We start from the raw sequence: 72,089 nt of genomic DNA, 5'->3' as shown, positions 1-72,089 counted from the left end.
GCTGATTATCTTGGTCCTCTCTGCGAGGCTGGTCACTCCCCTCCCCGAATATCGCTCAGGTATTGCTAGTCGGCCCTCCCGCTCTTTTCTCTTGGCATCTGATATCTGTGTTTGGTTTTGGTTTAAGCAAAAGCGCAGGGACTTGGCAAACCCAAAGAACACGTTCATTCTAGGCAGAGGAGGCTCAATTGGGAGGCATCGCCGCATCCAAGCTATCGCCCCACAGAAAAATCTCTAGATTTGGGCCACTATCATCCGCAGGATGCCTCGATTGAGACCTAGAGCAGGCAGTCGCAGAGGGCAGGCGAGAAGAGCCCCAACGGATTCATCCTCCAGCGACTTGAACCATCCTCCAAGAAGAGGGCTTTCTTCTCGCAGCAGAAGAGGAAGGTCTCGAGCCTCTGACTCTCGACCTGGTCCGATTCCTGCCACAGGCTCCACCATTTTCACCTTTGACAGTGCTCTCAATAGGCCCAGGATCACAACCTATTTTACTGTGGTGTTTCAGGAGGAAGGTTTAGCGGTTGATTTAAGGACACAAGCGGAAAATTCGAGGGCTATACAGGACCCCTCTTCATCTTTTCAGCTGGCTACGGAGACCACGCCTCAGCAGGAAACTAATGAGCAAAGAAGCAGTGCATGGGAGCCGATGATGGTAGATCTGGGTACTGATGCCTAGAATGTGACACAGTTAGAGGAACCACCTAATATGGGCTGGTGTCGAATTACTGAAGAGCCCATTGATGAATAGGAAGGCCATCTATGATTCTCTTTTTGTAGAATGCCCCTGTCCACAGGGCAAGGATGTAAGGCAGAATGGTCATGAGTTTTTGTTACTACCTCGTGTTTTAGTGTTCATTCTCCTTTGGTCTTTTCTTTTTGAGTTTTTGACATGTCTCAGCCTTCAGAGATTATTCTCCTGCGTGGGAAACAATATCAGACATTTTTCAAATATGTATGTGTTGGATAGAACTGCCTCCCGCAGGAGCAGGGTGCTTGACTACGGTCATGTTGTAAATTTACCACCTCTTTGTTAATATAATAGATTTAGCATTACGCAGAAAAAAAAATGGCTAGGAATGAAGAAAGAAGTTGTTGAACACTTGGAAATGTGCCAGGAATGTCATATAGTTAATGCAGAGCACCAACACCCAGCAATAGTGCTAAACCGCCTACCTGTACTAAAGCATAAGTGGGAGGTAATATCATTATATTTTATTATTGGACTACCTAGGATAAGGAGGCAACACGACTCTGTTATGGCCGTTATAGATAAGTTGTCTAAAGCTACACATTTTATACATATTCAATCTACCTATAGAGTTGCACAAGTGGAAAAAGTCTTCATGAATGAAATTTTCCAACTTCATGGTGTATCAAAGATGTTATATTAGATAGGGACACAAATTTTACCTCAAATTTTTGGAGAGAATTATTTACTAGAATGGGTATGCAATTGAACTTTAGTACTGTGTACCATCCAAACACTCACGGGAAAACAAAAAGGGTTAACCAGGTCCTTAAATACATGATACACATGTATGTAATGCACTGGTGCGCAAAATGGGAGGACTATCTGTATTTGGTAGAGTTCGTCTATAACAATAGTTACCACGCATCACTCAAGTCGAGTCCCTTTAAGGTTTTGTATGGAAGGAAATATCATGTTCCTTTAAGTTGGAGTCAACCTGAGGGTAGGCTTATGATAGGGCCAAATCTGTTGCAAGAAATGTAACACGTGGTGAAAAGGATAAGACAAAATTTGAAAGCAATGCATGATAGAAATAAAAATTGTGTTGATTTAAAAATGGCACATAAAGAGTTTCAAATGTTTATGTTAAAGTACAACACAAAAAGAGCTCCTTTAAATTACGAAGTTGTTTTAAACTAGCCCCTCGGTTTTGTGGGTCATTTGAGATATTAGCCAGTGTAGGGCTAATGGCCTACTAACCCATATTAAGATTCATAATGTGTTTTATGTGTCTCTTTTAAAGAAAATTATACATGATCCAACCCATATAATCGATTGGAATGTTGTACAGGTCAAATCAAAAGGAGGGTTTCAGGTCGAACCACTATAAAGTTTTCACTGGAGGGAGATTATACTCCAAAATCGATCCATATCCTAGGTTAAAGTGCAATGGAAGCACTTTGGTCTTGAGGAAGTGACCTGGGAAATGGAGGATAAGATTAAGAAAATATTTCCTATGATGTTTCAAAGATGATGGAAGTCTGGAAACACAAAGGATGGTGTCCCTTTAAAGGGGAGGCGAGATGTAATACCCCTAGAAATTTACTTTATGACTCTTACATTAAAAATATGAGTGAAAATTTAAAAAGGATAAATGACAAAAGATATTGGTGTAAATAGTGATTTTTAAATTAAAAGAAGAAATTGTTTTTGGTATACTAATACGCTTAGAAATATGTTAAAGGTTGAGCAAATGAGATTAACTCCTAACTGACATGAAACAATTGAAATTAGCTATGCCTAGAAGGGGCAGGAACAAAAAGAAGAAAATCCTCCTTTTTTCATTATTCAGAGAGAAATTTTGACAAGGAAAAACCACCAAAATTTTTTATGACTAAAGATAAGTGTTATGAAGTGGAACCTGTACAAAGAACTGTGGGAGATAAAGACAATTACTTGTGAACATCAGACTAGTGGAAGAGAAATACAGTTTGAGACCCAGAGATTTAACAGGACATCAGTAAAGGGTTTAGAAGGTGAATTTAATAAAATATTTATGCATTGTTTCTTAACAGAGATGAGTGGAACTTGGGGGGAACTAATAGAAAAAGTTGGTTCAAGGTTGGGAGGAATGTTGAAGCCTTTAACCTATTTCCTAGATAAATTTAGATAAGTACTTGAAGGATGTGATTTATGAATAATGAAAATTATATTATAATCAAATTGTTTTAGGTAAATCTAGAATAGATGGTTACTGTGAAATTAAAATAGTTCTGAAAGTACAAATTGTTAAATGAAAACTATATTATTTGTAGATCATTGGGAATAAGTGTACTTTTATATGTGCATGATGTGCATGCATATGTTGTATGGTTATTTTTGTTTGCTACAGGTAAAGGAAAGTATCAGGTAATGAAGAAACGGTTATACACAGATGAAGGTTGAATACAAAATGCTCTTAAAACTAGAATGTGTGTTATAGAAGCAGTAGATTAGGGTGCTAATAGTGTGTGTGTGTGTGTGTGTGTGTAATACTAAGGCATGAAAGCATGTGGATAAGTCTAGGTTAGTTGTTCAGGCCTATTAAGAAAAATAATTTGTTCTTAGGCCCAAGCCTAGACACTCCTGGACAAAATAAGAGATAATGTGCAAAAGGCTAGGAGCAGTCCCTCATTACAGGGTTCCATTAGGTTTCTAGCGTAGTTGCTACTGTAAACTACATTTATAATAGCCGCATGCTAGAAAGAAAACTAATATAGTACATTTAGAATCTTTTGCAAGGTTACGATAAATAAATATATACAAAAAAAGTTGAGTAAAGTCTGTAAAGTAAACTTTATTATTGACTTTCTAGATAGATACACGATGAAATGGTAAAATACAAAAATAAACATACTATTGTACAATGATTCAACACAGAAAATATTTTCAGAATTTATTCCTATAGGCTTGTGCCTCATTTCTTTAAACTAGAATAAGTAACTTTCCAAAGAAACCAAATTTATATAGCATTCATGATATAGTTACAAAGAAAGATTTAATTACTGTTTTGAAAAATATGGCTACAACCATACAGGTCCCATTTGAGCACTGAAATAATTATATGACAGTATGTAAATAATAACCCTCTAAGGGAGGGGAAAAACCCTCATACATCAATAACAAAGTATAGGAGATGTGAAGAAAATAGTTTATAAAAAATGGGCATTTCCCTTAATAATGTTTACAACTTCTCTGAACAGAGAGGAAGTAGTCCATAGGAAAAATAAGGCCCTATCTTCAAAGCAAAAACCCTAGCATACATTACAACTAACCAAGAATAAGTTATAAGGTCGTTGATACCCAACATACCTAACAAAGAATTGAAATGTTTAATACGAACTTGTAGTTGTTGAAGAAATTACAAGATGAAGGAAAAGAAACCCTCAACACCCTTCCAGTGAGATTTCATTCGGAAAAACCTTGTTGCCATTGAATCATACCTATGAGAAAACTGAGTAGGGTCAACGACTGTTCCAAATTTCTAAAAGAGTTCATTGAAAGGAAATAAACTAAGAACCTAGAGTTCGAATAATTATACATTTGGATATAGAACATAGTCATCGTATTCTTGCTAGCAGAAAAATAATATTTTAATCGTCATTAAAAAGCCAAACCAAGAGATAAATGAAATCCTTGAAGATTATAACACAATGGTTAGGGTTTTTGGTAAACTTACCATGAAGAAACTCACCATAATAAACCTCCTGAAATGGTTGGAGTTGAACCAAAAAACCTATAAATGTTTACTGCCGTGACCAAAAAAACCCTCATGCACGCTATAACACGTGAGAACACAATGAGTGGTGGTTAAAGAGTTATTTGAGGATAGTGTCAAGATAAATTAAAAACCCAAAACGAAAATCAAAAGAGAACAAAATTTCCAAGGAAAATTACCAGGTATGTGAACTAGAGCTACTGCCAAATCATATATGTGATCACATTTGGACTTGGATGGTTTATCCAAGCAAAGCCAACCAAAATTTGGTAGTAATTCCTTCAAGAAAAGGGTAAAAACCCAGTTGGTTATAGTGGGGTTTGAAAGGAAATCATAGAGCTCATTTCACAACTAGTCAACAACACAATGAGACAATGGTGACGGGGATTGGTAGGCTAGTTACCCTAACCATAACCTAATCAACATTCACCATCGATTGATAAAGATATGTTCTTCATCGTTGAAAATACCAGCTAGCTAGGGTCCATGTAGGCAATGGGGATCCCAAGCCACAAAACCACACCACGCGATGCTCTCTTATGTGGTTACCATCATGGATAGGGAGCGTAGGTTCAAACAGATATGCATAATATGTTTACAATTCAAGCCTTATCAATACTTTGGTGAGTACGTAAACTTCCAAAGGAAACCTTAGAATAATGTTTATGAATATAAGTGTTCCACTGGTAATGTGCATCACCTTAAGAGTCAAATAATTATGTGCTATGTTAAAATAAATTGAAGTGGTGAATATTTTTATTGAGGACAAGAGGTAAGGTATAAAGTTATATAAATTAATAGGACCCCTCTATCTCTCTCTTTATATATATATAGGAACGGGTAGAATGAACATGGGTATATATTTACGAAGGTAGGACAAGACAAGATAGAAGGTAGCTCATAAGTGAAGACAGGGTGAGACCACCAAGGCACTGTCAGAAACTGGGAAAGTGTCACCAGATTTACGAAACATAAAATGGATAGAGTACGTCATTGTCGAAATATCAATGGTGTATGTATGACCATCCATAACAATACCACATCATTCTCCAAAAAGTATCGCAAGTAGACTACGCCTTAAATAGTCAATGTTGTGCCCATATTGAATGGGTTTATGTGACTATATGCTCAACGCTGAAACCAATGTCAATTTAGAAATGGTTTGATAGATGATGTTGATCCATTAATTATTTTTATGTTTAATAATAAAACATAACTTTATAAAATGTGTTAATATTTAAAATATAGTATTATAAATATAATTCTAATTATTTATTTAATTAATTTCACTAATTAATTTCACTAGTTCAACTTTGTCATTAAGATAAAATTTAAATTAAAGATAAAAAATTCGTTCATTTCCATGTTTGACTTGTTTATGTGGTAATGATTTTTTTTTTTTTAAATAAAGTACTATATGTGCTTTTGAGGATGTAAAAATTATCAACACCATCTACACTAACTATCATATACTTACTCATAATATTTTTTTAATACTATTAAAATTAATAAATAAAATAATATTAAATTTCTTTCCTAGATTGAGATTTTATTTTAAATCAAATTATTAAAATCTATAAATAAAATAATATTAAATTTCTTTCCTATATTGACATTTTATTTTAAATCAAATTATTAAATAATGTGATTATATTATTATTATATTATATTTTAAATAATATAATATTTTATTTTAATAAATAAAATCATAATTATTAATAAAATAAGTTTTTGTAGAGTTAACTTGAGAAGCTAGTGTTATTTAATATTATGTGAGTGATGATTTTTAGTTAAATTCTTGCATGCATGTTCATGTGTTGTCCTAAGAGCTGAGGTGATTCCACCTAAAGGTTATAGTGGTAGTGGTTGGCATTGACTCAGTATCAAGTGAGTACAAGTAGTAGTTGGAATTGCCTTTGTGTCATGCAAGTACAATGGATTATAGCGGTAATGCTTGGAATCGACTACATGTCACATGAGTAAGAGGGATTCTAGTGGTAATGTCATGTGAGTACAAGGAGCTATAGTGGTAGCAGTTGGATTGGACTCCTCATACTATGAGTTCTTATGGTAATGGTATGAATCAAATATGTCAAGCGAGTATCGAGGTTATAGTGGTAATTATTGGAATCAAATCTGTGTCACGTGAGTACAATAGGTTATAATTGTATTGGTTGGAATCGACTTTCTATCATGCAACTATGATTCTCATCTAGTTACCAAGTTTTATATTATAAACCCTTGGCATAGTAAAACAAGCAATAGATTTATTCTATGACCATAATTAGTTTCCCTTTGACTTATAATGTCTAATGACTATATATATATATATATATAAATATATATATATATATATATATAATATAAATATATAATTCAAAAATTTATTTAGAAGTGTTTATTAATTTTCCATTTTAATATTTTTGCCATGAATTTTTGGTTATTTTGTTGTTAATTAATAAATAATATTATTAGTTATAATACTTATTATGTTTTTGTTGTAAATTATTATTATTAGTGTTATCAGTTAATATATACAAACTCATTATCATTATTATTGCGTCGAGAAGCATTCTCTAGCCCAATATGGTAGAGATGTCGTAAGGTAATGCGAACATTTTGACAAAGTCAAATTACATAACCAACCTAGATCCATCTTAACTCCGGATCTATCAATTGTCGAGAGGGATCAAATCTCTCAAGGTGCAAACCTCTTTTTTTAGTGCAAAACTTGAGGAAATGTTTGCACCTCGAGATATTTGATCCCTCTTAGTGCTTGATAGATCCGGAGTTAATATGGATCTAAGTTTGTTTCAGTTGTGTGGGGCCAAGAAAAATCTATCAACGATATGATTAATTTTATCAATAATATGTAAATACATCTAATATTAATATAATCATTTTAAATATGCTAAATATGCATGAGATTAGTGTGGTCATTTTAATTTTAAATTTTCTTAGTTATCTTAGTTTGTTGAGATGATAAATATTCATAATAAATTAATGATGAAAAAATGATGAGATACGAATTTTGAATGCAAAGTGACAATGTATTAGTGTTGAATGATAGAAAATGTAAATAATAAGAATGTAGTCAATTACAAATAGTCTTCATTGTGATTAATTTCAAACTATTTTCTTCTACTATTCTTATTGTCACCCTTGTTATTTTTGTCATCTTTTCATATCGATTATATGAAAAGGACAATTGAAATCGTAAACTATTTAAATATTTAGCTTGGGTTGTTGTTGTAAACATCATACCTTGTCTCTCGTGCTCTCCAATATTAGTAGGTTGAATTACTATAACACAAAAATTAATGTACATTTTCAATATTTTTCTGTGCTTACACTGAAATCAATGCATAATGTTAATCCAATCACTTTAAAATTATTGTACCATCATACATCTAATTACATCAATTCAGAAATCAACATCTACACTGAAATCAATGCATCTAATGAAAACAATCAAATAGGATTAGAAAACAACATTTACATTTAAATCAATGCATCTAATGCAAGCAATCAAATAGGAATAGAAATCAACATATAAACTCAAATCAATGCATCTAGTGCAAGTAAACAAATATGATTACAAACCAACATCTACACTGAAATAAATGCATCTATTGAAAGCAATCAAATAGGATTAGAAATCACCATCTACACTGAATCCAATGCATTTAGTGCAAGCAATCAAATAGGATTAGAAATCATCTACATTAAAATAAATGCATCTAGTTAAAGCAATAAAATATCATTAGAAATCAATATCTACACTAAAATCAAAGCATTTAGTGCAAATAATTAAATAGGATTAGAAATCACCATCTACACTGAAATCAATGCATTTAGTGCAAGAAATCTTCTTCCCTCTCTCCCTCTCCATCTGTATCTATATCTCCCTCCATCTCTCCTTATTTGTCTCTCCAACTTATCCCCGTAAACACACAAGATCTGTCACACCATATCTATCAATTTCTCAATCCCTCCCTCCCTCTCTCCATCTCTCTCTTCTTCCCTCTCTTCACCTTCCATTTATATCTCTATCTCCCTTTGTCTCTCTATATCACCCCCAAAACATACACTTTCTGTCTCTCTCTCTCTCTCTCTCTCTCTCTCCACCTTTCTCTCTCTATTTATTTCTTCTTACCTCCCTCTCTCCCCCTCCAACTCCATCTCTCTTTCCCTCCCTCTCTACACTCTCTCACGTCCTCTCTCCCACCTATCTCTCTCTCTCTCTTCACCCTCTAACTTTGTTACTATATCCCTCCATCTCTCCTTCCCACCCCCATTCTCTCCATTTCTCCATCTTTGTCTCTTTATCTCACACCCAAACATACACACTCTCTCCACCTCTCCCTTGTCACTCCCTCTCTCTCTCTCTCCACTTGTCACTCTTTATGTCTCTCATCTTACCTCCCTTTCTCCCCCTCCAACTCAATCTCGTTATCCCTCCCTCTCTCCTCCTCTCTCCTTCCCTCTCTCCTCCTATCTTTCAAGTCCTCTCTCTCATTCTTCCTCTCTCTCCCTTTCTCTCCTACCTCCCTCTCTCTTCCCCCATCACTCTCCTCCTCTCTCTCAATTGTTGTCTCTCGTCCTTCCTCTCTCTTCCTTTCTCTCATACCTCCCTCCTTCTTCCCCCATCTCTCTCTCTCTCTCTCTCTCTCTCTCCAATCCTCTCTCTTCACCCATCTTTCTCTCTCTCCAACTATGTTACTATATCCCTCCCTCTCTCCTTCTCCCCCCCCTCCCCCCTTCTCTCCATCTCTCCTTCTTTGTCTTTTTATCTCACCCATAAACATACACTCTCTATCTCCATCTCTCCCTTGTCACTCCCTCTCTCTCTCCACTTCTCACTCTCTATGTCTTTCTTCTTCCCTCCCTCTCTCCCCCTCCAACTCCATCTCTCTATCCCTCCCTCCCTCTCTCTTCCCCCATCTCTCTCTCTCTCTGCCCTCCAATCCTCTCACCATCTCCCTCCCTCGCACCTTCTCTCTCTTCCCCGTCCATCTTTGTGTCTCCTTATCCCTCTCTTACCCTTATCTACCTCTCTCACTCCTCTCCCTCCCTCTCTCTTCATTCCTTCTCTCCACTCTCCTTCAATTATCTCCATCTCTCCACCTCTATCACTTTATGTATTTGTTCTTCCCTCCCAATATATCTAGAGTTAATATATATCATGATATATTATAATATAACAAATTTAATATTATATTAATACAAAGTTTTAAAATTTAATAATATTAATATTATAATATATTAATATGAATATTAGATTTAATAATATTATTATTAATAATAGTTTAATATTAATATTAGGGTTAATAATGTATTTTTTCATGGTATGAATAATAATTTGGCCCATGGTATTTAGCCCACATGCTTCACTTAAATAAACCTTTTTTTTAAGTGTTCATAAGTATAAAGAGGTTTATGGAGTAGATATAAAAAAAGTTTTATTTATTTACCATACCTCTCGTTTATTTATATTTTTATTTATTTATCATATCTCTTTTATTTACCATGGTATTTGGCCCATAGGCTTGGTATATAATTAGATGTTGATTTCTAATCCTATTTGATATATTTTTATTTATTTACCACAGCTCTGTTTAACTTATTTACCATACCTCTGGTTTATTTATACTTTTATTTATTTACCATACTTGTTATAAAAAAATAGGTTTAACTTATTTACCATGCCTCTTGTAGTGTCCTATCTAGGGTGCTAGATTAGACTATATTTATTATCGACCAGGATCAGTAAACTTCGAGGCATGCGTCTACAATCTATAGACATAAAGGATTCCTAACTAAGTGTTCATGATGGTAGGTTACAGAACTTCTTTACGGAAGGTTGAGGTATGCTCCCTATCACCTGGACACTCAGGTCACTCAATTCATCTACCTATTCTAAAAATACTGTGTATTACTTAAACCAAGATTTCAATCCCCTTACAAGGATGCTGTGCATAAAACCCCTGTTCAGTGAACACTCAGCACTCAATGTTTATCATTCATGAAAGATTGAAACATACTAAAATCATAAGCACACTTAAAATTCAAATATATGAGAAACAGGGTTCATGAAGATGCTCTTAAAAATAACGAAAGATCAGATCCCTTACAGGATACAATTCAACGATCTCAGCGATGAATCCTTCAAGCCACCATCATAAACATTACTCATATGAATCTCTAATTAAATCAACGAAATCATAAACTAAACTCTAATCACTGTGCATACTATTGAATATTCAGAAGTTGCAAATGAAATGAAATGACAGTATACCCGTTCCACGCAGGGCCCGTCCGCGTTTCAAAGGTATACTGGACTGCGCTCAAGCAACTATAGTATCAACGCAATAACAAAATCGTGACTGCAACTGAGTTCTGGTATTAAATTCAAAAGCTCTATTTTTTAAAACGATACACTGAATAACAACTAACTAACAACACATAACTGTGTTTACATATGTCTAACAACGTTTACATTTCGGAACGAATGTACATTCGTTATGCGGCTGTTGCCGCTTTTGCTATGGCATAGTTTTTAAGTTGTTTCCATTTTGAACCGATTTCAAAAAGGAACAAAACTAAATCAGTTTAGAACCCTATGTTGTTGCTGCTTTTGTCGCCAACATGCTGTGCTTTGACCGTCATTGACCGCGCATTCAGGAGTGTTGGTTCTGTTGTAGGATAGGTGTTCGTCCATGCTTGTACATTCTATTTTTCATCCCTACCCTTTGCTTTAGCTTAGCTGTCATGCCATATGTAAAACAATAAACCAATTACAGGATGTTGCAACTTCCTGTAGTCTTTTTATCAAAAATCCCTAATTCTTTAACATAAAACTCATAAATCAATTCTAATGCATTTAACAACTATAATATTGTTAACTAATCAATTTCAAGGGGTCTAAGAGATGTATGAAGGAAAAAGGTAGGCAAACAATGTGTTTCAAGAGGAAAAAGGAGGTCAAGGAATGGTACCAACATCTCTCCCCGACTTAATGAATTAGCATGTCCTCATGCTAACCCCGATGTGCTTCCTCTGAACTTTGTCCCTGCCTATACCTCTGCTGCCTTCAATAATGTATCCACATTCTTCTTCACCTGGGCATCTTTCTGACCATGGAGCTCATGCTTTAAACTCTTGTACTTCTCCTTGAGGACCTTCTTTTGGTTGTACCATTTAGTGGCCCACTTACAAATATCTGTTTGTTCAGCTTCAAGTTCCTTAATTTGTTCCCTTAACTTTTCATTTTTCTGTTGAGTCTCTTTACTCTATGCTCTGAGCATTTCATTTTCTTTCTTGATAACTTTTTCCAGCATATTGGCCTCCATTAGTTCTTCCTTTAACTTCTCAATTTGCTCCTCCAGTTTCTTTTGTTTCTTTATGGCAGGTGGTGAATATTTTTCTTGCCTGTTATTGCTTTCAACCTCCATCTCAGCTCCTGGTCTGGGTTGTAAGTGGGCACTACTCTCAATATCCACTGGTATAGGTGCATTTGATTCAGGCTGGTCTTCTTGCAGCTGGGCCTTTGATGCTCTCCTGGTTCTTCTTGTATAGGTGGTAAAAATTTTATCTTGCTCTTCTTCCTGAGCATCTTGTTTTCTCATTTTCCTTGTCCTCACATTGCTAATAGGTGGAGGTACCTTGCTTGCTTTGTGTATAGGAATCTCTTCATCGATATCATTCATAAATCCTGAGTTCTCCTGTGGTTCTTCCTTGTCCTCTTCATCTTTAATTTGGTTAGCAGTCAAGAATTCCTTCCACGTTTTCCCTCTTCTCTGTAACTCATACTCAATAAGAATTTTAACTAGCCCAAAGTGATATAAGCTCTTGTCTTCGTTACCTTTCTGCTTTTGGATGTTCTTCGACATTTTGGTTAGGCTTTGCAAGAGGAAGTATGGCAAACTGATAACACACTGCCCTTTCAAATGTAACAATAACTTGATATGGTACAAGTAAACAATACTGTAGCGGCCTTCACAAGTCACAAACTTTTGGATGATATAGACCATCTCGTCCCAGGGATGCACCAGCCAACTCCTTGGGACGCCTTTCTTCCAATTAACGGATGAAACCCTGGATCTGGACATAAATTGAGTCCATGACTTCTCTTTAAATTGCTTTGTCTGGGTTAGAGTGTGCCAGAGTGTGCCAGAGTCTGGTTTTCACATCTAACCCATTTTTATTATTAATATTATTATTTTGTTGTGTTTTTTTTTTTTTAGATTTTGTTTTGCTTTTTTTTTTTTTAAATTTCTTTTGAATTTCTAAATTGAAATGAAATGAACTAAGGCAGAGATACTGCAGCTGGAGGCTGCAGTATCTCAACCTCTCTTTGTTGAGATACTGTTTGGAGAAAATTTTGTTTGCTGATGGGCTTAGTGTAGAGTTTCAGGCGATGACCATTGACAGTAAAGGAATGACCTTCTCCATCAATAGTTTTGAGCTTGACTGAACCATTGTCGTAAGCCTATATAATTTGGTATGGTCCCATCCAATGTGTGGTAAACTTGGCTTTATGATCTCTAAATTTAGAGTCAAAAAGTAAAGCCCAGTCTCCTTCCTTGAACTGCTTCTTCTTGATATGTGCATCATGCCACTGCTTCCTTTGTTTTTGCATGAGGATTGTGGTTTCCTCTGCTTGCTGCCTCATTTCATCCAGCTGGTTCAACTGCTAAATTCTTTCTTGTTGTGCTTGGTCCAGGTCAATTTGCAAATCTGCAGCCAGTTTAAAAGTATGTATTTGAAACTCAATAGGAAGCATTACCTCTTTGCCATACACCAACTGATATGGTGTAAATCCTGTAGTATTCTTCCACGTAATTCTATAAGCCCAGAGTGCATCTTTGAGCTTCTCTTCCCAATTCTTTCTGTTCATTGCCACAGTTTTAGTGATGATCCCTTCCAAAGTTTTGTTTGTGGATTCCACCTGCCCATTGTCCTATGGATGGTGAGGTGTACTTCTTCTGTGCTTGATTTGGTATTTGTCTATGATGTCCTTCACTAACTTTGAAGTAAATTGAGTACCTTGATCAGTCACTATTTCCCTTGGTACTCCATACCTTACAAAAATCTCTTCAAAAAGGAAATTTACCACTGTTTGTTCGGTGGCTCTAACTAGTGCTTTTGATTCAGCCCACTTTGTGACGTAATCAGTACATACTAAGATGTACTTCTTACCATTGGAGGTTGGGTTAATGGGTCCTATAAAGTATAGAACCCATTTTTCAAATGGCTCTAGGTGAACTTGGGGCTGAAGTGGCATCTCATCTGTAGCTGTTGGCCTGCCCATTCTTTGGCAGCTGTCACAACTCTTCACATACTTCTTGGAATCCTTAAAAATGGATGGCCAGTAGTATCCAAGACTAAGAATTTTGAATGTTGTTCGCTTAGCTGCAAAATGCCCACCACACGGTTCATCATGGCAAGATTTTAAAATATCAATTATCTCATCATTTCTTACACATCGTCTAATAATCATATCATAACCAGTGTAAAATAAATCGCCATTAATCCATGAGTATCGAGCACTTTGTTTGACTAGTCTCTTCTTTTCCTTTGGAGTAAAGTATGGAGGTGTCCTTCCTGTAGACAAATAATTGGCCAAGTCAGCATACCAAGGATTCACTATGGAAATTGCAAATAAATTTTCATCTGGGAAAGAATCTTCAACTGGAATAACCTCACTTGGATTTTGCAGTCTAGAGAGAAAATTTGCCACCTGATTCTCTTTACCTGGTCTATCTAACACTGTGATGTTAAATTCCTGTAACAATAATAACCATCTAGTAACTCTGTCACTAGTTATTGGTTTCTTCATTAAATGTCTAATGGCAGAATGGTCAGTATGTACAAAGACTTCATAACCAGTTATATAATGTCGGAATTTATTCACAGCATATATGATGGCAAGTGTTTCCTTTTCTGTGACTGTGTAGTTTGATTCTGCAGGTGTTAGATTTTTTCTAATGAAATAAATGGCATAATTACAAGATTCCTCTTTTTGGCCTAATGAGGCACCTACTGCAGTGTCAGATGCATCTGTAAAGATATGAAATGGTAGGCTCCAGTTAGGCCCTCTTAAGACTGGTGCGGTTGATAACTTCTTTTTGAGTGCTTCAAATGCTTGCTGGCAGTTCTCATTCCAGTTGAAAAGTACATCTTTTGTTAGAAGCTTAAACAAAGGTAAAGCTATTTTACTAAAATGTTCAATAAACCTTCTGTAATAGCTTGCATACCCAAGGAAACTTCTTACCTCTCTTTGATTCTTTGGAATTGGCAAATCAACAATGATATGGATTTTTGCTGGATCAACTTTAATGCCTTGAAAAGAAATATAGTGGCCTAATACTATCCCTTCGTTTAACATCATAAATCACTTTTCATTGCTCAGGGACAGATTAGCTTCAATACATCTTTTCAAAACTCTTTCAAGGTTCTCTAATGCATGTTCAAATGAATTGTCGTACACTGAAAAATCGTCCATGTAAACTTCAACACAATCATGAACTAAATCAACAAAAATAGCTAATACAGCTCTCTGAAATGTAGCTGGAGCATTGCAAAGTCCAAATGGCAAAACATTATAAGCATAAGTGCCCTAAGGACAAGTGAATGTGGTTTTGTCCTGGTCTTCTGAGGCTATCCTGATCTGGTTGTAGCCACTGAAAACATCAAGAAAAGAGAATGATGATTTCCCAGCTAATGTGTCTAACACTTGGTCAATAAATGGTAGTGGGAAATAATCTTTGAGCGTTTCTTTGTTCAATTGTCTGTAATCAACACAAATGCGCCACTTACCATTTTCTTGGGCACTATAACCAATGGGGATACCCACTGACTATCAGAAATAGGATATATGAAATTATCTCTCAACAGTTTTTGCAATTCTTCTCTGACAATATCCTGGAGCATGGGGTTCATTCTTCTCTGCGGTTGCCTCACTGGTTTGATAGTACTATCTGTATAAATATGGTGAGTGCATGTGTCGGGGTGGATCCCATGCATTTCGGTGTAGTCCCAAGCAAATGCTTTCTGGTATTTTCTCAATAGTCAAATCAATTTCTCTTGCTGAGATGAGTCTAGGTGATTGCCTATGTTCAGAGTTTTCCCTGGAGTAATCTCTATGATCTGACTCTGTGTGTTTGTGATGGATTGAACTGGAAAAATATCGTGAAATGTGGTTTGCAAAGATTGAATGGTGCATGTTTCTTGAAAATTTTGGGCTAAAAGTACATCTGCAGCATGATATTGGTCGTTTCTCAAATTTTCGGAAATATCAGGTTGAGAAAGGAACAATTCTACCAAATCATTATTATCTTGTTCTTGGAAATCATAGATTTGGTCGATGCTAAAAACAGATTGTACTTCTTCTTTATCATTGTATTTATCATCAAGCCATAAATTGTGTGTTACTGCTGGTGATTATGCCGATGGATAAAGAGTGAGTTGTTTTCTTTCGGTCCCTCTTGAAATGATCATGTTGCCCGATCAACATCCTATGAATGCATCAGCAGTCGCTAACCATGGTCTACCAAGGATGATAGGGTGCCCTCCTAAATTGGATTTGGGTTGAAGAACTAAGAAGTCCACTGGATACTCCCAAGAGTCTAATGAAACAATTATGTCCTCCAAAATCCCTTCAGGAATCACTTTAGACCTATCAGCTAGTTCTAGAACAATCGTTGTGTGTTGCAAATTTATGAGCTGGAGTGTTCTCATGGTTTCAAGAGTCATGACATTTATTGCGGCCCCAAGATCGATTAAAGTGTTTGGAATCTGTATGTTGTTAATGATTGTAGTAACTCTGGGGATACCAGGATCAACATACTTTTCCATTGAGATGGTATTTGTCATAAGGCCAACTAAATGTCCTATGACATGAATGGTTTGTGGATCAATCCTTTTCCTAGTGAGCTTCTTAAGACACATTTCTTTGATTGCTTTAGTGTATATGGGAATGTCTTTTATGGCTTGCAGTAGCGGAATTTTTATATAGACATTCTTGAAATCATCTAAAACATCAAACTGTGGTATAGACATTGGAAGTTTCATTTGGACCAATCGGTCTGGAAAAGGTGGATGCAATGGTTTCATTTGCTTATCTTTGGTATCATCGTTTGGTTTTCTTTGATTTGTCGTTTTGTTTTCATTTTCTGTGTTTTCTTCTTGTTTATCAGTTGTTGGAGAATCTTTGTGGAGTACCTTACCAAACCTCAAGTTGATATTTTGCAAGGGTAGTGTGGGATATGAAGTTCCCTCTTCTACATTGTAGGTTGGCCTCTCTGCTCTGTTATTTGGATTTGGGACAGTTTGAGCAGGAATTTGAGTAGGTCTGGGAGGTTGTGAGTTAGACGGAAATTGCAGTTGTGGTGGATTTATTGGTGGAGGAGCAGGCAGTGCTTGTTGAGTAGGTTGAGGTTGGTAAACAACTTGCTGCTGAGGATACTGCTGATATGGTTGAGGATGTGATGAGTATGGCTGATGATATTGTTGATATGGCTGCGAATATGGTTGGTATGATTGAGGATATGTTTGAGAGTATTGTTGAGATGGTCTCCATTGTTGCTGTGGGTGATTTTGGTGCTGCCATGACATGGGTACATTCCATGAATTATGAGCATACATTTGATCATTTACAAGAAATTGCAAATTTTGATTTGGAAACATACCTTGAGGTGCTGGCCTTGGCTGCCATGGTCTCTTTGTGCCCATGTAATACACATTTTCCATCTCTGCATTAGCTGCCATATTACAGTTCTACAAAACCTTAACTTTAGGACAATTAAATATATCATGATTTTCAGTACAGAAGGCACAAACTTGGATGTTTTCTAATGGGCAGTCTTTTAAGGCATGTTTCTTCCGGCATTTTGGGCAGAAGATAGCCATTATCTGATCTTCATCTTCTTATTTCTTCTTAGCTTTTAGAGTTTGAATTTGGTTCCCTAAGGTGCTTAACAGATCTGTTTTAAATTCTTCTAACAGATTCCCTATTTCAGCCCTTGTGACACTTGCTGAAGCAGATTTTGTGACTTTGGATGACAGGGTTCTTTTTCCAATTTTAGCTTTGCTCCTTGAATACTTTTCGCATAATTCAGCGATTTCTTCAAAAGGTAAGATAGAAATGTCACCTTTGCCCATCAAATTAAGATCATCCATGTATTCCTCTCGGATGCCTTTCAAGAATATTGTGCGAATCAAATCAAGAGGCATAGTTCGGTGTTTGGATTTTTGTAAGTTGTAGACAAACCGTTCTAAATATTCCTCTAAGGTTTCATCCTCTTGTTGGCTCATTCTAAAGATATCATCTTTGGAATCTTTGGATCTACAATAAGGTTGATATTTCCTTAGAAATATTCTTCTCATGCCATCCCAATCAATTATCGCATGCTCACCAAGCCTCATGAACCATCTTAAGGCTGATGCCTTTAATGTCGCTGGGAAGAGTCTAAGCCTATGGGCATCATCTGTGTAACCATATGTTCGACATACAATGTCAAACTCGAACAAGAATGAGTCTGGGTCTTCTGAAGCCATACCATAAAAGTTTGGTAGCACGGATGGAGGTATGTTTTTCATTTTGATCTCATCATCTTCCTGTGGTTCATGAATAGGAAACTTAAAGGTTGACTCTTCTTCATCTCTTCGTCCTTGATTTGGTACTGATCCATCTCCTTCCTCAGCCATTTTAATAGGTTCCTCTGTGTCAGTGTCACTTGTTTTAAAGAGAAGATTAAAGAAGGATTGTTCGGTCATTGTGCTGCTTTCTCCTTGTGTAGAGGATCTAGGAAAGTGTTTCTTCTGCGATTTATGTGCTAATAAAGTTTGCCTTTCGATGAGAGTAAGTCTTTTCCCTGACTTTTGTTTATCCTCTAATGCTTGTATGGTGACTTCCTCAGCTGGTGTTGTATTTCCTAAAGAGTCTGCTCCTGATGATAGGTTAGTTTTTGGATGGGGGGTTTTTATGAATCTACCTTGATTATCTCTAGATCTAGGCATAAGTGAACATGATTTCTAAATCTATGTTTTTGCTCGTTTTTGTTTATTGAAATTTATTTTCTTTTTAAATCCTTTAACTACGCCTCCCCGGCAACGACGCCAAAATGTAGTGTCCTATCTAGGGTGCTAGATTAGACTATATTTATTATCGACCAGGATCAGTAAACTTCGAGGCATGCGTCTACAATCTATAGACATAAAGGATTCCTAACTAAGTGTTCATGATGGTAGGTTACAGAACTTCTTTACGGAAGGTTGAGGTATGATCCCTATCACCTGGACACTCAAGTCACTCAATTCATCTACCTATTCTAAAAATACTGTGTATTACTTAAACCAAGATTTCAATCCCCTTACGAGGATGTTGTGCATAAAACCCCTATTCAGTGAACACTCAGCATTCAATGTTTATCATTCATGAAAGACTGAAACATATTAAAATCATAAGCACACTTAAAATTCAAATATATGAGAAACAGGGTTCATAAAGATGCTCTTAAAAATAACGAAAGATCAGATCCCTTACAGGATACAATTCAACGATCTCAGCGATGAATCCTTCAAGCCACCATCATAAACATTACTCATATGAATCTCTAATTAAATCAACGAAAGCATAAACTAAACTCTAATCACTGTGCATACTATTGAATATTCAGAAGTTGCAAATGAAATGAAATGACAGTATACCCGTTCCACGCAGGGCCCGTCCACGTTTCAAAGGTATACTGGACTGCGCTCAAGCAACTATAGAATCAACGCAATAACAAAATCGTGACTGCAATTGAGTTCTAGTATTAAATTCAAAAGCTTTGTTTTTCAAAACGATACACTGATAACAACTAACTAACAACACATAACTGTGTTTACATATGTCTAACAACGTTTACATTTCGGAACGAATGTACATTCGTTATGCGGCTGTTGCCGCTTTTGCTATGGCATAGTTTTTAAGTTGTTTCCATTCTAAACCGATTTCAAAAAGGAACAAAACTAAATCGGTTTAGAACCCTATGCTGTTGCTGCTTTTGTCGCCAACATGTTGTGCTTTGACCGTCATTGACCGCGCATTCAAGAGTGTTGGTTCTGCTGTAGGATAGGTGTTCGTCCATGCTTGTACATTCTATTTTTCATCCCTACCCTTTGCTTTAGCTTAGCTGTCATGCCATATGTCAAACAATAAACCAATTACAGGATGTTGCAACTTCCTGTAGTCTTTTTATCAAAAATCCCTAATTCTTTAACATAAAACTCATAAATCAATTCTAATGCATTTAACAACTATAATACTATTAACTAATCAATTTCAAGGGGTCTAAGAGATGTATGAAGGACAAAGGTAGGCAAACAATGTGTTTCAAGAGGAAAAATGAGGTCAAGGAATGGTACCAACACCTCTAGTTTATTTATACTTTTATTTATTTACCATACTTGTTTTTTTGAGTGTTCGTAAACCTCTTTATATTTTAAATTTATATTTTGTTTATACATAATAATAATTAGATTGATTTTTTTATTTTTTTTTTGTATTTAGGCTTCTGTGATCCATAATGAATTAAGAAAAGCCTTTCCGTAGAAATTTTTGGCCATGCATTTTGAACCAACAAGTGTGGTTCATCATCACAACCAGACTAGATGAAGAGGCAAACCATGGCAAAGGCTTAAATAGAGAGCAATGTAGAGACATAATTTCAAGTAAAGGTTATATTTGAACAATAATATTTAAATTATGATATCAATTTATTAATATATTAAAAACAAATATTATGATATCAATTTATTAATATGTTAAAAACAAATATTATTAAGTAACGACTATATTAAATGACTAGTTTTTGAAAAATAATATTTAAATAATGATATTAGTTTATTAATTTATTAAAAAAATTAGTAAGTAGTTTTTGAAAACTAATATTTAAATTAATTTATTAAAACCAAATATTACTAGTTTTTGAAAAATAATATTTAAATTATGACATTAGTTTATTAATTTATTAAAAACAAATATTAATAAGTAACCGCTATATTAAAAGCTAGTTTTTGAAAAATAGTATTTAAATTAATATAATAATAAAAAAGTCAAACTCTAAACAAGGAGGAAAGTCAAAAATGATAAAAATGAGTCAAGACCCTAATCGAGACAAGATCATTTAATAAATAAAATAATTAATGGAAAAATAAATAAAATAAAACAAAAATATACACAATTCGAAAGAGATATATATATATATATATATATATATATATATTCAAAGAAAAGTAATCAATAAATAAAATAGGGTCAATAATAAAATGTGGGTTGAGGTTCACTAAACAAATAACAAAAATACTAAAAGGAGTTAAGAACAAATAGGATGATAAAATACATAAAAAATACAAAGGATCAAGAAAATAAACTCTAATGAAGAATAAATCCACAACAAATATTATAAAAGGGATGTCAATACCTACATAGATAAACAAATAAACAAAATAAATCCCAAAAAGAAGCCTAAATAACCAGGAGGACAAGGCACGTACCCAACTTCTACTAATATTCCAACCATCATCTCTATTCAAATTATTGGGTCCTTTTTTCAATTTTTAGGGCCTCCCTTAATTTACAGTGATGGAAATGACTAACCCTAGCAACGACTTGGGCCTCCTCAATGCAGATGTCATGCTTAGATTTATCTGCATTATTTGCCAAAGCAGAGGAGAGCGTCCTGCCATGATTGATGTCAGTGACATGCTCACGAACCCTTTGATTAATCGAGCGACCAATCTCACCAATGTAGGGAGTCCCACAAGAGCATGGGATAACGTAAACACCCTTCATATTCTTGGGGTCCACTAGGCCTTTTATAGATCTAAGGGAGCTCAGGATGGTATTTAAAGGCCTAAAGGTTGAAGCCACCTTATGCTTCCTTAGGATCATCGCAATCTTGTCAGTGGTCCCTGAGGAAAGCCTTAGTACATTGGTGTCTACTATACCCATTATTAAAGAAAACACTTAGGAGATGTGCTTTCTCTTCATTGATATGGTTGCCATCAGAAACTCTTAAAGCTCTAGTCACTAAGGTGTTGAGAACACCAACCTTTTGAGCTAGGAAATGATGAGAATTAGTATGAAGATATTGTTCTGAATAAGTTTTCTTACGAAATACCTGAATATTAGTAGAAGTTAGGTACCTCTCATATCCTCCTAGTATTTTAAGCTTGTTTTTGGGATTTATTTTGTTTGTTTGTTTATCTATGTAGGTATTGGCATCCTTTTTAGAGTATTAGTTGATTTATTCGTCATTAGAGTTTATTTTCTTGATCCTTCTTGTTTTTATGTATTTTATCATCTTATTCGTTCTTAACTTCTTTTAGTATTTTTTTTATTTGTTTACTGAGCCGCATCCCCATATTTTATTGTTGACACTATTTTATTTATTGATTACTTTTCTTTGAAATATATATATATATATATATATATATATATATATATATATATATTATTTTTATTTGTTATTTATTTATTTGTATTTATTTACTTTATCTATATATATATATATATTTATTTGTTTTTACTTGTGTATATTTTTGTTTTATTTTATTTATTTTTCCCTTAATTATTTTTAATTTAGTTTAGTTTATTTTATTTCCATTAATTATTTTATTTATTAAATGATCTTGTTTCGATTAGGGTCTTCACTCCTTTTTATAATTTTTGACTTCCCTCTTTGTTTAGAGTTTGAAATTTTTTTGCATATTAATTTAAATATTATTTTTCAAAAACTAGTTGTTTAATATAACGGTTACTTATCAATATTTATTTTTAATAAATCAATAAACTAATATCATAATTTAAATATTATTTTTCAAAAACTAGCCATTTAGTAGAGCGGTTACTTATTAATATTTTTTAATAAATTAATAAACTAATTTCATTACTAGTAATATTTGATTTTAATAAATTAATTTAAATATTATTTTTCAAAAACTAACTGTTTAATATAGCCGTTACCTATTAATATTTTTAATAAATTAATAAACTAATATCATAAGTTAAATATTATTGTTCAAATATAGTTATTACTTGAAATTATGTCTCTACATTGCTCTATTTAAGCCTTTGCCATGGTGTGCCTCTTCATCTGGTCCTGATGATGAACCACACTTGGTTCAAAACACGTCAATGATGAACCACACTTATTGGTTCGAAACACCTCAGTCAAAAATTTCTCTTATGTGATTTCTACCGAAAAACTTTGATTACATTAGATTAAAAATGTTAACCATATTGGGTTGTAAAGCCCTCTCCCGGGAAAAAATAAAAACAAGATATATAAAAAGATTAATGTAATGTAAACATTTTAACTCAGTCAAAATAAAATAAAATAAAATAAGACAATAAAAATGACCCATGTTATTCATGTGGAATATAACCTATTTAAAAGGGAATGTTAAACCATCCTAGATCCATCTTAAATTTGGATCAATCAAGTGAACATGGAGGAATCAATGAGATACAAACATCTACATCTCTTAGAGTGAACAAAAATTTGATCCCTCTGGAAGCTTGGTAGATCCAGAGTTAAGATGGATTAGTATGGTTTTACCAAACTAATAGAAAATTTGTAAAAATCATTATTGAGATCCATATGATCAATTGGGGAGATTTAATTGACTATAGAAGTTGAAATTATTTTATCTTTATTTTCCACTTACAACACCTTATCTTTATCTTTATCTTTATTTTTATTATTCTAATTTTGATAACTCTTACACTTTTATATTCAAATTTATTAGTCTCTACTATGGTAGGACTCTAGCAATGGATTTCCTATTCACCACTATTAGTTTAACATTGACCAATGCAACTTATAATGTTTAAGTTTGAAAAATAATATTTATTTTTCAATATTATTAAAAAATTATTTCTCAAACATTTGATTGGACCACTTTGCACAATATAATGTTATGTGGATAGCATATTTTATGCCTTAATTTATTGATATTGCAATATTCATACATAACTTTTAGATACTTGTGTAACTATTCTTATTTTTAAATTTTGTAGAAAAGCCATCCAAAAATAAAATCCTTGAAAATAACTCCAAAATAAATAACATATTTACCATCGCTTACTTCCCACCATAATTTAAGCAAGTCTTTCCATAAGATTGTAAATGTGTAGACTTACTTGTAGTTTATACTCACCAAAATTTATGCAGGTGTCCTTATACCTCAACAAACAATTAATTTTAAATCTGAATCTGAATGGCGATTACTAAACTATGGTTATAAAAAACCCAACAGCCAAAAAAAACCCACAACCTATCTCTAGTCACGACATGATTTTGGAAAAGCATCATGCTTTAATCAAATGAAATTCTGTTCATCGCCGATACAATGAACTTCACACTTTGTGGCGAGACGAAACTAGGATTACGTAGATTAGAATATTTTCCAAACCATTAAGTAAAATATGGTCTAAAGTGGAGCTGTCTCCATCGTGATGGATATCGATCTGAATTTGAAATCTCCATCATGCGAGACAGCATGCAGTAATCATTATTTTTACCATGTAAAACAAACCTGTCTAATCGCTTGATTGGGATTTTCAATGCAAAAACATTATGATTGAAATTTCAAACTATGCCGGGAAAGTTCCGTGAGAAAATATAGTTTCAAATCTTTTCCTCGATGGTTATAGATTTGAAGTTGACGAGACACTTTCAAGGGCACTGTATCGCATGTGGCGTTTCTTGACTGAATCATTTACCGCCAGTCAATTGATTTAAGTTTACAATATGTTTTACTTTTAACATTCCCTAACCTTGGTCAGTCATCGGATTCTTCCTTCTCGTCTGATAAGATCAATGTCGATTTTTCCTACCGGATTTTGCTCTCATCGGCCAGAATCCAGAATCCATCGAGGGCTTAAACATTTTCTGTGCTAAATATATAGTTTCTCCATAAGTATTAAATGAGCCGTGCTATATATGTCTCTGTATATTCGTATGTCTCTGTATATTTCTACAGTTGTATCAAATGAGGATGCTATATATACCCACAGTTAAATTTTGGCAAACCAATAATCAAACCCTAAACATCTACAACCTCCACTCATTTAATCCCTAAACATCTACAACCTCCACTCATTTAATCCCATTACCTACCGACATTTTCTGGGGGCTCGAGATAACCACGAGGCACTTTATTCTGCTATTATCGATTTGTTTAAGTTTAGTTGGATTATCAACGAGCCAATTTACTATTGTTTCATTTTTTTAACAGAGGATATTCTCAGATCTAGGGATGAAGCTGTCACGCACTTCTGCTATTTTGATGCAGATGTTTATAGTACAGTCTTCATCAACTGGAAGTTGTAGAGAAATTGAAGAAAAACATTGTACCCTGTTTCTTGTATAAAAATTTATCATCGGTCGACACGCTGCCATAGCTTTTCCCAATCATGGGTCACCTGGATGCATGTATGAAGCAGGTTGGAAATAACAGGATTGTTTCTCTTGTTATAGCTGCAAGTGCAGTCTCGTTTGTTATTTACTTCTCCTCTGAACTCTCAGAAGGTCAAGAAACAGTGGGCAATCGCAGGCTTAGGAGAACTTTCAGCTACCATCCAAACTCCCAAGCTATTGGCAGTTTGGCTCCATCTGCTTCTCCTTTGCAAAATACTTCTGAAGTAGTAAATCATGGAGACAAAAATAGTACTTCAGAAGTCTGGCATGGCAGTAATCCTAATTTAGACAGTGATGGTTGCAAAAATGGTAAAAGTTTAAGGCAGAATCACAGTGGTGATAATTTGGTCTCTAACAGAGGAAAACAGGATACATATCCAGAGCATGTTGAGGGAAAAATATCTCTACCAGTACATCAATCTGAAAACATCTCGGAATTTGGCGAAGTAATCAACAGAAAGACTAATGGCAAAGTATATAAAGTGACAAAGAACGAAAACCCCCTAGTCCAGTGTGATATATATTCCGGCAAATGGGTTAGTGATGCTTCGTATCCTCTTTATCCTGCTGGAGAATGCCCTTATATGAGCGGCGCGTTTGACTGCAAAGGGAACGGGCGGCGCGATTCAGGCTATACACAATGGAGATGGCAACCCAAAGAGTGTAATCTTCCCAGGTATGCAACACTACTTACAGAAATGAATTCTCTGAACACTACATTGAAATCCCAAATTTCAGAGGGACAACGTTTAACTTAACACATGTCTTGCTTTGAAGGTTGAATGTAACAGACATGTTGGAAAGGCTGAGGGGAAAGAGACTTATGTTTGTAGGGGACTCCCTCAATCGTAATCAGTGGGAATCCTTAGTCTGCATTCTGAGAACTGCAGTGCCTCAAAACAGAACGGATTTCGAATTCAAAGGCGACATAACTACATTTCTAGCTAAGGTGAGTTTTTTCACATAAACAAATTTTCATTATGTTTCTATAGGCTGAATAGAAATCAAGTTACAGCGAACCAAATTGGTGGCAATGTGATGCAGGATTATAACTGTACAGTGGAGTTATTTTGGGCACCTTTCTTGGTTGAGCAAGACAGCATTAAAATTGGGAATAAAAGCAGAGAAATACTTAGGCTCCAAGCAATTGAGAAACACGGGGCTTACTGGAAAGATGTTGATATCCTCCTCTTCAATTCAGCGCATTGGTGGGTACATGGGAATAAAGCTGCAACGTAAGCGTTCTATTGGATCCTTCTCTTAGTTTAAGCTTTCTATTGCATCTTTCTTTTAGTTTAGTCATTACTTTTAATTGTAGTTAACGAACATGATTTATAGTTATAGTTTATTAAGTTGTTTTAATGGCAAAATTATATTAATAAATGTCTTTGATGTATTCGATCTAATATATTTTCCACGAAAATAACACCAATCTACCCATCATATTTCTTAATATAATTAAACCGTTCTTAATATAATTAAACTAGTATAAGTTTTCTATTGAAAGGTTATTGAAAGGTTTTCTGAGTTTAGTCATTTCAAACCCATATTACTTTGATTTTTATGTTTTTTTACTTTATTTTTTCCTTTAGTTTAGTTATTATTTATAATTATAATTAGCCAACATAAATTATAGTTAATTTATAATTTGTTAAGTTGTTTTATTCGCAAAACTATATTAATAAACGTGTTTATGCCTGTAGAGCTAATATATTTTCCACAAAAATAACACCAATCTACTTACAACATTTCTTAATACAATTAAACTAGTATAAATTTCACATTAAATAGTACAAATTTTCTATTGAAATATTCTCCTAATTTAGTCATCTCAAACGCACATTACCTTGATTGTTTTGTTTTTCTACTTTACTCTTTCTTTTAATTTAATCATTATTTTTAATTATAATTTATTAAATTATTTTAATAACAAAATTATATTAATAAATATGTTTAATATAAATCCAACTAATATATTTTCCACAAAAATAACACCAAAATACCGCATTTCTGGATTAAACTAACATAACTTTCACATTAAACTAGTATAAATTTTCTAAATTTTCTATTGAAAGTTCTGAGTTTAGTCATCTCAAACCCACATTACCTTGATTGTTTTGTTTCTCTACTTTACGAGGTCACTATCCTTATTTTGAAGGGAAGGATTAAAACACATGTTACTCAGAATTTTTTATTTTCCTGGTTTATGATAGCATTATCATTATTTGGAGTGAAGAATTACATATATAGAGAATCTTTTGGAAAGTAGCTCGAGAATATTTTGTAAAGTAGCCAGTTCAAACGCATTGACTTGGCATCAGCATTATTTGGAGTAAAAGATTATAGATATAGAGAATATTTTGGAAAGTAGTCAGTTCAAACACATTGACTTAGCTATTATCACATATATCTATGTTTTGAAATTGTAAAAGCACTCCATAACTAGTGCATTGATATGATAATGTTTGATTGCAATTTCTAAAGAAGAGACTTCTATCTGGAGGGCGACTACCTTCATCCTGAGTTGGATCCATTGGTTGCCTTCGAAAAAGGGATGACTACGTGGGCAAAATGGATAGATCACAATATCAATCGTAACAAAAGCAGGGTGTTCTTTCGTGGACTTTCTCCGATGCATTTCAGGTAAGATTAACAGCCAAGTGCTCTTTCGTAGGCATTTTCCAATGCATTTCAGGTATGATTAACAGCGAAGTGTTTTCTTCCTGTGATTTAATCAAAATATTTGTGAATGGACACCTGAAATATCTGTTTTCCGCACATGTTTTATTACAGTTCAGATCAGTGGCACAAGTCGGGCACGCACAAATGTAATTTTGAGACAGAGCCAATCTTTGAGGAGTCGGCCGTAGAACCTTTTCCTGTAATGCTGCAAGTGGTGGACAAGGTGCTGCGCCACATGAAATTCCCGGTCTCTCTCCTGAACATAACGAGGTTGTCAGATTTTAGGAAGGACGCGCATCCATCTGTGTATACTCTGAGAAGGAACAAGAAGCTAACGCAGGAGCAGCGGAATAATCCTGACGAGTTTGGAGATTGCAGTCATTGGTGTCTACCCGGGTTACCTGATATTTGGAACGAGCTACTGTATGGGAGCCTAGTCATTGAGGCCGGCGTAATACCGTCGCCTCGTTATTATTTTCATTGATCGGTTCGCAACAATATCTGGGCTTGTTTTATGTTACTCTTTCATCGATGCTGTACAATTGTGTGAAAATAATTATTTAGTTCTGTGACCGGATTCCTCAACGAAATTGATCCATTGTCAGACAAGTTGCTGATGTGATTTTTTGCAACCAGCGCTAATGAATTCCAAATGTGAATCTTTTATTTTAGTAATTTCTAATATATATATTAAATAGTTAAAAATTTAAATTTTATATTAATTTTTCAAACTGTTTGATGATATAAAATAAATGTATGAAAATTGTTTTAAGAAAATCTATGAAAATAGAAGTGGGATTTATTTAAAAGGAAGAAAAATCTTCCCTATTCCCTGGTTGGAGGTTGAAGATTTCTTCTACACCATAGTTGACATATTTTCCTTGTTGGAGGTTGAAAATTTCTTCTACACCATATTTGACACGAATGACACATAGCTAGAAGTCACTCCTAGTTGGATTTCGAATCTTGTTGAGTATTTTGGAAATAGATGGAACGACATAGTTCTCCCCACTCCAAACTCAACTCACCTCATCCTTTAGATTGTCATTAAAATTAAGAAATAAATTCAACTATTCTTTTCATAAATAGAATTCTGTGTTAACTAGTTTCTAATATCGTTGTTACTATGATGTGTACTTTTTCATTAAAAAAATAAAATAAAATTTTATAATGTTTTTCCAAAAATAAAATAAAATTTTATAATGTTTTTCCAAAAATGATAGGTTAGAGTCACAAACTAAATCTTTTACTTGTCTAAAGATCAAACACATATTAATTAGAAAACACTATAAAGTTTTTAAATAATATAATTCAATGTTGACTCCTCAATGCATATGGGAGTTCTTTTACTCCTCAATGCATACGGACTATGTGCCTATAGGACTAGATATAAATAAAAATATGAATACATTAAATATAGTTATAAATAAAAATAGAAGTTAATCTCACCTATATCAATTATAACAACTACTTTGAATAATAATAATTACAAGAATCACATTGTCAACTTTAGCTTCACAAGTTATCATTTTCTAAATCTTTGATATTTGAGTGAAGACAATAATCACAAGAGATCTTTGAGTAAAATGAAGAATGTGATATGTATATATAACACAATGGGCGAAAATTACACTCAAATTTTGTTTTAATTTTATTAATTTCTTAGTTTTAGAATTATTTCTTAATAATTTTATTATATTCATTGAAATAGAAGTTTTATTGTATAGTTGTTGCTTCCATGAAAGAAAATTATAGAAAAGTGAAGGAAAAAATAAAGTCAAATTTAAAATTAACAAGAAAAAAAAACTAAGATTAATGGAATTGGAATTGAAAATAGAGAAAAAAAACCAAAAAAATGACAAAAAATCTTATAAATCATTAAAAAAAATAAAACTAAAAATTTTAAAAGTAAAATTATTGGAAAAGGTTTTTTTTATTTATTTTTTCCTCTTTAAAATTTGTCATAGAAAAAATGAAGAAAAATAAAATCGAAAAAGTTTAATAAAAAGGAATTAAAATCATACGAGGGGAAGCTCAATTGGTGATCGAAGAAATGTGAAATCTTTGAAAAACGAACAAAGTAACACTCATATTAAGATAATAAATAAATTTAAATAATACTAAAGGAAAAAATGTAAATTAAATTAAATTATATATATATATATATATATATATATATATATATATATTATGAGTTGTTTTTAGCGTGACTTTTTGGAAGTTTTTCCTGTAAGGTTTTTGGGTCTAATTTCTCTAAAATCTGACAGGAATTTATTGAAATTACAAGTTTGATGGGTAACCATGCACAATCAAAGTGCCCTAGGGGTTTTTCACGGTGGTAAATCCATATATACACTCAAAAAACTGGTTTAAATAACACAAATCAAAATTTCGCCTCAAAAATTTCAGCCGGATTCCAACACTAGAAAGCCCAAAAAATGGCACCAAAAACAACTCATATATATATATATATATATGTTAAATAAACAAATTATTATTATTATTATTATTATTTGTTGACTAGAGGAATTGACAACTCCCATGACACAGGTTGACTCCTACCACTACTACAAATTTTATACTCATACAAATTCCTATTTTGCATGCACCACTGAATCAACGAGATTTGAACTCTATACCTCCTTGCACATAAAACTTTGTTTACACCTTCAATTACAATTAAACTACCACTTAAAGCTTATTATTGTTATTAAATAAAATTAATATTAAAATTAAAATATTTTAATTAAGATAAATATTAAAATATTTTATTTATAATTAACATTTAAATATAATTTTTATTTATTTTATATTTAGAAATATTGTAACTTCATTTGTGCATGGGCTAAATAAATTTTTTTGGGGTTTATGAATATAATTTTGAAATATTTTATTTTTAACAAATATTAAAATATTTATTTATTAATCAATTTTTTTTAAAGTAATGTGTCAAATCCAAAGTAGATAATGAAACATTTTAATCAAAATTTATTTTTATTATTTTTTAAAATGTCATGTCAACTATATATCAAATATAGAAGAAATCACGAATTATTCTTCTACTTCACTGTAAAAGTACATTCCAACATAATATGAATTTCTTTAATTAGATTGTGTTTAGGATTAATCACATGACGATTTGGTCTAGCCATTATGAAATTATTTTTTCTTAATTCAAATCGTCATAATGTAATTAATCCAAAAAACAATCTCATTTTTTTGTTAATTCAAATCGTTAATGAAACATTTTAATCAAAATTTATTTTTATTATTTTTTTAAATGTCATGTCAACTATATATCAAATATAGAAGAAATCACGAATTATTCTTCTACTTCACTGTAAAAGTACATTCCAACATAATATGAATTTCTTTAATTAGATTGTGTTTAGGATTAATCACATGACGATTTGGTCTAGCCATTATGAAATTATTTTTTCTTAATTCAAATCGTCATAATGTAATTAATCCAAAAAACAATCTCATTTTTTTGTTAATTCAAATCGTCATAATGTGATTAATCCAAAAAAATTCTCATTATCAATAAAGATCACAAAAGTCTAAGATGTAGCAAGAATTTCTTTCTATAGCTAATTTTTCTATTTATTTAACGATTTTTTTTCCTTATTAGTTTTCTTTTTTTGACCATTTATTTATATTTCACATTTTTTTAATTCATTCATTTAATAATTTAATAATGTTTTCGACCACTTATTAACTCATTTAATAATTTCATGATATTTTCACCATTCATATTAATAGTTTATTTAAATAATTAATTAAAATCTAATAATATTGTTGACCACTTATTAACTCATTTAATAATTTTATGATATTTTCACCATTCATATTAATAGTTTATTTAAATAATTTTGTGATTGTTAATTTACTTTTTAGGCTAATTTTATTATTTAAGGTTTAATCTTCACTCACTTTTATTAGTTGTTATTTCAAAATTTGAAAATATAAATCACTGTGAAAATTTCCACTCACAAATTATTATTTTATTTATTAAAATAATAAAAAATTTATTATTTAAAATGTAATATATTAATAAATTAAAAAATTATTTAAAATAAAATTTTATCGTTGAAGAATTTCTATAATTATTATTTTATTTATTAATTTTAATAAAAAAATATTTTTAATTAATACATACATGATAGTTAGTCCGATGATATTGATATGTATATTTATCCAGAAAAAACAATCATGACCACATCAACGAGTCAAACATCGCAATGAACGTTTTTAAAGTTGGATATCTAATATTTATTAAATTTAATTCGTAATTAATATATTTATAATATTCTATTTTACTTATTCATTAATAAATTTTATAATATTACATTTTATTATTAAAATATAGAAGTAATTCATGGATCAAGATTGTAACATCCTTATGGTAATAACTTGGCGTAAATTATTCAGTTATGAAATAGTAATTCTTTTTTTTCTTTTAAGAAAAAAGATTACGAATTAGTTTAAAAAACTAATTCTTGTTATTCATAAAGCTGTCAATGAAAGAATGACGGGGGGTGCTGTAGGACAGAGAGAAGGGGAAACAACTGAAGAAGAACATACCTGGTTTTGAACTAAGTCTGGTAGAGACCAGATAGTCAAGACACTAGGTGCAGTCTTACTGAGGATTGGGATCCGGTAAGAGTAAGCTCGGGGGGAGACTCAGGTCCCGAAGGACAAAGTCTCAAGGATGGGTGGTTAAAGAGCTTTACACAGGAAATTGCAGGAGGCTTGCTACCAGAAATACAATACGCACGGTGACCAGGTAAGTATCGGAAACCTACTGTATCTATAGTGTTTTATCAGAATGGTAGATTAAATAATTGCTGTTACCGATTACAGGCTATTAGACCAGAACACTTGTAAATCTCTGCTATTCTTAGCATGTAAAGATTGAATGCGAAACAGAAATTGTATCCTGGTTATAAAACCCAATTCTTGGGGATTTAAGGCAATAGTTATGAGATTGCTGCCTAGCATTTAAATGTACATTATTCGTAAGACGACAGAGCTGTAATACTCTCTGTAGGAATTCCCGAGACACATACCCTGTCCCTGTAGTAGATAGGCCAGGTAAACGGGATTTATTTAATAAGAACAACAGAGGTTCTATATTATTCTGGGTACTGTAACCTGCATTTTTAAAAAAGAATAAACCCTTACTCTGTAAGTACTAATAATTTCGGGACCGCGTATGCTGGTCTCGTTCCGTAAAGACAGGCTGAGGAAAGAGAGAGCCGTAATAAAAACTTTAAGCTAGGGTTTCAAGCAGAGTCTTGAATGAGTAACTGAGTTAGTTTCGAGCGGATTCGTGCTCAGAAGAAAAGAGGAAAACGTAAACTAATAAACCAAGAAATAATTACGACAGCGCCGTAACCGGCATAACCACCGAAGGCCTGTATCTTTTATCAAAAACCTCAGACAGGAGCATGAAGACCTAACACAAGCATAGTATGTAATTCCTCGCATCATAACCTGAGCCAAGAATGCCAGGTATGCATGCAAGAGCTTTCCGCTCTGTTTTTCTCTTAGAAACAGAAAAGGTCAAACTAAACGGTGTTTATAATATATATAAATTTCAAATGAAAGCATTGAATCAGAGCTTGTAAACGTAAACGGTGAACAGAGCTTGAAACCATATATGAACCTCAAATAGAAGCAATGAATGGAACAAAAGCCAACGTAAATGTCAAACCCTCGTGGTGTCGAGTGGTAATTATTCAATGATGAACGAGAGCCTGTTCTAAGGATAGTATGGGCATGAGATAAGCCTTACTGTAACCAGCCATTGATGTGTATATATAGACGAAAACATGACATTCATAAGTGACCCATAGAACCAGCTATACATACATTTCAGGTAGAAGAATTCAGAATTGTTAGAAAAGGAATAACCATAATAAATACTTGAAAACCAGTTGGTTCGAACAGTCGTCTATCCGCAGAGAATTCAAGCCGGGGTCGACCATGCATCCATCGAGTTCGGATGTAGGTGCAACCCGTATGGCGTTCCAAGTACATGTATATTTATATAGAAAGTAAGCAAATGCATAACTGAGGAATTGAACCGAGTAGAATATATACAAGAAAATGTATAATTATATAGACAAGAAAACCGTATTGCTGAAACATGAAATGTATAAGATTTGCTCCTCAAGCACTGTACAAAGAAGGAATCCTTTAACTGGAATATAACCATGGCCGCGTTAACAAAGGGCCGCCATCCCATATTGGGTCCAGAGCTAAATACATAAGCGGCGAAAGTATAGAGCATAATAACCTAAGCAAAGCTTAATAACATAAATGTAGCTACTTCACATAACGGTCGAGTGGTACAGTCTCATGAACTAGAGACTGACCCTCCTCTGTTCCGCAGTATCTAAACAAGGGGATTAACCCAGAAATCAAGAGGTTCTCCGTCATCTGCGCCCAAGAAGAAGATTGGGAGCTCAGAATCGCTCGGAGTATAACACAAACAGAAGACAAATACAGTTTAATCAATACACATCGGGGCTAGGAGGAAATCTCTGTATGCACCTGTGAAGAACCTGGCCGGTAGCATTTGACAGAGTGTGCAGACCGCCGAGCAGCTCCCAAAACCGCCATCCATAACCTGTAAAATAGGAAAGATCAGTGATTGACGTTCCTTGGGATTAAATACAGAAAACCTCGAAATATTTAACCAAAACGAAAACTCACCGAGCCAGCTCGATAGCTGGTATCCCTGGAGTGGTGGCGCCATGACAATAATGCAAGCTGGAGAAGAAACTGTAACAGAACCAAGGGTTTGATACGCAGCCGAGACAGAATGGCGCGGAGACAATGGAACGCCAAGCAAAACCAAGGAAATCGCGAAGTATCCGGAGGATTTCCTTTATAACCACAAAGAGCCCTCTGGGAGACGTGGAACGTTTTCCTCCATTGATCTCTGCCAACGAATAACCACCGTTGATCATTGCGGGAATAACAAAGAGTAGGGCGAGAAAGTTCCTAACGGGAGCCATTCCCGATCACGTGAAGGAGTCACGCAGCCTTAATGGTAAGTCCAAGTGTCATGAGATGGCTTTGCCAACTCTCACCTTCAGCACGGAATCAAATACGTGTAGATGCAAGGTATTAAATTATTCACAGCATAGGATTAAGTGCAGATATTTCATAACCATGTTATATGAACTGCTTCAATAAAACAACCCTCCGACATATGTATGGTAAGGTGTTACAATAAGACCTTATACGGTTAGTGTTATTAGTGCATATAAGTTTTATGTACATGGTTAATATTATTATTACCGTAACCAAAAAAAAATTAAATGGGTAGAGATGTGACAATTGGTATCAGAGCCAAAGGTTACAGTACTGGCGCCTTTGGGAATTGGTAAGCGAAAAGGATATTGAGGTACGCCATCAGTAGGCATTAACTCAGGTACGAGTTTAATCATTCACATATTCATTTATGTAGTACACTACTTTTGGCATGATAGGTGTGATTCATGTTTATAACTGCTTTAAGTAGTAAGTAATAAGTTGTTGCATAACTACGTTCATAACGTTAAATTCCTAATGAGGATAAAAGACAATGAAACTTTGGCACACCTAAGAACAATATTGAGTACTCATTACATTCATGAACAATATTGAACACTCAGTGAGAAAAGTGACAATCAACTACCAACTTTTACCTTGCAAATATGACAATAACAATGATACATTCATTAAATAAAATTGAAGTTACTATGAACAAAACTTAATGAGTCAATGCATGAATATAAATTATGGGGAACATCCTTGAATAGGATGACAAATTGTTTTAAAATGACAATAGAAGAACCCCCTTAGATATTGAAAACATGCAATGAGTCAAGCAGCGAGACTTGATTGTCATAACTAACTTTTGATTCAGTCTTGTCATGGGTGCATGAAGACGATTGGTAGTTGGGATTGGTTAGTGTTGTATGACTAACCCATCGAACTTATATGCATTAATTGAATTGGACTAAGATTGTTACAATTCGTAAACAAGTGAAGGTTGATTGATGTCACATGCATGGAATGTGTGTGCTATAGTTCCAGTTGTTTATGAGAAGAATTCTTAATTTTATTCACCATGAGCATGCATGATGAATAGTATATTCTTATGTCTTAATAGATCTAATGATGATTGCCTCTAATTAAGTGAAATCCATTAGCATGGTATGTGTTTATCATTACTTGTTGAGAGATAAAAACCATTGGAGCCTCGATTTAATGATGGTTGAATTTATCTCCACTATGGGAATGATGGATTTCTTATGCATGTTGCATTCCAGGGTGAACTTAATTGGAAAGGCATGTTCAGTGGGTAACATTTCTAGTACCCATTCCTGGCATAATTACATGTGATAATTATTCATAAATAGACTACTTGTGCTAATGCAGTGGTCAGTAAACTCTAACTACCTTCCCCAACTATAGATGCTTCCAAAGGAAAAAGGAAGCAAGGAGAAGGGAGAAGACCGTACTATAGGGATAGCTGGAAATGGGAAAAGAAATCGCTAAGTCTGGTGGTGACCAAATAGCGCAAGCTTTGAGTGTCAGAATCTTGCAGAAGACTTTAAGTCTGGGGGGGTGACTAGATAGCGCTCGATGTGCATGTGAGTATTCCCTTGATCATGCTTAAGGAGTTGGAAAATGATAACTATAGTGTGTTGATGTTAATGATTTTCATAATGTCTCCTTGAACTCATTATTCTGAAATGGTCACATAGTAGTGTTACGATAGCTGTTGCATATAGCACCAAGTGGTGGCTCCAGTGCATGTGTGACACTTAGGAGATTATGCTTCTAATTGCATAAGTAGAGTAATTGCTTCCGGTAAGGGTGGTTTAAGTTGTGAGTTATGCATGTTGATTCAAGGATAAGATAAGTATCTTGCTCACTTCCTTGAAGAACACGTACGAATGTTTTATATGATTTCTTAGTAGAGAAAGTATTTGAATGCATGCAATAAAAGGATAGTTCCTTTATAGATTTTCTTGGTAAAGGAAATGTGTTAAGGCATGCAGTTAAAGATTGATTATTCTATATACTTTCTTAATAAAGAAAATAGGTAGTTCCTATTAGAAAGACTCCACGTGGGTCTTGTGTGAGAAATGCTTGTCTCTTGTCTATAAAAGCTTTGCTAAATATAGCCAAAGTATCTTCTTGAGAAAGAGGATGAGGTATATAAATGTCCTGAGGACAGCATGGAAGGTGGCCAAGTTTTCTTGAATTAAAATATGTATCTTTATTTGATAAAAGCTTCTTGGAAATATATATATGCTAATTGCATTATGATTCTAGTGAAATGGTTATGCATTACATGCATGATAAAAGATAGCTAAGGATGTGCTTCTAGGCACATAGATATTCATTTTTAACTTCTTGAGGAAAGAGTATATTACATATATACATAAATATAGTCTCATCCTAAGAGTATGCATACTTCATGTATGAAGATGAAGGATTTTGTGAGAGTTTTCTTGAAAATAAAAATAGAGGTTCTTACCCTTAAAGACACATTAGAATAGTGTTCATGCAAGAAACAAAATCCTTACTTGTTTCATGAAAAGAACTATGTGCATTGAAGTAAAAATAATTGTGTAGGAGAAAACACATGTTGCATGCACATAAGGGTAGTATGAGTCTGTGTGTACTTAGAGAAAGTGGTCATGTTAGCTTTCTTGAAAATAATAATCTCTTGGAGAGATTGTCTTGTTGGATGAGCTGTGTTGATTGCTTGATTTTGATGCATAAAGGATAAGTAAACCTTGTTTTTTGAATCTTGATTTTTATGCGTAAAGATGCATATCTTTAATGATTCCTTGAAAGGGAATCTTGAGAAACCCTCATATAGGAAGATGGAAGAATGAGGTTAAAATGACTTCCTTTAAGAAAGAGGTATGTAGTTGTTGTATGAAATGATGGTAGCCTTCTAGTGAAGGGAATGGGTGTTGCATACATTAAAAAAGGGCTTATACGATAAGCGATGGTATGCACAAAGAGTAGTCATTGTGATATGGAGTTATGTTCTTTGTACTATGCATGATCAAAGTTATCCATAGTAAACGTAAGACAATACTCCATTAATGACGAATTGAATTAGGACAACAGACTATGGCAAAATTGGAAATGTTTAGATTATTAACTCAACTGTTGTTGACATTTATACGTTAATGAGTGTTTGCATATGCTTTTATACATGACAGTATTGTGTGCATGCACATTCCTGGAAATGGAATACGTGTTAACTGATGCATATTTATAACTAACGTTGCTGATGGGATTAAGTAGCGGTAGCGTAATGGCAACAAGAAAACTCATCACGTAAATTGCTGCAATGTGAATTGCAATCACAAATGAGAAAGAATGAGGTTATATGATATGCATGAATTATGATATTTGGAAATTTGCATGCATACAACGTGTATGATAGATATGTTCCATCGATCTAGATGTTGTGGACCAGGATGAGGGATAAGTGTAAATGCATGGTGTACATGCATGTTTATTTTGTTAATGATAATGATTATATGGTTCATTGTGTAAATTACTTTGAGAAAGAGTAATAAAAGAGAAATTTAACATGCCAGACAATCGCGGATACTTGGGTTGATGACAGTTACCTGCCTGGAGGGGTTGATGGTACTTGTCTGCCCGGATTGTAAAAGGCTTGAATGCCTTGGGTTGATGACAGTTACCTGCCTGGAGGGGTTGATGGTACTTGTCTGCCCGGATTGTGAAAGGCTTGAATGCCTTGGGTTGATGACAGTTACCTGCCTGGAGGGGTTGATGGTACTTGTGTGCCCGAATTGTGAAAGGCTTGAATGCCTTGGGTTGATGACAGTTACCTACCTGGAGGGGTTGATGGTACTTGTCTGCCCGGATTGTGAAAGGCTGGAATGCCTTGGGTTGATGGCAGCTACCTGCCCGGAGGGGTTGATGGTACTTGTCTGCCCAGATTTACTCTCCCTGGAATTCTTGAGCCGGTTGGCCAGTGGAATTCCATGTTAGACCTGGTAAGGTCTCTATCAAAGAACTATCTGGATGTGGAAATGACTCGGTTTGGTTGTGAAGACTAGTTCCCATGGATTGGGAATTCTTTAGCCTATTATGGTGCTCATAGCTAAAGAAATGAACGAATCAGCTATATGATAAGTTGATGATGAATTCTATATAAGGAGTTATTGGAAATGTTAATTCCTTTGTGTATTACTAATCTTGTGGAAGTCTTAGTGGGGACTAAGACCATTTTCAAACAATGCAGTGCTTGACTGTTTTGATGATTAGAGAATTAGGTGCTCTTTTGGTACATCTAGAAGCACTTTGCGGATGTCTTTAGTGAGAATTCATTCAGTGTGCACGTGAGCAGTGATCTATCATTTGATGATTAGTGTTAGTGCTCTCTAAGTACTTGTAAAAGTATTGCGATTTAGAAATCATCTAGCATTGCACAATTGGTTGATAGTCAAAAGTATTTCATTTGACTCAAAATATAGGGACTAATGCAATTGAATTTGCTAGTCATATATTACAGGAATTACTTACCATGGAGGGTTGAAGAATTGTCCAACCACTATTAAAATGCTTACATGAAAGACTTCATGATTTTTAAGAATAGATGGTAAGTAATGGTAAGTTGACACAGAGAATTGTTTGTTATGAATGAAGAAGGGCCAAGTGGTGGCGATTAGAAGTTGCATATTTTTGCAATTACAAACGTTTATGACTATTGATGTTTATAACTAATGATATTTCTCATGACTATATCATTACTATTTCGGTTCGTTGTCATTTCTTGGAATGACAACTTTGATTTTTAAGAGGTAGGATCACATTTTGTGTGGTTTAGATGGTAATACCATGAGTAAAGCCTAAAGTTCCAACGAAGGATGAACACCGAGGACGGTGCTCCTGTTAAGGGGGGGAGTATGTAACATCCCTATGGTAATAACTTGGCGTAAATTATTCAGTTATGAAATAGTAATTCTTTTTTTTCTTTTAAGAAAAAAGATTACGAATTAGTTTAAAAAACTAATTCTTGTTATTCATAAAGCTGTCAATGAAAGAATGACGGGGGGTGCTGTAGGACAGAGAGAAGGGGAAACAACTGAAGAAGAACATACCTGGTTTTGAACTAAGTCTGGTAGAGACCAGATAGTCAAGACACTGGGTGCAGTCTTACTAAGGATTGGGATCCGGTAAGAGTAAGATCGGGGGGAGACTCAGGTCCCAAAGGACAAAGTCTTAAGGATGGGTGGTTAAAGAGCTTTACACAGGAATTTGCAGGAGGCTTGCTACCAGAAATACAATACGCACGGTGACCAGGTAAGTATCGGAAACCTACTGTATCTATAGTGTTTTATCAGAATGGTAGATTAAATAATTGCTGTTACCGATTACAGGCTATTAGACTAGAACACTCGTAAATCTCTGCTATTCTTAGCATGTAAAGATTGAACGAGAAATAGAATCTGTATTCTGGTTATAATACCCAATCTTGGGGATTTAAGGCAATAGTTAGGAATTGCTGCCTAACATTAAATGGTGCATTATTCGTAAGACAGCAGAGCTGTAATATTCTCTATAGGAATCTCGAGACACATATCCTGTCCCTGTAGAAGTTAGGCCAGGCAAAAGGGATTTATATAACAAGAACAGCAGAAGTTCTACGTTATTATGGGTACTGTAACCTGCATTTAAAAAAAAGAATAAACCCTTACCCTGTGAGTAACTGTTAATCTCGGGACCGCGTATGCTGGTCTCGTTCCGTAAAGACAGGTTGAGGAAAGAGAGAGCCGTAATAAAAACTTTAAGCTAGGGTTTCAAGCAGAGTCTTGAATGAGTAACTGAGTTAGTTTCGAGCAGATTCGTGCTCAGAAGAAAAGAGGAAAACGTAAACTAATAAACCAAGAAATAATTACGACAGCGCCGTAACCGGCATAGCCACCGAAGGCCTGTATTTTTTATCAAAAACCTCAGACAGGAGCACGAAGACCTAACACAAGCATAGTATGTACTTCCTCGCATCATAACCTGAGCCAAGAATTCCGGGTACAAATATGCAATGCATGCAAGAGCATTCCGCTCTGTTTTCTCTTAGAAACAGATAAGGTCAAACTAAACGGAGCTTATGAATATATATAAATTTCAAATGAAAGCATTGAACAGAGCTTGTAAACGTAAACGGTGAACAGAGCTTGAAACCACATATGAACCTCAAATAGAAGCAATGAATGGAACAAAAGCCAACGTAAATGACAAACCCTCGTGGTGCCGAGTGGTAATTATTCAATGATGAAACGAGAGCCTGTTCTAAGGATAGTAAGGGCGTGAGATAAGCCTTACTGTAACCAACCATTGATATATATATATAGACGAAAACATGACATTCACATGTGATCCATAGAACCAGCTATACATACATTTCAGGTAGAAGAATTCAGAATTGTTAGAAAAGGAATAACCATAATAAATACTTGAAAACCAGTTGGTTCGAACAGTCGTCTATCCGCAGAGAATTCAAGCCGGGGTCGACCATGCATCCATCGAGTTCGGATGCAGGTGCAACCCTTATGGCGTTCCAAGTACATGTATACTTATATAGAAAGCAAGCAAATGCATAACAGAGGAATTGAACCGAGTAGAATATGTACAAGAAAATGTATAATTATATAGACAAGAAAATCGTATTGCTTAAACATGAAATGTATAAGATTTGCTCCTCAAGCACTGTACAAAGAAGGAAGCCTTTAACTGGAATATAACCATGGCCGCGTTAACAAAGGGCCGCCATCCCATATTGGGTCCAGAGCTAAATACATAAGCGGAGAAAGTATAGAGCATAATAACCTAAGCAAAGCTTAATAACATAAATGTAGCTACTTCACATAACGGTCGAATGGTACAGCCTCTGAACTAGAGACTGACCCTTCTCTGTTCCGCAGAATCTAAAACAAGGGGATTAACCCAGAAATCAAGAGGTTCTCCGTCATCTGCGCCCAAGAAGAAGATTGGGAGCTCAGAATCGCTCGGAGTACAGAAGACAAATACAGTTTAATCAATATACATCGGGGCTAGGAGGAAATCTCTGTATGCACCTGTGAAGAACCTGGCCGGTAGCATTTGACAGAGTGTGCAGACCGCCGAGCAGCTCCCAAAACCGCCATCCATAACCTGTAAAATAGGAAAGTTCAGTGATTGACGTTCCTTGGGATTAAATACAGGAAAACCTCGAATTATTTAACCAAAACGAAAACTCACCGAGCCAGCTCGATAGCTGGTATCCCTGGAGTGGTGGCGCCATGACAGTAATGCAAGCTGGAGAAGAAACTGTAACAGAACCAAGGGTTTGATACGCAGCCGAGACAGAATGGCGCGGAGACAATGGAACGCCAAGCAAAACCAAGGAAATCGCGAAGTATCCGGAGGATTTCCTTTATAAACACAAAGAGCCCTCTGGGAGACGTGGAGCGTTTTCCTCCATTGATCTCTGCCAACGAATAACCACCGTTGATCATTGCGGGAATACCAAAGAGTAGGGCGGGAAAGTTCCTAACGGGAGCCATTCCCGATCACGTGAAGGAGTCAGTCAGCCTTAATGGTAAGTCCAAGTGTCATGAGATGGCTTTGCCAACTCTCACCTTCAGCACGGAATCAAGTACGTGTAGATGCAAGGTATTAAAGTACTCACAGCATAGGATCAAGTGCAGATATTTCATAACCATGTTATATGAACTGCTTTAATAAAACAACCCTTCGACATATGTATGGTAAGGTGTTACGATAAGACCTTATACGGTTAGTGTTATTAGTGCATATAAGTTTTATGTACATGGTTAATATTATTATTACCGTAACCAAAAAAAAATTAAATGGGTAGAGATGTGACAAAGATCATGTACAAAGCCATTTTTAAATTGGCATAACCAACCATACAGTCACGTCAAATCCACTCAATATGGGCCCAACGTTGATTATTTAGTAGTGTCTAAGAATTCTTTCAACGTTGATGATTTAGTAGGTTTGTAGGAATATTTTCAACCTCGATCTTCAAACTTGGTTGGTAATTCATGGTGATATTAAAGTTAGATTTGCAAAAACAATATTATAAGCAAAATTGAAAGTAGATTTTCACTGTTCATCTCATGCATACATATTTATATATATATTTCAATTTATCTATATATATATATATATATATATTTTCCAACTTTTACTACAGAGTTTTATTTGGGGAGCAATACTATACTACATGGGTTTATATTGGGCGATATATATTGAGGAAAAAATGACATAGTATATTGGGGGATATATAGGGGATAAAAGGTTTTTATATTGGAAGTTATAAAAAATGGAACTCAAAATTAATGGGAAAATATACAGGGGTATAAAAAATATTGGATAGTTACAATATATTGGGTTTGTATTGGTATGGGATTAAATAATGTGATTTTTAGAGTTATTTCCAATATATAGTCAAATTAAGAGTGTTATTTAATATGTCATAGGTTAATTGAGTGTAGCCCCTATAACTTCTACCTGTAAATTAAGTCTTTAACATAAAAACTTATATATTTATCATTTAGTTACCACTTCTTACTTGATTTGTAAGCAAGTTAGCGTTCACATTAAGTTAGTGGATTTCATAATATTAAATATAACAATATTTTCTTGCTCACTTGAAAGTATGGGAGGTCAATGCATTTATTGTTGGAGGAATGACGTGAACTTTACTTCTGTTTTTTAACTTATTTTTTATTTTTATCATGTATACACTTTGGTGTGTGAAATCCTTTTGCTTCACTATTCTAATGGAGTAATTGCAAAACTATTTATAGTTATTTTCATGGAGTAATTGCAACACTATATTTAGTTATTAGAAGGGAACCATGTTCACTAGTTTTCTTAACATTAGATGAAAAGTTAAAAACATTAGATGCAAAGTTAAAAACATTTGCCTTTCTATTTGGAGTAATTGCAATACTATATGTAGTTATTTGAAGTGTATCTGAAGTGAACCACATGAGGCTTACTAGTTTTCTTAACATTAGATGTAAAAAAAAATTCCCTTTTATTGGGAAGCATTGGAGGTCGATGTTGACAAGAAGTCTGGAGAATTCCATTGATTCAAATGCTGGAATCTATGCGTTAATTCATTCAATGAAGGTTACATTTATACTTGAAAAATATAACTGAAACAATTATAACTAGAAATACCTAATTTATAACTAAATCCCTAACTATACAGAAATCCCGAAGGATTACAACATTTCCCCCTTAATCTGAAGGGACATCTAACATACCAAGTAAAGATCTAAATTTATCGAACTTTTCACGCCCCAATGCTTTAGTAAAGATATTTGCAATTTGTTCTGATGTTAGGCAATGTGTCAGATGAACTGTTTTGGCCTCTATATGATGTCGAACCAAATGATACTTGGTGTTAATATGTTTGGTTCGATCATGAAACTTTGGATTCTTAACCAATTGAATTCCAGAATAGTTGTCAACAAATAAAGGGGTTGAATCTTTTTGCTTCTCTTGCAAATCTTAAAGCATTTTATGAAGCCAAATGGTTTCCTTAGTGGCTTGAGATGTTGCAACATATTCGGCTTCGGTGGTAGAATCGGTAGGAATAGATTTCTTGCGTGATCTCCAACTGATGACTGCTGATCCAAGATTCATAATATAGCCAAAAGTAGAGAATCCATTCTCTTTATCTCCATCAAAATCAGAATCTGAATAACCAACAAGATGGAAGTCTAAAACTTCGGTATATTTGATGCCGTAAGTTTGGGTTCCTTTTAAATATTTCAGTACTCTTTTTGCTGCTACCCAATGCCCCTCACAATGATGATGCATAAATTTGGAAAGTATTCCTACAACAAATGTTATATCAGGACAATTAATAGATAAATAAATCAAACTTCCAACAAGTTGCCTATACTTTGTTGGATCTTGAAATGATTTTCCTTCTTCTCAAATAAGTTTCAATTTTTGCCCCATTGGTGTAGCAACAAGCTTACAATCCATCATACTATATCTGTTCAATAACTTACCAACATACTTTTCTGAGAGATGAAAATATGTTGTGGTTTTTGATCAACTTCAATTCCAAGATAATAATGAAGTAAACCTAAATCTGTCATATCAAAAACCTTTTTCAATTCCTTCTTAATAGATGATATATATTCATCATTGTTTCCTGTGATCATCAAATCATCAACATATACAACTAGATATACAACTGATCTTCCAACTTTCTTAACGAAAAGAGTTGCATCATCTAGGTCAAAATGTTTATAATTTAACTTTAGAAGATGTTCAGTTAGTTTCTCATATCATGCTCGTGGTGCTTGCTTCAAGCCATAAAAGGACTTCATCAGTTTGCAAATCTTTTGTTATTTCCCTTTAATGGAAAAACCTTCTGGCTGAAATAAGTAAACATCTTCTTTCAAATCTCCATTTTAAAAAGTAGTTTTGACATCCATATGATGAATTTTCCATTCTTTCTGAGCTGCAATAGCAAACAAAGATCTAATAGTGCCCCATTTAGTTGTAGGAGCAAATGTCTCTGTATAGTCAATACCCTCTTTCTATGCATATCCTTTCGCTACAAGTCTTGTCTTGTGTTTGTTTAGTGAACCATCAGCTTTATACTTAGTTTTATTATTCCATTTGCAACCAATAGGTTGGATGTCAATAAGAGGATCCATCATAGCTAGTAGCTTCTTCAAAACAAGTCGGTTCACAATCCACAGAAAAGTTAAATTCACAATGAGAATAGTTACCTAAGGAACTTCGAGTCTTAAACTCATCATATTTCTTCGGAAATGTTCGAATACGAGATGATCTTCGCAAAGGTTGTGTAGGAAGTTGCCCATCTTCTTCTTTTGTCTTAGTTCTTGCCATTTATGTTCCTGTCAACTCTGTTGTCGTTTCTGTCCTTGTCATGTTTGTAGAAACACTCGCATCAACCAATTTCTCATCAATAGCATAATTATCATCATTGAAAGAAGGAAACTCCACATACTGATATAATATAGGTATCCCCCCTTTAGGATGTAGAAGTAGAGATAGGAGGTAGAGCACACAGAGAGGATTTGTGCACTGTAGCACCTCATGGGCCAGAGACATTAATTCTTTGTACTCGTGGCCTTATTTTCTAGATAGAGAAAGAGAACAAAGCAACCTTACCTTTCAGTTGGGTTTTCTGCCGAAAGGGTTTGCTAGAGTATATTTTGTGTCTTATGTGTGTGTGGGAGCTTATTTTATCGTTCTCTATTTTTCGGCATAATTTCCACTCACATGCATGCACTAATTACACTAAAATATACAAATATAGAAATTAAATAAAATTGTAATAGTGTAGACTTTTAGATTTTTAATATAATATTGTCAAATCTATTGTGACAAACTGCCTAGTAGAATATCCATGGCAGATTACAGATCGATATTAAATAATAATTATTTATTATATAAATATGTATCAAATTGACAATTGATTGAGCACAATGGATGCTTATATAGATAAAAATAGTTGATAATAAATCATAGCATTAGCAAAGTGTATTACTTATAATTATTACACATTAATAATTAAATTTGTAATAATTTCCTTCTAATTACTATTACATACTTTTATTTATAACATAACATTATAACCCTCAATGTAATATACTCTACATATATTACAATAATAATTATGTTGTGGAGCAATTCCACAATGTAATCGCATCTAACCATCCACTATTTCTAACCATCCACTATTTTTTTAAAGAGGTTTCTAATCTATTACCATCCTATCATGAAAATACATAAAGAGTCTACAAAATATGCTTAATCACAATAAAATGGATAGATCACAACAAAACCAATAAAATGGATAGATCACAACAAAACCAGAAAACCAGAATACCCCAGCCTACTTCAAAGCAATGAAAAATGAGACAATCTTGTGGACTAACATATACATATTTAATAATGGGGTGGATTTGTTGTACAAAGAAAACAAAATCTACCATTTTTCATGCAGAAAAAGAAAAATGAAATTGAAGAGACAAGGGATATATAGCCAAACATGCAACCTGGAATTAAGAGCTCCTTTGTTGTTAGGTGAGGTCAACGGGTTATCTTTAAAGTCATCACCAAAATCTAAGATGAGAACTCCACCATGCTTCTTCATAATCCACGAACATGGGATGATAATAAGGGCCTTAATAAGGACCTTCTTTCTTTATCATGTCCAAATGAACATTAAGCTCAAAGTGTTCTACCTCGTGAAGCTAGAGAGCATGAGCGACACATTTTGGTAATGCCAATATGCCTCTAAAGTCTTGTAGAAGTCAAGAGAAAACCTCCTAAACTTATACCGGTGTTTGAATTCAATCAAATCTCTCATTAGGCCAAACATTTAGTTAGAGCATACCACTTTTGGAGTAATTATGCAATACAAAAGTATATAAAATGCTTCTAAGAATTCTATTTGTTAATTTTTTTGTGATTGTATAATTTTCATTACTACATCAAAATTTTGCTCCAAACCAAGCAATTTGCATCTCATTAATCAACCTGAGTACTTATGTCCACACTTGGAGCTCCTTTTCGTCACCTTAAAATATTATTTCGTGAAGTTAGATCCCGTTAAATTAATTCAACTACCGTTTCACGCATAGTGGAATTATGTGCAATATTCAATATACTTATGGCTTTGCTGGTGCTAAAACTTATTCTTTATTGTTTATTGAAATCTTGTTAAGTCTAATTTGCATGTATATGATAGAGTTTTCTTGAATTTAATTTCAACCGAACATTCTAGAAATCCACAGTAGTTTTATTTAAGATATAGGCTCATTGAGGTGGCTTTAAATTCCAACTAAACATTCTTGAAATCCACAGTGAACTTTAAGTGAAATTAGTTTAGATGTAGGCTCATTGAGGTGTTAAAACCACGGTTCAATGTAATGGTAGCCATGGAATCTAGAAATTTGTCATGATTTTATGAAGATGCTATTTTTTTTTCTTTATTATATTTCACTTAGAAACTGTACTTTCAATGATAGAATTGTTTGGTCCATTCTAATTTTGTTATACTTTTAAATCCAGCTATCAAAACTATGTAAAATGAGAAACAATGTTTTTATGAAAATAAATATTCATAAATAAATACAATTTAAATATTAAAGCTTGATATATGCATTAATCGTCTTATCATCTCTTATTGGAGTCTTAGTTTAACGTAACAAATAGCCATGAAAATAAGACAGATAGGTTGAAATTAGGTTATTTTTGTTTTTATGGAACTTTATCAGAATATGTATGACTGTAACTCTTTCAAAAGGACAAGACTATAATGAAGAGTCAGGTTCGCAATTTCCTTTAGTTCACATAATATGAATATAGAAAATGATATGATATTTCATTGTCCTTCCCAATTACGTCCTACAAACTTTAAATCTATGGTTGCAATCTGTGAATTTAAATTCACATGATAAGAACACAGAAGATGATAAGATATTCCGTCTTCCTTGCCCATTACATCGCACAAGTTTGAAATTTATAGATTGTTTAGTATTTAGATAGTTTGTAAATGTGTTATATTGTAATAGTTCTACGTATAAAATGGTTAGGCAAATGTTTATTAATGCTTTTGGATTATTTTTAATAGATAACCTTTCTCAGAGTATTTTGATTAAAATATTGTAAAAGTAAAATTTCTTTGTGCCCCATAGTACAAGTTACGTTGTATTTTTTTGATATTTTTCTCACACTGCTGTCTAACTAAAATATCTCCGTGCCTCAATGTGTCTAACTCTCTCACAAGATGGATGAATATGTCAGTGTGTAACTCTCACAATATGCACTGACATTTCTGATGAGAGTAGTAGTTTGAGGTTAAGTCTTTACTAGAAAGGGAAATTTAGTTCTAGTTGTCGAGTTTTAGAATTTTAGGTGTATGTAAAATTTAAATAGAATTTTAGGTATATGTAAATTTTTAATAAAAATATCTATAATTTTTTAATAGTGTCTCATCTATTTTTATCATTAAAAAAATAATTAAACTCTTTAAAAACATAGGTTAAAAAAATCACCCAATTCAAATGAAAAATTCCCCATCAAACTAAATCATCACCACATTTAACGACTTTGCTATGTCATACTTGTTTTATATAACTTGAATGTAAAGATAATAAAACTTCATCAGGTAGATTGTGTTGAGTTTTTAAATAATACGTCACTGGAATTTTGATGCTATAAGATTTTCTGTCAAAATCTTGTTGGAGTATTATTATTAAATGGCTTGTATAAAAAGAAAATCAAGGTAAACCATGTGAAGCTTACCGTAATAGGTTAGGGCAATATGATGTAAAGTGAGTAAGTAGAATTTTATGTTTCTATTAAAAAAAATATAATAAAATTATTGTAATTTTAATAAAGTTAAAAGATTAAGAAAATCTAAGAACAATGTGTTGCCTTAATTTACTATAAATACTCTACAATAATCAATATTCTCCTGATGAATGTTAGGGAGACTAAGATACATATTGGACAATGTACACTCAGATCTACATAACTGGCTTTAAAACTTTTGAAATCCAACTATGTACAACTCAGCCTTTACAACATTTATGGTATACTGCAACAATTAACTGGTGAATGCATAATATCTACCCAACAGAATCATAATAACACAGAACACCAAAGATTTCCAACGTACTCAATGGCATGTGACGTTGCTGGGCTTGTGCTGGTTCTCGCTGTTCAATCCTTATTTGGATGTCAGTGCTTGGCCTCTATCAAAATCCTGCAAATCTTCATGCGCTGGCTGGAAGCAAACAGTGCCATTCGCTGCTTTATTTCAGAAAAATTGTAAATGGCTGAGATTATTTTACTCGTCAGTCATCAAGATTCTGAGTTTGCCGGAAAAAAAATGTGCATTATTTAAAACTGGTGTCAGCTTTAATAACACTTAATTGAGTGCCCATCTCATTTACGATAAAAAATTGCGTACGCTAGCCAGTAGTTTTGTCAGCTTTAATGACATCGTTTACAACGCTAGAGAAACTGTGTACGTTACTAGAGTGCAGTCACATCTTATTGAGCGGCCACCAATAAGCAACCGGTGCTCTGTTTGGGTGTACTTTGTCAGATTTAAAGTTAATTGAGATTGGACAGTGTACAAAGCAGCATTAAATGTTGATTGCATATGGTTTTGTCCACCTACAGTGAGAAGTAATAATATTTTTTTAAATTAGTCAAAGGATTTGGTGGGAGGGTTTTTGGATTTATTTTTATATCTATTTATGGCAAAGAAAGAACAATCTATTGGCTTTTGTATTAATAAATGATAAAATTTATGTTGATTGCATATGGTTTTGTCCACCTACAGTGAGAAGTAATAATATTTTTTTAAATTAGTCAAAGGATTTGGTGGGAGGGTTTTTCAATTTATTTTTATATCTATTTATGGCAAAGAAAGAACAATCTATTGGATTTTGTATTAATAAATGATAAAATTTTGAACTCTAGGTTATTTAATTATGAAAAAAATAAATAAGAAAAAACAAGAAACACGGCACGCAACTCTGTTGAATAATTTTGTAGGGAGCATTAGGTATAGTTCAATAATGGGTCCCTAATCATTATTATGTGGGTGTGCAATCCCCAACAAAATTCAAAAGGGCACAAGGCTCGCAAACACGACCCAAATGGGTCGCAGACATTTTGGCGCTGAAACCATGAGTGGAGCACCACACTCAACGCCTTGGAAAAAATGATAACCCCATAGTAAGAACCAGCATCTGCCTCGTCTCACCCGCACTTGCCAAGGGATAAACCGCCGAGTAGCAAAAGAAAAAGGGTAGTAGGGCCCAAAGAAAATTCAGTTGCAAACCATCATGCCAATGAACAACATGTGTGTAGCAAATGGTCGGAGGAAAAATCAGGTGGTAGCAAATCTCGAATAGCTAAGGAAGCCCAACCAATCTCACACCATTGAAGGAAACCTACTCTTCAGCACCGACTGGGTCACCAGCAAAGAAAGACATCCTACAACGCAAGAAGATACTCTACAAGTACAATGTAAGAAGATACATTAAAAAAATATTGAAGATACATTAAAAAAATATTGAAGATACATTAAAAAAATATTGAGGTCTAAAATGAGTTTCAAAACAAAAATGTACAATCAAAAATCAACTTTACAAGAATCAATAGGATTCAAGTTAATGATGTCAACTATGGGGATGATTCACCACTATTGATGTAAAAAATAAAAAGATTAAAAAAAAAAACTATTTTTTCAACTCGTATTTTCAACTTATTTCCTTACTGTTTTACTCTAATTTGATGTGAGAACACTCATTCGATGCAAAATTTAATTTCTCATCTAAGGAGTAGCCATGTTACATACTTCTTATGGACCTTGCTTTATGAAAAATGAGAAATAGAAGAAAAGTGTGATTGCAACCACGTTTTTTCATGTATTTCCCATTTTTCGTGTATCATGATTCATTGAAAATATGCAACATGGGTACTCCTTGGACGGAGAATTAAATTTTTGCATTCAATGAGTGACTCCGCCCAAAATTTGATTAAAACCATAGGGAGATAAGTTGAAAATATGAGTTGAAAAAACAAATTTTTTTTTTCCCTCTAAAATTTGATGATGTAATTTAATCTTATTTTATTATTTCCACTATTATTTTATAATATTCCTTAGGAGGCCCATTTTAGACCTCAAATTTTCTCTAATGCTCTGACGAGCAAGAAAATAATGTCGGAAAATACTCTGACCAGAAAGAAACGTCTGGAGCTATTCCAACAAGCCTCATCACATGCATACACACAAAAACAATCATCAACAACCTACACTCCAACATACACCAAACACACTAGTAGGAGAGACCAACAAATAACTACGGGAGGAAAAAAGGGCGGCAACAATAGACAAACCTCAAAACATAACGACAAAACCCGACGAAGCCCACCCCAAACCACACACCACTGAATGAAACTCACGAACCAACACCATCTGTGTCACCGACAAAGTGAAGTGTCGTGACATCCGTTTAAGGGAAGTCACAAACCGGGGGCAAAGGTGGTTAGGGTTCTAGCCACCCCTCAAAAAAACATCCATTACCTAGGTAATGTATATTGTAATTAGTTTGTCAAGCTATTAATGTTTGACTTTCAATTAATTTTCAAATTTTGAAAACAAATTATTGTAAAAATTGAATATTTTGAAAAAAAAAAATGATTTTTACTTGTTTAAAATCTAAATTCTTATTTTTTAATTAGTTGATGTATAAGATAAAACTAATTTTACTTACTTTTAAACAAAATTTTCAGTAATAAAATTAATTAAAATTTTTGAGATAGAAAAATTTCTAGTTTTAACAAGTGTCCCAACTATTAATTATGTCATTAATTAACCCTAAATTCTCAGTACTTATTATTATTGTAGTCGACATGGTGTACAATATATCATGATCATTTATGATCAACTTTTCGTTTTTTAGATTTGGATTCATGTGAGCATTGTACACACTACAAAGGTTTCACAAGTTCGTTGATTCAAAAAATAATACAACATTGACTACTGAGGCATCAAATTTGCCCGGATGACTAAATATTGTTGGAATCCAACCATTTTTTTTTTAATTGATAGTCGGAGTGCTTGGATCTTGTTTTTTATGGTGGAAATGGATTTTGCACCATCAAAAACCCTAGTGAAACCCATAATCTTGAAGCTTAGCAGCTGTAACGTGGATTTCCAAAAATATTTGCCAAATTTTATCAAAATCATGATGAAATTTCCATTGTTTTCTAGAAAAATTTAAAGTGTCATTAGACTATGCACAACTTTACAGTCAATCATTTAATTACCAATTATGTCATGTTTTTTTGGTTACCACCACCTAGCTTTACTCAGGTTTGATCATGAATGAAAGGAGACATAAAGGGGATTTGCTTTTAGCCTCTATGGTTTCTCTTAAAAAAAAAAAAAAGAATGAATTTGTGGATGTTATCGGGATATCGAGTCCTCGAAAGAACTCGGCAAATTACACTTCTATAATGTTTGGAACCCAACATTACATTATCCCTGTCAATTAACAAACCATCAATTAACAACATATCCTCCTTGCAACAATTAAATCCAATAGATGTTAGAGTGCACACTCCTCTTCGATACCAGATAATTGAATATCGAGATGGTCACTTCAATTAAAACCAATACTCACCTGATACCCAGTTCCTGTCACACTTTCCCAACTCACCTTTCCTCGTCACGCTTTGTGCCTAGTTAGGTCTAGACACATGAAAAGAAGCCCATGTGGCATAGGACTTGTGCCACTAAAAATTAACCGCTAAGTCATCTAGTCAACATGTTTTTATTCGACACTCAACTCCATATATTATGCCACATCACTTATTATGACATCATGGTTGACATAATCACAACATTCCACTATTGGACATCAGATATTGACGTGCACTTAATGTTTCTCCCATAGAATGACCCAATATGCTGACACCCAATACATCTAATCTCTAGAGTAATTAACAAGGGTTATACTTTAAGTAGGGTCTAATCCATTCTTCAACACATATTAATCTTAATCAATACATTTGAATGATTTAAAATTTTAACATCAGGTAATGAGCTTAATATGTAGCGTGCATGCCTCACTTTGCCATTAATTTAGAATAAAATATGGATTTAACTCTTAATTCTTATTCTCAATATGCAAATTACCTTGGTTGTATCACTTCCCTACTCATTGACATTGCTAGTAACTTTCATAGACTCTTAGAATGTCATTATGGCATTCTTATCCAGGGTAATTGGCTTAATTGGAAATTCCCCACTTCTAGAAGTGTGCCTTTATCAATAATCGATGTTATACAAATAACTTAATATAGTCGCATATTCTCATGTTTTATTTTGTTGGTTGTAGGTTCTCTAAAAAAAAATTCCTCTAAAAAAAGCAAGGAAACAACCCAAAATTGCAGACCTTTCCCAGGATGATGAAAAGGGTATCAAATAATCTCATATCTTCATAATAACTCTCAGTACCTATAATATTATAATCTAGAATGTTTATTCAAATCATGGAATCCTATGATATGCACATTGGTAAAATAAGAGAACACAATATTATTAAATTGTTATGTGAATACTTGGAGTGGGTCTGCTCTGCAATCCTATGTCATGACAGAGAGCCCATTGGAGGATAACACAATTTCTAGAGGTTGTGTTGTGTGAAAAAAGAAATAATTTCAGTGTGAATACAAGCATCAAAGGGGAAAGAGCAATTGCGTAACAATATAGTTAGGAGACCTATAACATTTTTTTAACTGAAACTTTATAATAAGTAGTTTTCAATCTTCATGATGGAGCAAATGATAAAGTCATCTTGATGGTCGTGAGGGAGTGCATGTTTAGCAATAGAGAGGCACATCTATAACCATATCATCCCAGGCTTATAATGCTTACTATACAAAATACATCATGGTATTTACCTCGACTAAACTTCACAAAAGGTAACTTTGTTTGTTTCCTTCTCTAGTAGATGATAGATCCATATAATAAGACGTTTGGTGGAGGTGTTATACTAGTATCAAAATAGATTTATCGGATGCCCACTATGAATTGGAACTTGTGCAAACCTCAAATTTCCTTGCACCGGGCGCTAAGCATAATAGTCCACATGACTTGGTGCTATGAGCAAGCGCCAAAGCCGAAAGATTCATTTTCCTTAACGTGCTCTGGATATCTCTCCAATTGTCCTCTGTTAGTTTTCTTAATGTTCTTAAACTATTACCATTTTTGCAACCATCACTGCCTACACTAACATTATTACCATGCGAGACTTCTGAAGTAGTATTTTTCTCTCCCTTCTTGGCGTGATTGAGGAGGCAAGACACCACTCTTCGAAATTCTACTGTTGTTTCGTAAATTTTCGGAAAGCTTTTGACTATGTTCCGAGGGAAACCTTACTCCAAAGACTCAAATATATTGGCATCTATGTGACTCTATTGACAACTATTAAGCACCTATATGAGTCCATCCTTGGCTATCTTCGTGCGGCTCATGGGATGTCTGATTTTATCTGGAGCACTATTGGGCTTAAACAAGGTTGTCCACTATCCCCTACTCTATTTGGGATCTATATTCATGAGTTGGAGGCATTTCTACATGAGCATTTCCAGGAAACCAATGGTTTCCTTCTTCATCAGGTTCTGATATCTATTCTACTCTTTGTTGACGATGTGATCCTCCTCTCCTCATCCCTAGAAGGATTACAAAGGCAACTTGATGCCTTAGCTCTGTTTTGTGATCTTCGACAATCAACGGTCAACTTGGGTAAAACCAAAGTTATGATCCTCAATGGGATGAGAAAACCTCAAACCTTCACTTTTAGAGGGGAGGATATTGAGATCACCAACACGTATAATTACTTGGGGGTGAAATTATCAGATCCCCAATTCAGTTTGTGACCAATGCTTCAGCCTCGGATCAACAAAGGATATGGATCCTTAGCCCTTCTTGAGAGATAGTGCTTTCGACATCACTTTAATGACATCTCATCCAAGATGAGCCTCATTGACACCTTGATTCATCCCACTGTCCTATATGGCTCAGAGATTTGGGGACCATCTTTACATGACTCAAATTTGGCTTCAGTTGAGAGAGTCTAGATTATTCTTCTCCGCCGCATCATTAGATGTAAATAGGCAGTACCACAACACATCATCCTTGTAGAGTTTGGAGCTCAACGCTTTTGGCTTGAGACGGTCTTCAGATTGGTTTCATTCTTGCATCGTGTTCGGGGCTTTGCAGACTCAATAAAGAGTAGGAATTGATATCCTTACTTGGCATATTGCTCTTTTGAGACTATTTCTCGTACGACTTCCTCGGGTGGGGCCCGATGTTAGTTTATAGGAGTTTCAAATCTCTTAGAGTCAGTGGGAATTCAATTGGAATGTTTCCCTCCTTTCTGATATTCCTTAGATGCTCATGGTCACCTTGTACTTACTAAACATAAGATAAACAAGATCGTCAGGGACGACATCTACAGGCAGTTCATCCAGGGCACCTGGGTCAATCCTCTGGTAGGGTTGCACCTAAAGATGACCTTCTATGCTGAGCACTTCTTGGAATTGAGAGATGTGCTCATTGTTTGACCCCATTATATGTTTCACCACTGGATGCATGCTCTTTGCATTGCTTTAGGCCAGTTGAGAGTAGGTTCTCATAGACATCGGGTAGAGATGGACCATCAGGTTGATAGATAAAAAAAAATCCGCGAGGTATATAATTTACAGGAAGTGGATATTGAGGTGCACTCCATTTTTGGACGCCTTGTCTACTATGAGATCAAATAAGGGTTCCATTTCTTGTTCATATATTATCAGACCTCGTTGGTTTTTTCAGGTATACTGATCACATGTGTTTGGCCCTATATATGCAAGAGGCTCTTAGGTTATAAGCACATATTCTTCATTCTCCCATCAGACTAGACCCCACACAGAGGATCACAACATTTTTCAGGGTACTACCTTCAGACAAGGGCACCAAGAGACCCATTTATACCAGTAGATATTCAGACTCTAGATCAATGAGGATCCGCGGCACCTCACCTGGCCACATGAGATCTCAGCAATAGATCCATCTCAGATCTGTTCCTAGGATGTTAGAAGAGATGGGTTCGATCACGAGACCTATTGGCTCCTATATCTTCTCTGCGAGGACTAGATGTTGATTTACTTCATTCATTGTCTCATTTATAGGAGACTGTTTGGTTTTCCCATTTCTTATGGACATCATTGTAGTAAAAAATCCCATTGACCTACTTTGTGGTCATTAGTTGGACATAAATATAATTATGTTATCTTATCTTATCTCCATGATTTACTATTTCAGAAGTATTTTTCAAAGGAGAAGCAGAGGGAGCCAAACTATCAATAAATTGGGAGTTTGGATGAAAGCTGAAAGTTCTCCTAAGCCTGCGGTTCTCCACAGCGTCTTGACCTTCTGCAGTTCAGAGGAGATGTAAATAACAAATGAGACTGTTCTTGCAACTATAATAAGAGAAACAATTCTGTTATTTCCAACCTGCTTCATACATGCATCTAGGTGACCCACGATTGGGAAAAGCTATAGTAACGTGTCAGCCGAGGATAAATTTTTATACAAGAAACAAGGTATAATGCTTTCTTCAACTTCTTTGCAACTTTCAGCTAATGAAGACCGTACGAATAAACATCTGCATCAAAATAGAAGAAGTGTGCAACAACTTCATCCCTAGATATAAGAATATACACTATTGAGAAAATTGACAAAAGTTGAAGAGAATAAGACGTGGAGCAGAGGACTTTCTTTTCTCAGTATTACAAATCACTTAAATAATATTACATTGGAAACATCTGTAATAAATGGCTGGAGTCAAACTCGACTTAAATTGGACTTAGTGAAACTGAATTCAGATACTTGGAGGGACGATTTTGACACCTAATAGGTGATTGGGATTATATTCTTCAACACTCCCCCTTAATTACAACCACATAAAAATTTAATTAAGATACTTGATGATCTATGTCTCAGCTAGGCTTACAATTTAAAAAATTGACTTCAACTACATTTACTTTTCTTATTCTCTTCTTCTAGATTTTGTAGCCTCTAAATTGTTTCAGTTTTTTTTTCTTGTTGTAGGCTTCAAATTTCAAATTCTTCATTTGTTGGTGTAGGTCTTCCATTCTTCCAGGCTATCTAAGCATATCTTGGACTTCTTCAAAAAACAACTTGTATGTGGGCTGCTGCCACATATTATCTTTTGTAGTGTGCTTTTCATCATCAATCTGCTGCAACATAAGATCATAATACAGTTTCATCTCTTTAGGACTCCAATACCTGAAAATTTCATTAATTTGTTCATCATCCAGGTTGTATTTAAGGTTCATTTTTGCATCTTCTATGCAGACCTCATCAAGACTTGGTGTTGCCAGCCATGCTTAAAGGAAATTTAATTCTTCTTCATAATCATTTTGTTTACCTGCACACTGAAAATCAACATTATAATTGTAAATATTTGCATAACCACATTGGTTTTGTTCATTCTGCTTTGTAATGAGAGCTTTCTCCTCTTGCACTTCCAACTTTGCTTTTGCCTTTATCTCTATTTTCTCTTTATGGTCTTCCTTCTTTGCCTCTTCCTCTATTTCTGTCTCTCTTTCTTCAACTTCTTTACTAAACTTTCCTGCAAACATGTTATCTTCTATTGACTCAAGTGGATTTTCTCACTGAATAACATCATGTCTATATGATGTTTTTGTTGCATCACTTGCAACCATTCGTCATTAGCCAACAATTCTTCATCAAATTTTACATCAGAATTATTATTTGTTGGATTCAACATAGTATCGACTACTCCAATGGCAACTTCATTGTCCTCAACAAGCTATGTTGCTAGATTCACCATAGTATCGACTTCTCCAATGGCAACTTCATTGTCCTCAGCAAGCTCTGTTGTTGGATTCACCATAGTATCGACTGCTCCAATGAAAACTTCATTGTCCTTAGCAAGATCTCTTGCTAGATTCACCAAACTTTGATGAGCAAGCTCTGTTGTTGGATTCACCATATTGTCATCAACAAGCTCTGTTGCTGGATTCCTCAATTTTTTGTGAGCAAGCTCTGTTGTTGGATTCATCGAAATTTCATTAGCAAGCTCTGTTGTTGGAATCATCAAAGTTTTGTTAGCAAGCTCTGTTTCTAGATATACCAAATCTTCTTCCAATTGCAACTGTGCATAGTGGGATTGAACAAACTTTTCATCTCGATGTAGATCTACTACTATAGATCCACCTTCATCTTCAACTTCAATGCTCTTCCTTACATCAAGACTCCTCTGAAGGGTATCCCAAGCCTCCTTGTTTGTCTTGGCATTTGAAATGAGGGGAAGAATGCTGTCATCTATAGATTATTTTATGCATTTCAATGTGAATGCATCTTTTGCCTCTTCACTTCTATCTAAAAAGATATCAAACATCCCCTGTTGTTCCTTTGAACTTCTTAGTCTCTTGGCTTTTCCCATTTGTTAAGAGCTGTAAAAATGCAGCTCAACAAACAAATTAACTTGTAGATTTAGTGGTTGCTTGCAATAAAAATATCTTTGCCACTGTGGCTTCTCTATTCATCTTTAAAAAAATAACGCATCTACAAAATCTCAAAAGACAATACTTCTTTTACAAAAACTATCACAAACACTTTTTTTAATTTCAACGCCCACAACCCATTTGAACAATATCCCCTTTATCTTTAACGAACAAATTTGATTTTATATTGTTTTTTTTTTAAATTGTCTTTTAAATCGTACCCTTTTGAAAAACAATACAAGAGCCTTTAAAAAATACCCTCTTTAAAGAAATTGAATATAAACCCTTTTTTAAATAACACGAGCATTCTTAAAACAAGGGAGCCACTGTCGTAGCAGTAGTCCCTGCCGGGGTGGAGAAACTCGAGTTCTTTGAGTTGCCCGAACCTTATTATTTTGCAGTCAGGTAAGACACTGACAGACCAAGCAGGTAGCTGATAAGAGTTTCCATTGAATTGCACGGTTGTTGCATGCTTAAGGCCCTTGTTGCTGAGAAAGGTAGCACATAAGCTACTACCTTTAGAATATATTGTTGCCTGCATATCCACAGTATTTGATGCCTTAAAGTCAGTCAAGCAGTTCTGTTCTCCATTAAATTTTTTAGGTTTTAAGGATTTTGGATCAATTCAGTGAGAAGTAAAATGCCAGGGACAGAGTTCCTTCCTTGACAAAACTAGGACTACAGAGGAACTTTTTTGTCATCATAACATTAATCAAATTTAAATAATAATAATAAAAAAAATCCCCAGACATGAGAACAATTTGAGTGCCACTTTATCCCGAGGCCTCCCATGGATGATAATCAATAGAATTATGCCCTAACACCATAAGAGGAATATCAATATAAATAGTCATCTTACACAAAAAAAAATGTCAACAGAAGAACAAACCTCAAGGTGTTTCCCAAGTGAAGTGGTATTCACGCGCCCTCGAATCAGAGCAGGTTCACTTAGTTTTATAGCTTTGTGCAGCTCTTTCAGATGCCCCCTTTGACCTAACAATGGTTCTAAATTCCCATTGTGGAATTAAGGTAATTGAACCAGAAAACATTCAATCAATGAAAGAAATTTTAATTATATCTAAATACACTTTCACTGCGGAACAGAATTTGCACTGGGAACTCTTGCATACCATATTCGTCAATTGGTGCATCATAGTCATAACTGCTGGCAATGAATGGACCTCCAGTTGTCCGGCCAAAGTTTGTGCTTAAGGGTTGGGATGTGTTTAAGGGTTAGGGAGATGTATGTTGCTTAATAAATCCTGGGTTATCATGCAAATAAAAACATAAATATAACTGCATGAGCTTAGTAGCATAAATATTAATACATATGGCCTTGAGCTTAATACAAAATAAGAATAAACCCCACCATGTAATAGTTCTGGAATGTTCCTCCTCTCTGGTAAAATCGGGCTACTGCAAAAGCAACATCCTCTGTAGGCCTATGAGGGATGCTCGATCCAAATGCCGTAAACCTGTAATGAAAACGATATTTTAGCAGGGTGAACAGGAAGCCCCCGCATTTCTAATACTCAAGCTCTACCCAGGCAATAGATTGCAGCTTTGTTTCGAACATAATAATGTTCCTAAGTATATGTAAATTCTGTGATGTAGTGAAAATCAAAATTCGGAAGCGCCTGTAAATATGCTTTATAGTTGTCATGAGGCAAAGAAAACATTACCATCCTGCCTAATTCTCAGTCCACATCTTTGGCTTTTGGACAAGCCTTGGAATATAGTAAATTGCTGAAGAGATAGAAAAGTTATGTTGGAAGCAAGGACTTCCATTGTTATGAATGCAAGAAGAGAAAACATAACAAAACTGAAAACACTCTCAACTGGATCTGAAATATCTTTTTGTTTGGCACAAACCAGAAAAACAAAAAGAAAACTCACAATTGGGTCTGGAGCTGTTTTTTGCTGGCACATCACCCAAGGGAGGCCTGTATTTAATGATAATGCCATTTTTGCAGTCCATTGTATATATGACTGGCCCTTTTCTCCATAAGGTTTCTCCACGTTACCATATTCATTCTCAATCTGCATAAACTTATGGGTCAGACCAGAAAGCCATACTTCAGACTCAACACTGAAGACAAGTATCACAACAAGACAGGGTACCTGTGTTAATATAATGGGTCCACCTCGCCATGCGAAGAGCTTTTCTTCCTTCATCAATTCCGCTATCTTTGTAGTGAAATTTTGCATGCCGGTAGTCCCTGCCGTAAGAAAATGGCCTCCCTCAAGCACAAAGGAAGCCATTTTCTGATTTGATGGGAAACCCAATCTGAAGGTGTCTGATTTTGGACTGAGTATCTTGCACCAGGTATTGTATTTGCATAATGCTTTTGTACCGACCATGAGTTCTTAAAGGTTTAACGTTTCAAAATCACAGTCACCTATTTAAACTACCGGAAACCCTGTTCACCCACCTAAACTACCTGTAACTAAAAAACACAGAGAATAGTATGCTTATCACATGGGGCAAAAGAGCGACCAGTTGATATGCAACTCAAAACTTCAATTCAGATTTAGATAGAAAAATTCGGTCCAGGCATAAAAGCAACATCAGCGGGTCTCTGTTTATCTTTTATGGAAGGGATGCCCTAGGCATTCATCCTATTATTACTCGTACTGGAGATTGATTTGATTTGATTTCATTTCTGTCTGCTCAGTTCAGAATGGATTCTGAGAGCTGTGGTTAGGAAAGGCATCAACTTAACATTTGATCACAAACCCATTTCCGAAATTCTGACAAGGAATTTTTAAAATTAATAATGTAATCATATCCCCTTTTCTTATTTCAACTGCTGTTAGATCCTAATGTTGTGTCTATACACACTTTGTGCAGACAGATCCTATACTTTCTACATATTGTGGCTCCCCAAATTATATTGCCCCTGAGGTATACAAATCAAACTCTTCATCTAGGATTTGTTAGAGATAGTATGGGAATTACACCACAGGTCTTTTTCCTTTATCAATCTAGCATATTGGTTATGGTTGGCAGGTAATTGTTAGTCAGAAGTACGATGGAAGGGCAGCAGACATTTGGTCTTGTGGGGTCATTCTCTTTGAACTTCTTGCAGGTTTCTGTCCCTTTGAAGGTTCTAATCAAATTGAACAATATCGTAAGGTATACTCAAAATGACTTTCAACTTTATGGTGAACCTCAAAAATTCTGTTGCAAAACTCTTGAGTGTGTCAAATAGAAAAAAATAGGGAACCCTGAAATTTCTGTTGCCCGTAAGGGGAAACTGGTAACAGTCCTGGCTCTCTGTCTCAGATATTGATGCACAGGAAAAATCAATCTTGTAATCTTGTTTTTAACTTAATCATATTTTACTTCACAACACTTTTTGGTTGCTGTCAGCTGATGGTAGAGTTTTTATTGGGTCATAGATTTGCAAAGCGGAGTTTTCCTTCCCTTCATGGTTCTCTCATGGGGTCAGGAATCTAATCACAAGGATTTTGGATCCAAGACCACAGAGCGTAAGTTATAAATTGTTTCTAAAACCACATTGCAATATCTGGATTGCAACTCGTTTGGATTTAATCCTGCATGAAATTTTGATATACTATTAGGCATCTTATTAGCTGTGAAAAGCTCCAGTGATCGACCAACATAAAGAAACCAAGACTAAGATCATCCTCAGCAAGACTGTTCAAAACTGTACATAAAGAAACCAAGACTAAGATCATCCTGAGCAAGACTGTTCAAAACTGTACTTGGTTCACACTGATGGAATACTGTTCAAAACTGTACTTGGTTCACACTAATGGAAGGAAAGCTCTCTGTGCACCTGCATGTACTTAGAGAAATTGGACTACCACAGCAATTCAAGAGGATATCTAAATGAACATGATGAATTCTCAAGGATATGGAGGATATTTTTGAATATGCATTTATTAGGACAAGTTGAAGATGCAACATGATGGGATGACTTAGCTCCATTAGAATGAAGGCAGACCTGCATGTACTTAGAGAAATTGGTATATGTAAGAATTACACAGTACTTATTCATAGTGAGAAGATTCAACAGCAGCATAGCGAGTTTCATATTGATGAGATCGATCGGAAGAATAGGGATACATATACTCGACCAGTGAGTCTCACAGTCAGGCAGGCTTAGACCATTGGGCTACTGGATATGGATCTGAGCGAGGTAATGGCAATGGCTCTATACATGTAATTGGATATAAATAGAGGAGCTTTCTATCACAGATTCTGCCATCAGTCAATATTTTACTAAGCCTACATACCATTGATTAGTCAATATTTTACTAAGCCTACATACCATTGATTAGTCAATATTTTACTAAGCCTACATACCATTGATTTCTAAAGGCCTGCCAGGAAGGAACACCCCACATAAATATGTCAGCAAAATGTCAATAGTAGGAGAGAGTTGTTGCTCTAGAAATAACCAAAAATTAGTGAGTAATGTGTTTCATTGGAAGCAGGCCCAACTATTGATCTATAAGACTAAATCCAATGGAAGAATGAGTAATGTGTTCCTGCTAGCATATATTATTGTTTTGACATGTTTACTTCCTAAATGTTGCCAGGGGCAGATTCATAGTGAGACGATTCAATAGCAGCAGAGCGAGTTTTCATATTGATGAGATCAATCGGAAGAAGAGGGATATATCTACTCGACCAGTGAGTCTCACAGTCAGGCAGGCATAGACCATTGGGCTACTGGATATGGATCTGAGCGAGGTGATGGCGATGGCTCTATACCTGTAATTGGATATAAATAGAGGAGCTTTCAATCATAGATTCTACCATCAGTCAATATTTTACTAGGCCTACATACCATTGATTAGTCAATATTTTACTAAGCCTACATACCATTGATTTCTAAAGGCCTGCCAGGAAGGAACACCCCACATAAATATGTCAGCAGAATATCAATAGTAGGACAGAGTTGCTGCTCTAGAAATAACCAACAATTAGTGAGTAATGTGTTTCATTGGAAGCAGGCCCAACTATTGATCTATAAGACTAAATCCAATGGAATAATGAGTAATGTGTTCCCTTGGACGAGGGATCAAACATGGATCTTGGCATTTCTGAAAGGCACCTGGAGTATCCGTGAATATTGTGTTCCACTAATTCTTTCAATTCGTTGATTGCATGTTGTTCTGTGAACCTCAGGAATCAGCCTGGTCATAAAAAATAAATTAAATTAAATTAAATATGAAAAACTTTATGGAATAGCAAGTGGATTTGCATGGGAAAAGCCACAACGACAGAAAGACTTGTCGCTATAGTTGTAATATTAATATTATTTCTCGACTCACTAGTACTTACAGATGGTAAGGGTGCAAAAATATTACTGGTAAAGAAAGTGCATCAATGATTTACTGAAAGGGAAATGGTTATGACTGCGAGTCTCATGGTAAGCAGAGCTTCTGCTTACTGTACTACTTAAGAGCAGACTTATTCGTACAAGTTTGTAAGGTTCTTAAGGGCTGACGCTATAACCATATCCCTCTCTCTCAGGTAAGGTGGACTAACCATTTTTATGTATTTCATTGAGAAAAGGGTAATCTATTTATTCGTTCTCTTTGGAATGATTCCATAGATTCTGATGCATAATGTAGTGCCTTTACCATACTAAAAAAATTCTAATGTGGTGTGTTTCCAATACTGAAAAAAGCTACTGATTCAAATATATATTTATAATTCCAATTCCGCCTAGAATTAAATTATGGGTTTAATGCATTTATGTTAAGGTTTATTTAGCAATAGGTTTATATCTTTATCGTTGGTTTTCCAGTGGGTATGCCTTTCCGTCAGACCCAACCCCATCACCTTTGATCTGTTGACCAGAAGCTGACCCGTGCTAATCTTTACCAACCCTTACCTGAGCTCGGGGTTCTATTAGTCAAGGTTGCGACACATCAATTTACCTAATGTCTAGGATAGACGAGTGTCAGAACTACCGGCATCAACCCCTGTTGCCCTTCCTCCTGTGGTCTATGCCTACACTGGTGCTTCTATAGTTTTATCTGCGCTTGCTACCTTTGCTACTAGCTACGTTCCTATTTATGATGCCTGTAGGGAGACGACACTAAAACACTTGAATCGTATCCATTCTTGCTGTAAAGGTTGCTTCACCTGAAGATGGAACTACTCATTATGCATATGGTGGATGTGTTGTGATCTTAGCGGCTGTAGATACAAATAGAGAGAATTAATCGAACTCGAACTCTGGAGGGAAAAAACCTGAACTACCGAAATAGAATGCTCCCGAACTGGAATGAGAATGGATAGGTGACTGCAGGGAGAAGAAACAATGTGTACAAATTAGAAACCTAAAAGAAGTTATTGTTCATTTCCGAGCCATTCTTAAACTGATGACTACTGGCATGTTTGAAGAACCATATCCCCATAAGCAGGCAGCAAGTAAATAAGCATATGAAATCTTACCTTCGATCAAACCGAAGTTTGTTATAGGAGAGTGGGCACAAGAGATCGTGATGATACAGGTTTCGTAAAAAGCTGCAAGCAACAAACAATGATGTTTAGAACTCAAAAACTTTATGCCACTACTACCATCTAGTATCAATGATGTTTAGAACTCAAATATAACTTTATGCCACTATTACGATCTAGTATCTTTTGATTTTATATGAGGATGGCATCGACAGCTTACATTCATAGGCTTGACACACAACTGTTCACATACAACTAAATGAACATTCATTATTTTCACAGAATCCTAGAGTACAGATGTGGGTGCTGATGCAGGATGACACAGAAGGCATGGGTGCAAAAGGCATGGGTTCAAAAATTGTCAAGATTAATGTTACCAAACTCAAATCTGTCAAGATTAAAGTGACCATAAGTTACCATACTCAACTCGCCAAAGGGTGAGGATTGACTAGTGATCCGGAAAAACTAACGAGTTGACTCATAAAACTTCAAATAAAAACACTGAATTTCAGGATAAAAGAGATTAATTCATAGTCAGGCTTGCAAAGCTGTTCAGGTAGATTGACCCTCTTAGGGAAGAAACCCCAATTTCAAAGAAAGAGCTCCATTGCGGAAACTGGGAAATCTCCGCTGTAGAAATTATATACAGCGAGCAAATGCAAATAACAGTATTCGTCAAAACGATAAGAATGAAACCCATAACCCTGTTTATTTATAGAATGAACTGTAAAGAGAGATATCAGCAATCTTATTCATTAACTGGAAATGAGTAAACATGTGAAACACCGAGGAGATGTAACAGCATGACTACCCCATTTCTTCCAGACATAAAAACTTTTTTTTAAAAAGACTAATACAATTGCTGAAAGGGCGAAAAGATGCTCCAGAACTTAATTAGGCATTGAACTGAATGAATATTATTACTATGCTGGGAGTGATCTTGAGGGACAGAAATAGTTTCCGCATACCTCTTGGTCGCTGAAATGCAACAGTCATAACGAATACAGAGTATCATCAGCCTAAACCAAATTTGAATGTGTCAAACCATTTAAATTACATTGCAGAAAATAAATAGTCATAGTAGATCTTATACAGAGAGTTTGGACCTATTGGACCTACAGTATATGACACTGACATTGTTAGTGATGCCAGTATCAAAGAGAAATGAGGTGCTTTAATGCCCTGATGGGGAAGATGTCATTTCTTCATGTCTTTGGGTTCATAATGGTCCTATCCGTACAAAAACAAATAGGATATATATAAACCAATGTCATTCTTAAGAAAACAAATCAAATCTGTAATTAGTAACCGTGACCAAAATACTAAAGACAAGCATTTAACTTGAAATTGAAGCTTTATAATCATCAATTATGAAAAGTATGCAAATATATTTTGCTAAATCAAATCCAAAATAAAATCACCTTAAATGGTCCGTTGTTTGTTCTAAACCTAGAATAGGAATAGGCGATTGATGTTTAAGAATCTTCTTTACAGGCTCTGTAGGAGAGCATCTTCCTATTATTCATTTGAATATAATCTATTCATTGCTAACGACTTAATATTCTATTTGCGAGTGCACAATGCAATTAGGGACGCTTGCAGATGCACGATGTTATGTAATCGGTGACAACACCACCAGGGAATAATCCAGTCAATAGACTTAATGAATTGATTTGCAGGTATAAACAGGGAACAAACTCGAAAATATAAACAGTTATTTCTATTTCTTTTTTGCAATTATAACAAAACTAGTTATTTCTATTCTTTTTTGCAATTATAACAAAACTAGTTATTTCTATTTCTTTTTTGCAATTATAACAAAACTAGTTATTTCTATTTCTTTTTTGCAATTATAACAAAACTAGTTATTTCTATTTCTTTTTTGCAATTATAACAATTAACGTTTTTGCAATTATAACAAAATCACTGGTAATTAGAAAGGAAAAAAAGTAAACTCCAGAAAATATAAACAGTTATTGTTATTTCTTTTTTGCAATTAAAAGAATTGAATTGAAGAGAAGGCGAAAGTCACTGACATATAAATTAAAGAGCTTACCTGCATTAGATTTGATCTTGGATATCTGGCTTGCAAGAAAGAGCATAAACACAAGAACAAAGATAACCTGAAAGCTTTGTGACCGGAAGGCAATAATTGCTGTTCCGACCTCCAATAATGAAGAGTTTCTTTTGAGTGCCATGGTAGCATCAGAATGTTCGGTTCTATTCAGATAGAACGCTAATAACACAACTGCAAACCATTAAATTTCAACACCAATATCATATTCCTGCATGAACTATATCCTCTCTTAAGTAACAGAGAAAACACCGAGCTACCGCTTATAGATCTAGCGAGCCAGCAAATGAAAGAAATGCACTCGAGAAAGAACGACAGACAGACAGCCCCGCTTCTGGTTTTCACACAGAACAAAGGATCCCGGGTAGGTTTCATCCAACGAGAAATCCAAATGTTGATGCATCGAGTCTGCATGGTGACAGATGGATAACATGCGTAAGCATACGTATAAACCAGAACATCCAGCATACAAAGCGAAATGAGCCATCCAAACTTTGGTCTAAAATTCACAAAGTGAAACAAGCCATCCAAACTTTGGTTAAATTTTTTTTTTGGATTTGGAAATTCAGCAACCCGGCAATAAGACCTCCAATATAAAACTTTGGATAAAAAGCAAGAAACATCAAAGCTCTAAAATAAAACTTTGAGTAAAAGCGAAAAACATCAATTAAAATATTAATAAAGAATCATCGACGGATCGAAGACTATAGTCCGTGCTATGTCGGAGGCAGGGACTAATAACGCTCCCAAAGTCCTCATACAAATAATGCTCACAAAACCTTTAAAAATTCACATATGCCCCTTTTTAATGCATATTATTCTTTTCTCAAAAAAAAAATATCACTCTTTATAAAAACGATGCCATCGTTCATCATACCATACTCCGTTTAAGACATTAAAAAGTAACGGATATGATTTACGTCATGTCCCTTGACTTTTCTACCGAATTGCTGTACCAAACTTCGTGCCTTCACCTTTGTCCCCTCGTGCCTCGTGAACGCTAATATTTTTTTCTTTAATATTACGGGTAACGCTCTGTGGGATGAGCAGAATCGGTGTTGGAGTAAAAACGCTGTAAGGAATTGAAACTAACGCGTGCCCTTCCAATGTTGTTGAGCTTTAGTTCTGGTACTTTGTGTGGGCGTTAATACGCTGTCTTCAATGGTGTAGGGTGCGTTAATACCGTTGCCACTCATATAAAAATTTTGAATTTATTTTGATTTTGAGTTGATTTTTTTTTTTCAATCTTTTTCAGTGGCTTAGCTGTAGCTGGCTTTTTGGTTCTTTTGCTGCTTCTTTTTCAAACTTCTTGAAGCTTCTGTTGATCTGTCAAAGAGTTTTACACTCTCTTTTTCTGCTTCTTCCCAGTAGGCTTCTTCAAATTTTTGCTGTTTTGTTAAATAGTCTCATGGGGGCTGACCTATTTTCTCTGAGTCTTTCTTTGCTCATGTTGCTGCTCTCTTAGGGACTATTATGAAAATTAGCTTATTTTCTCTTCTGCTGCTCTTAAGGAGTCTCATGCGGGTTAACCTCCGATATCATCACAAAAATTGAAGAGAACAATAAGTAGAACAAAAAACTTACTCTTCTAAATATTACAAATCACTTAAATAAGATTACATTAAAAACATCACTAATAACTAACTCGAGTCAAACTCGACTTAAACTAAAATATTGGAAGAAAAATTTTAATGCCTAACACATAATTTCAACAAATAATTGAAATTAGATTCTAAAAAAAATACACAATAGTAAATTAAATCACTTAAATAAGATTATAAAAACATCACTAATAACTAATTCGAGTCAAATTCCACTTAAACAAGAATATTTGAAGAAAATTTTTAACGCCTAACAAATAATTTCAACACATAATAATTTGAACACATATTTGCTGCTGTTCCAGCATTCTTTTGATCTGGTGCAGATCTGCGTAAAATATGGCTCCGAGCTTCGCAAAAATAACTGGTGGCTCATCCGCCTCTCGAGGGCAATCTCCCGCCCATATCGTGAGTGAAGCCCCAGCTCCCACTATCCAAGTGGTCCAGGACTCACTCTATGAAGCTTCGAAGTTCTCCGAAAGTGCCCTAATTTGCCGGTTCAATGGTTTTTGGCCGCGGCTGATAGCACTCCACAATTGGATCTCGGAGGTATGGAAGCCTATCATTTCTGATGACATTAATATCTACCCTTGTGCTAGAGGTTTCTTTATAGTAGATTTTGAAAATCCTGAAAGCAGACAATGTATTCTAGATTCCGGCCCTTGGTTTTGGGAAAAATCAGGCCTATTCATGAAGCCATGGAACCCATCATTCGACCCCTCTACAGCTGTGATAACCTCAGCACCAGTTTGGGTGAGATTGCCAAGCCTACCGTTGCATCTCTGGAATCTCCCCTCACTAAAAGCCATCGGAAATGCAATTGGGAAATTTTACTGCAGGTGCCCAGAAACAGAGGAATATGCCAGAACCACCTATGCACGCATCTGTGTGGAAATGGATTTCAGCGCCGGATTCCCAGCTGAAATAAACCTAACAAGTAAAGACTATGTGTGGAACCAAAAGCTTGATTATGAAAGTGTCCTTTTCAGATGTCGATCGTGCTTTGAGACGGGGCATCTAGCCAGAAATTGCCCAAAAGACTCTGAGAAAAATTTTGCTAGGAAAAACCTCCACAGATCTACATGGTGGGAAGGAGCACAAAAAGAACACTACACTGTCATCAAAGAAGAATATTCTAGCGAAAACTCTGAGTCACAAGAAATCAAGGAAGAAGGAAACAACTCTCAAAGCAAGCAAGGAGAAAGCCCGCCCCAACAAATCAACAGTTATGAGGATTTGAATACCGCAGAAAATAAATCTTCATTTAACAGCAAAGCAGATCTCCTAAACCAAACTTCTCCGACTATAGATCGCGAAGCTAAGACACCAATGTCCCAAGAACCAGAAGAGATGAAGGAGATGCAGGACAAAGGAAGTTGGAAGACCGTAGAGAAAAGAAAGAAAGCTACAACACCAATCTCGCCAAGAAAGACGAGGAGCCAGACAAGTAAAAATTAAGAAAGTTGTAGGTCCGATAGACCAATTTGGTCTCAGTGGACGTTAACCATCATCATCATCATCATCATCATGAAATTAGATTATCAAAAAAAAATACACAATAGTAAATTGACTTGACTTGTCGATAATCCAACAAAAACTTGAACAAATTGATAATAGCTAGCACAATAAAGTGCCTCGTGGGTACATCGAGCCCCAGAAAATGTGAAGCCTCTCGGGCGATGCTGACCGATAAGATCGGAAAGAAAGACAAATTTTAAAATCCTCGGAGATCAAGTAGCAATCGACATTAATCTTATCAGACAAGAAGGAAGAATCCGATGCCGAGCCTTTGGGGATTGTTGAAAGCAAAACATATTGCGATACAGTATCCTTGAAAGTGGCTCGTCAACTTCAAATTTATAACCTTTCTGGGAAAAGCTGGAATCCTATATTTTCTCATGACACTTTCCCAGCAAAGTTTGAATTTCAATCATAGGGTTTTTTGCAATGAAAAATCCAATCAAACTACAAGAAAGATTTGTTTTACATGGTTTAAAAAATGATTAGTGAGTGCTGTCTCACATGATCGAGATCTCAAACTCAGATCGATATCAATGACGATGGAGACAGCTTCACTTTACACCATATTTTACATAATGGTTTCAAGAATATTCTAATCTAAGTAATCGTAGTTTCATCTTACTAGAGAGTATAAGTTCATTGTATTTTTGATGAACAGAATATCATTTTGACCAAATCATTAATTTTTCGAAAATCATGACCTCACCATAGCTAGGTGTCGGGTTTCTATTGTAATTTTTAAATTTGAATATAAATATTTTTCCAATAAAAAAGATGGGATAGAAATGAGTCTAAATAATTTTAATTTAAATAGATTAGTTAATTTAGGTGAAAAGCAAATAAAATAAAGATGAAATAATTTAAAGTAAACTAACCCTCCAAATATAATTAAATCGCTCTTTATAATTATATGGATTTGATTAGAATTAGCTTAGCTCTAATATGAGTTAAGTTGAGAGGAAATAATTTTTTTTAATATAATTTTTTTTAGAGTATAAAATATAATGTGTAATTTTTTTGTTGTTTATATTGCATTTTTAAATGTTATATAAAGTACATAACTTAATTTTGTAAGTCCAAAATATCTTCACTTAGACACAAAAACATATAACTAAAAGATCACCAAACTATAAAATATTCAGACCAGTTTAAATGTTTTAACCATGAAAACCTATTTTTTTCAATAACTTTATATCATATATACATAATTTTTTTAAAACAATATAAAGTATATACATGCTTAGCATTAAAATATTTTATCTAACATGTGCATCAATACCTTTCATCAACCAACACTAAAATGATTTTTTTGATATAAATATATTTAAAATATTTGATTGATAACTCACATTGAATATTTTATTATATAGAATAGTAAAATATATTTTTTAAACATTTAACTCACATATTTTTTTATCTAATTATTTTAAATGAAATCATATTTTCTCATATGGGTAACTAGCTAAACATGAATAGCATATTCATTTTTATTTTTTATTATAGCAGACCTTACATGCTTTTCCATTTAGATTTTTTAGAGGGATACTTGTCCACTACACATTCAGTATGGACATAATTACATATTGACCTCACACTGGGCTCAATAAAATGTCGAAGGGAAAATCGAAAATGAAATAATTTTAAATAAGC

At 34.5% G+C, this 72,089-nt stretch overlaps 2 protein-coding genes and 2 long non-coding RNA genes across 4 annotated transcripts; 2 read left to right on the top strand and 2 right to left on the bottom strand.

The window, feature by feature from the left end:
* Positions 1-24,647: 24,647 nt before the first annotated feature.
* On the top strand, positions 24,648-28,215 carry LOC149151699 (protein trichome birefringence-like 36). Its single transcript, XM_089439478.1, has 5 exons — positions 24,648-25,595; positions 25,697-25,868; positions 25,964-26,154; positions 27,404-27,562; positions 27,713-28,215. Exons 1-5 carry the CDS (start codon positions 24,916-24,918, stop codon positions 28,083-28,085), a joined length of 1,575 nt encoding a protein of 524 aa, XP_089295604.1. The 5' UTR covers positions 24,648-24,915; the 3' UTR covers positions 28,086-28,215.
* A 5,406-nt stretch (positions 28,216-33,621) lies between these two features.
* On the bottom strand, positions 33,622-34,626 carry LOC149151698 (uncharacterized). The gene is made up of 3 exons (XM_089443238.1): positions 34,322-34,626; positions 34,160-34,235; positions 33,622-34,045 (listed from the first exon to the last, which is right to left on the bottom strand). Exons 1-3 carry the CDS (start codon positions 34,624-34,626, stop codon positions 33,932-33,934), a joined length of 495 nt encoding a protein of 164 aa, XP_089299364.1. The 3' UTR covers positions 33,622-33,931.
* Positions 34,627-41,270: 6,644 nt separating this feature from the next.
* LOC149151697 (uncharacterized) lies at positions 41,271-41,862 on the bottom strand. The gene is made up of 2 exons (XR_016263699.1): positions 41,737-41,862; positions 41,271-41,631 (listed from the first exon to the last, which is right to left on the bottom strand). It is a non-coding gene; the product is annotated as an uncharacterized LOC149151697 (long non-coding RNA).
* A 19,211-nt stretch (positions 41,863-61,073) lies between these two features.
* On the top strand, positions 61,074-62,803 carry LOC149151696 (uncharacterized). Its single transcript, XR_016263430.1, has 3 exons — positions 61,074-61,124; positions 61,650-61,703; positions 61,809-62,803. It is a non-coding gene; the product is annotated as an uncharacterized LOC149151696 (long non-coding RNA).
* The last annotated feature ends 9,286 nt before the right edge of the window (positions 62,804-72,089 follow it).

Source organism: Pinus tabuliformis, chromosome 9, assembly GCF_031772625.1.
Source record: "Pinus tabuliformis cultivar Carrire ecotype Pingquan chromosome 9, CPIR1, whole genome shotgun sequence".
NCBI lineage: Eukaryota > Viridiplantae > Streptophyta > Pinopsida > Pinales > Pinaceae > Pinus > Pinus tabuliformis.
The sequence above is the reverse complement of the archived record's forward strand: the minus strand, read 5'-3'. Positions and strand labels throughout refer to the sequence as shown.

Coding starts and splice junctions, on each gene's coding strand:
- LOC149151699 (XM_089439478.1), top strand. CDS start 24,916: ATGGGTCACCTGGATGCATGTATGAAGCAGGTTGGAAATAACAGGATT. Junction 25,596..25,696: donor AAAGAGTGTAATCTTCCCAG/GTATGCAACACT, acceptor CTTGCTTTGAAG/GTTGAATGTAACAGACATGT. Junction 27,563..27,712: donor CTTTCTCCGATGCATTTCAG/GTAAGATTAACA, acceptor GTTTTATTACAG/TTCAGATCAGTGGCACAAGT.
- LOC149151698 (XM_089443238.1), bottom strand. CDS start 34,626: ATGGCTCCCGTTAGGAACTTTCTCGCCCTACTCTTTGTTATTCCCGCA. Junction 34,236..34,321: donor CCAGCTATCGAGCTGGCTCG/GTGAGTTTTCGT, acceptor CCTATTTTACAG/GTTATGGATGGCGGTTTTGG. Junction 34,046..34,159: donor ACCGGCCAGGTTCTTCACAG/GTGCATACAGAG, acceptor TCTTGGGCGCAG/ATGACGGAGAACCTCTTGAT.